Here is a 64,540-nt window from a genome sequence, read left to right as displayed (position 1 = left end):
ACCAAAAATCTTAGTCATGGCTTTGGCTCTACTGACGCGTCTGCCCTCGCTGTGTTCGGGGTGCATGTTCTTGGTATCGGTGGAACTGTGAGTTTAGTTCGGATATCGCGTGGTAAGTCATGTTTGTCGCCGTGTTGGGTGTGGTAAGAGATGCCGAGATTCTTGAGTATCTGGCGGCCTGACTTAGTCTTGGCCAATCGCTCGTATTGTGATATTTGTTGTGCCTCGATAAGCTCCCCGAGGGTATTGTGTAATCCCAGTTTAAGAAGGAGGTCTGTGCTGGCGTGCTGCGGCAATCCTAGTGCTTGTTTATGTATTCGCCTAATGAGGCTGTTGAGTTTTGCCTTTTCTGCGACGAACCATCGGTGATAGGCTGCCGCATACGTGATCTGGCTGAGTACGAATGATTGGATGAGGCGGAGGATGCTAGCCTTTTTCATGCGTTTGTGTTGCGTTTGATAAGGCGCATCGTGTTCGATACTTTTGCGTCAATGTTGCGAACTGTCTCACCGTTTGTACCCTTACTCACGATGACCAGTCCTAACACTTTAATTTTATCAACGGTTGATATGATGCGACCGTCGCTTGTCGTGAGTGTTATATCGATGTGTGTCTGTGCTTGGTGATGTTTGGGTGGTCGGCCCTTGAATGTAGGGCGATATAACAGTAGCTCGGATTTCTCCGCCGAACAGGACAGTCCTGTCCCTTGCAGATACCGTTCTACTGTGTCAATAGCCTCCTGTAATATTTGTTCTATGGATCCATCACTGCCCTCGCATAGCCAGAGGGTAATATCGTCGGCATAAACAGTGTGATGGAGTCCGAGGATTGTCTGTAGTTGTGACGGAAGGTCTAGGAGAGCGAGGTTAAGCAGCATCGGAGAGATCACGGAACCCTGCGGGGTGCCCACGCTTCCCATGGTTATCTCGGACGATGTGAGTGCTCCTACGGTGATGGTGGCTGTCCTGTTCGTTAGAAAGGCTCTGATATAATTGTACGTGCGAAGGCCCAAGTTTAGGGTGTTGATCTGATTTAGGATGGTGCTGTGTGTGACGTTATCAAAGGCCTTCTTAAGCTCTAGGCCGAGAATGGCCTTAGTTGAGCTACGCCGAGGAGGTTTTTTAAATCTCCATGGCGCCAAACAGCCAGCTGTGGAAGAAGACGACGACGCTCGAGCCAATGCTGATCATGATACTCTTTTTCTACGCGTGGACACGATCCTGTGGGAACTAGGCCTTAACAGCTTCCCTGTAAAAGGTTTACAAGAATGAGAAGGAAGAAATTAGAAGGAAGAAATTTGGAGGACGCTTAAGCTTCGCCTTTAAAAGTGGAACGCGAGAGCATTCAAAGATCTCTGACTGTTTGTCTGGCTTCCCGGCAACTGCAAGCTTTTTTGTCTGCACCTTCGCCTCAGCGCTTCTCTGCCGAGGAGGCGAGCGCCATTTGGATGCCGTTTTAGGGGCGAAGCTCCTTAGGGTGTGGGTCTGTCCCTCCTTTGTAGTATGTAGTCGTAGTAGGTAGCCACGTCTACTTTTATGAAAAAAAAATTCCGAAAGTTGTGTCCGTAGCGCGGAATCGAACCAGGGATCCCTCGTTTCCGAACGCGCGGCGCTAACCACTACGCCATGAAGCTTTTTTTTCTTTATTGCCTCGTATGTCACAGATCTGACGAGCGCAGAAGAACATACTAACAGGATCTTATATCGGTGAACCGTCAGCTGTTTGCTGACTATATGTAATCAGTATTTCGGCATGTGCAACAAAAGTTCCAATCTAGGAACCCAATCCGGTACAAACGTCTGCACCTTCTGCACTTTGACAAAATGGGACACAGATTCGCAAAAATGTTCGCGAACGGGTCGCACATCAATATCTGCTACGCCACGAAGCGCGCACGGACACACGCACCACGATGACAATAAATACCCAACATTAACGAAAGACTGCGCGTTTCTAACGCGTTTCTGCTAGCGCGTTACGGCCCGTGTAAGAAGCTGGTGTAAGACGCTGTGGCCTCTCCGCCTTACCCCCGTATTCATAAACGCTCCTCGACTTGAACTTGACTTGCCACCGCCTTGGGCAGCGCGTTAGAAACGCGTTGAAGGCGGTGGCAAGTCAAGTTCAAGTCGAGGAGCGTTTATGAATACGGGGGGTATACTCTCTCAGCAGTCATGTGATGGCGTCGGCAAACGCGGTGCACGTTCCGGCATGTGTAAACGGCTGCGTAAGATGCTGTGGCCTCTCCCCCTTACTAGAGAGTACTGCACGATTCTAACGCGTTTGTTCTAGCGTCCCCTTAAGCGGGAGATGGTGCAATTATAATGAAGGGCGCTGTTATAAAATAGGAATGATGTCACATATGGCGCGTGTCATTGGTGGAAGTCAATCGTTCGATTTAGTGCGGCGAGACTGGGCGAATTACACGGAAGATTCACGGTTAACCGATGATTCCCTCCGGAGCTTCGCCCACTCATCATCATTCACCCCGTGGATATGCGGTGTTTTTTGCAAGGACCACTGACTGGGGCGCGCCGCTGTGTGAATGGTAGAAACGTTGGAAAAGTGGTTTGTGTTCCAGTTTCCGCGTAACAGAACTACGTTTTCTCGTATATTCAAATTACAGTCCGATGCTATCATGCATTTAGGTTGTGGTTAAGTCGTACTTAATGATTTTTCTGACGCATCTTACTTTGAGAAATTCAATTAGTTCACCAGCAGCCCTGCGCCACGCGGAGGGCCTGCGTGGTGGGGGTGGTTCTCTTGGCCGCGGACGCAGCACGGTGACACCGACGCAGCATTTTCTGCGACAGGGGGCCCTTCACGTTATCACGTTAAAACCTGTACGATAACACAGAGGGCTTTGCTGTTTCAGGCTCGAGCTGGATGCCTAAGGACAAAGACACACCCGAGAAAATACAGTCAACAGAATGAGGCTTGTGTATGCTGCGGCAAAAATCCGGAGGCCAGTCAGCACATCCGAATGGAATGCGAAGGGTTCACTCAGTGAGACCCGTAGGCAACGTACATCTTCCAAAAGCGCTTGGATTTAAAGCGGATGGAAGCATCAACCGGTCAGCAATCGAGATAAGCAAGATATTCATCGTGAAGGTGCAGCGCGTACACAAGAAACGAGGCCAATAAGCCAAAGGCAACAGACAGGCGCTGGTAACAGTACAGCAGCATAGCGCAAATTACGCAGCCGACGTGGAAGGGGTGGGAGGAGGCTTTGTCCAGCCCGGCTCTCGAGGACCAGCGGAGCCTCGTGGAACGGGTGCGGGTGGCAGCCCTGTCCAACGGAGTCCCGGAACAGGAACCCGCCAGACCGTCTCCAGCAATAACTAATGCAACATATAATTTAAATAAATGTTTTAATACTTCATTGTCCTCGTTTCTTGTGGGCGTGCTGCAGTTTCACGATGAATAGCTACCAACTCGCCCAACTTTCAGTACTTTTATAAGCAAGAGATGTTTTGAGTATTGGTGAAAAATAAAGCAGGGAAGAGATTGATACCACCAGATCCGTAACCGCCGTAGCTACCTACGGCGGTTACGGATAGATACGGCGGTACAAGGTAGATAGATTACGGATACCTACGGCGGTACAAGGTAGATAGAAAAGTTTTGAGGAAGTGAAAAAAAAAAGATGAAGGAGATGTATACAAATGTGCTGGAATGAAAAGCACGTATAGTGTACCTGAATAAATAAAGCAGGCTAGGTGACTACTTGAGTTAGCGGAATCGGAAGGCAAGGCTGGCAACAGAGTGGGAGATGGCGGCCTGCGATGGAAAGCAGTCGTCACGCTCGTTGGCAACTCTTTCTTTTATTGATCAATTAAAGAGCGCCCTTCTTAAAAAATCTGTGTGTCTGCGAAGAAATTCCTAACATCTCAGAAATGGAATACACCGAAACCTTCGTGGTGAAGCGATCCTGGAAGCCGATGTCATGGAATTGCGCCGACGGTGATGCTCGTTGACTTTTGAACTGACGCTGTGTTGGTGCCGTCTTCGTGAGGTACTCACCGTAAAAGACACCCTTTATATTGCCTTGAAACGTGCGTGCGGACGCTCTGTGTGACGTCTACGAGACGCAACGGTACCGTCTTCGTGAGGTGCCAACATCGAAAATGTGAGTCTTCGTGCCACCTCAGAAACGTATGTGCGGACGCTCTGTGTGACGTCGGCAAGTCTATATTGCTGCAGGCGAAAAACTGTGTGTACGCCCAGGGAGATGCCTAGACAACCCCGAAGATGGCAGGTGGCGGCGCAACTTGCGAAATGATGCAAGCTCTGCTGGAGCAAAACCGGTGGTTACTGGAGCTCTTTGAGAGGAAACCTGAAGCGTTCCACGTTAGGCAGGACCTGAATAAAGCTATCCACGATTTAGACGGCGAGGGCTCACCCCACGAAGCTGGGGCGTGGCTTAAGAGTATCGATTCCATGGCGGTCCGGCACGGCTGGCCGGACAGCTTCAGACTAGAAAATGCGAGGCTTCACATGAAGGGACCTGCTTGATTTTGGCTTCAGGCCCGTGTCGATGACCTCACTACGTGGGAGGACTTCAAGATTGCCTTCAAAAAGACATTTGTGGGCCAGACAAGCACGGCCGAAAAGTGGAAGAAAAAGCAGTAAAGGGTCCAGAAGAGGGGAGAGTCCATCACGGCATACTTTCTCGAAAATACCTTGTCATGAAAGGGATTGGGCCTTGGTATGCAAGATACCATAACAACATAGCGGGCAACATTGCTGATTTCTACAGCATTAATGAGAGGGTAGCAGTCGTCGTAATAAAGCTGAATAGGAGGTACAAAATGAAGGTAGTACAAGCCTACGCCCCACCTTCTAGTCACGATTATGAAGGAATATAAGAGTTTATGACGATGTTGAATGAGCAATGAGAAAGGTGCAAACTCAGTATACTGTAGTCATGGGCGACTTCAATGCAAAAGTGGGGAAAAAGCAGGTTGGTGAGGAAGCAATTGGCAACTACGGCATGGATTCTAGGACTGCAAGAGGAGAGATGTTGATAGAATTCGCGGAAAGGAATAGGCTACGAATAATGAACAACTTCTTCAGGAAGCGCAGCAACAGGAAGTGGACCTGGAAAAGCCCTCATGGAGAAACAAGGAATGAAATAGATTTCATACTCTCTGCCGATCCAAGTATAGTGCAGGATGTGCAAGTGTTAGGTAAGGGAAAGTGCAGTGACCATAGGTTAGTGAGGTCTCGGATTTCGGTCAATTTGAAGAGAGAAAGAGAGAAATTAGTCAAGAGGAAACAGGCCAACCTAGAGGCAGTAAGGGTAAAAGCAGACCAATTCAGGCTGGTGCTCACAAACACATATGTAGCTTTAGAAAAGGAAGATAAAGACAACATAGAGGTATTGAAAGAAACCGTAACTAGGTTGATCTAAGAAGCAGCAATTGAAGTAGGAGGTAAGGCACCAAGGCAACCAGTAGGTAAGCTCTCCCAAGAAACAAAGGACCTAATAAAGAAACGACAAAACATGAAAATGTCCAACTCAAGAGACCAGATAGAATTCGCTGAACTGTCAAAACTTATCAACAAGAAGAAAGTAAGGGATATTCGAAATTATAACGTGGGAAAGATTGAGGAAGCCGCAAAATATGGACGCAGCATTAAATCAGTAAAAAGAAAGCTTGGCATAGGACAAGGCTAGATGTATGCACTGAAAGATAACTACGGTAATATCATCAGCAATTTCGATGACATAGTAAAAGCAGCGGAAGAATTCTATACTGACCAGTACAGTGCCCCAAAACAGCCAAGCTACTTTCATTCGAAATATGGATGAACCGGATAAAGAGGCTCTTTCTATAGCTAGCGATGAAGTTAGAAGGGCCTTGAAAGACATGACCAGAGGAAAAGCTGCTGGAGAAGATGGAATAACAGTAGATTTAATCAAAGATGGAGGAGATATCATGCTTGAAAAGCTTGCGGCCCTTTATACGCAATGCCTCACAACTTCAAGTGTACCAGAGAGCTGGAAGAACGCCAACATTATACTAATCCATAAGAAGGGAGACGTTAAGGAATTGAAGAATTATAGACTCAATAGCTTGCTTTCAGTATTATAGAAAATATTCACCAAGAGAATTTCCAATAGAATCAGGGCAACACTTGACTTCAGCCAACCAAGAGAACAGGCTGGCTTCAGGAAGGGATATTCTACGATGGATCATATCCATGTCATCAATCAGTTAATCGAGAAATCTGCGGAGTACAATCAACCTCTCTATATGGCTTTCATGGATTATGAAAAGGCATTTGATTCAGTAGAGATACCAGCAGTCATAGAGGTATTGCGTAATCAATGAGTACAGGAGGCATACGTGAATATCTTAGCAAACGTCTACAAGGATTCCCCAGCTACCTTGGTTCTCGACAAGAAAAGTAAAAAGTTACCTACCAAGAAAGGGGTCAGGCAAGGAAACACAATCCCTCCAATGCTATTCACTGCATGCTCAGAAGAAGTATTCAAGTTCTTAGACTAGGAAGACTTAGGAGTGAGAATCAACGGCGAATATCTCAGCAATCTTCGGTTTGTAGATGACATTGCCCTATTCAGCAACAATGGAGACGAATTACAGCAAATTATTGAGGACTTTAATCGAGAAAGTGTAAGAATTGGGTTGAAGATGAATATGCAGAATGCAAAGATAATGTTCAATAGCCTGGCAAGGGAACAAGAATTCAGGATCGCCAGTCAGCCTATAGAGTCTGTGAAGGAGTACGTTTATCTAGGTCAATTACTCACAGGAGACCCTGATCACGAGAAAGAAATTTACAGAAGAATAAAATTGGGTTGGAGTGCATACGGCAGGCATTACCAAATCCTGTATTCAACGTATTTCAACGTCTAATGAACAAGGTCCTCGGATTTCTGCGTAACACTGTAGCATTGTGTTACATGGACGACTTGCTGATTCCAACCAAGGACTGGGAAGACTTGCTGGTTCGGCTTAAACAAGTACTGGATGCTCTGCGAGCTGCTAGTCAAACCCTGAAGCTATCCAATTGTGTGTTTGAAAGTGCCGAACTCAACTACTTAGGTTTCAAGATTGTGAAAGGCTACCTGCCGCCAGGTGAAGTGAAGCAACAAGCCATATTGGACGCTAGCACGCCAACTGAGGTTCACATTGCCAAGAGATATCTGGGCCTGACATGAGTTTTCAGGTGGTTCATCTCCCACTATGCCTTGAAGGCAGAACCGCTTACTTCTCTGACCAAGAAAGACGCAAAGTTTACATGGGGTGTGGAGCAACAGGAAGCTTTCGACCAGCTCTGAAGAGAACTGACTGAGCCACCGGTTCTGAAGTTGTACGACCCTTCGGCTCCAACCGAACTCCACACGGACGCAAGCAAACATGAACTTGCGGTAATGATCCTTCAACAAGATGAGTCAGGACACTGGCACTTGGTGTTTTGTGTCAGTAAGCGCACCACTGAGGCTGAAAAGAATTACCATGCTGATGGCAATAGTCTGGAGTATGGCAATACTTAGTCAATTCCTCCTAGGCATTCCGTTCACGCTGGTAACAGATTGCGAAGCAATTGTGGATCTGAATGCGCATAAGACTCTTAAACCACAGATAGCAAGGCGGTTCGACTTAGTTCAAGAGTATGACTTCGAGGTGAAGCACCGAGCAGGTGAGAAAATGGCACATGTGGACAATTTGAGTCGTGAGCACGTAGGAGCGCCGGAGGACACGCTTGATGAGGTTGTCGATACAAAGATTGAAGTGTGCCTTGCCTAGAATTTAGAGGACCAAGTTGTGATCATCCAGCGATCTGATGCGGACTTGGCTAACCTCGCACGAATTCTCGAGAAGGCCAATCAAGGAAAGGCTGTTTTACGTGGAAGAAGACGGACTTCTTTTCGTGATGCCCAAGAGCATGCGTAAAACACTGTGTGTCAAGTTTCACGACTTATAGGGACACTTTAGTACAGACCAGTGACGAAAATCAAGAACTTTATTGGTTTCCTCGGATGAAGCTCTACGTGGACCCGCACATCCATAGGTGTTTCGAGTGTCTGCTCACAAAGATTCCAGGAGGGAACAAACCTGGAGAGAGAGAGAGAGAGAGAGAAATCACTTTATTCTGCGATTAAAAAAAAAGCATCGACGCCCTCAGTCCAGGGCGTCACAAACCTGGAGTTCTGCACTCGATACCACCTGGGAAGAGACCATTTCAACTTGTACACGTGAAACCATGTTGGTCCGTTTTGTGAGAAGTTCCAAGAAAAACCACTGAGGCTGAAAAGAATTACCATGCTGAGGCTGGTGGACAATCTGACCAAGGTTTTGTGCTCCTCTACCCCGTGCGAGAAACCTCAGCGAAAAATGCACTGCGGTGAATGCAGAGTTTTGTAACCGAGTTTGGACTACCGGAGCGCATTATCTCAGATCGTGGTTCCTGTGTCACGTCCCACGGCTCGAAGCCTTCTGTCAGGAAAATAGTGTGGATCACACACTGAACTCGGCTCACCATCCAAGGGCTAACGGTCAGGTGGGACGTGTGAATCGAACTCTGGTACCGTGTATTATGCCTACAATCAAGGACCCGACTCAAAGGACTGTGATTACAACCTGAAGGAGGTAGGGAGCTACCTAAACCACTGCATACAATGCCTCTAGAATAGTTCATTGTTGGGCTAGTTGGTTTTCCTTAACTAAACAAGTAACTTAGCGCAATAAAAAACACGGACACACTGATAGGGAAACAAAGACAAGTTGCTACACACACACACACACACACACACACACACACACACACACACACACACACACACACACACACACACACACACACACACACACACACACACACACACACACACACACACACACACACACACACACACACACACACACACACACACACACACACACACACACACACACACACACACACACACACACACACACACACACACACACACACACACACACACACACACACACACACACACACACACACACACACACACACACACACACACACACACACACACACACACACACACACACACACACACACACACACACACACACACACACACACACACACACACACACACACACACACACACACACACACACACACACACACACACACACACACACACACACACACACACACACACACACACACACACACACACACACACACACACACACACACACACACACACACACACACACACACACACACACACACACACACACACACACACACACACACACACACACACACACACACACACACACACACACACACACACACACACACACACACACACACACACACACACACACACACACACACACACACACACACACACACACACACACACACACACACACACACACACACACACACACACACACACACACACACACACACACACACACACACACACACACACACACACACACACACACACACACACACACACACACATATATATATATATATATATAAATATATATTGCCACCCAGCGTTTTGTGGAGAAGAGCACACGGGGAAGACGAGAAAGCAGAGGATCCGACTGGATGGTTTTGAGCTAGGACCAAACCACCTGTCATGTTGTTCCCTTGTCGTCCCTAAAGCACTGCACGGGCCGATTTCTTCAGCCCGGGCCCGGCCCGGGCCCGTTTTTTACGTTGGGCGCCCGCCGAGCCCGATCAAAACTTTTATGGCGAGACCCGGGCCCGGCCCGGCCCGGAAATAATCTACGTTACCCGCCCGGCCCGCCATCCCCTATACCTTAGGCCCGAGCCCGGCCTGAGCCCGACTCGAAACCGGCCCGAACCCGGCCCGAGACCGAAAAATAATGTTTTTCAGAGTTGAGACGCCCGAGAATAACTCGCTGCACGTTACATGCACACCACCAGAAAGCCCGAGCCCGGCCCGGACCCGCGTCAAAAAACCCGAGCCCGGCCCGGGCCCGGGTCAAAAAGCACACGCCGTGCCCGAGCCCGGCCCGAGCCCGTGAAAAAACTGTTCTACCCGCCCGACCCGGCCCACGGGCCGGGCCGGGCCCGGGCTTTCGGGTAAGCCTGAGCCCGTGCAGTGCTCTAGTCGTCCCACCGCGTGACAATATATACCCAAGACTGGATATATTACACAAAGTTAACCCTTGCCGCCCGGAAAATAGGAAGTTAAAAGAAGTGAATAGAAGACAGGAAAGATGGAAAAGTGAAAAGGAAAGACGAATATGGGAAAGACAGGAAAAGGCGACTAACAATTTCCCCTGGGTGGTTCAGCCCGGGGGGCGCCGTCTACGTGAAGCAGAGGCCAAAGGAGTGTGTTGCTTCTGCCGAGGGGCCAGAAAGGTCCAAACACCCGGCTTCGGGTCAACTCCCAGGATCTGAAAGCATCGATCCTTCTGGAAGCATTGACTCGATGCCACACCGGCACAAGAGGTAGTGTGTGAAGTACGGCTTAGGCCGTACGACATGCACAATTTCGGGGCCGAAGCTGTGGACACTAAGACAAGGCGCCGTCCGGAAATACCTCTTAAGTAACGTCACTGACACGTTTCAGAACCTTGTACGGTCCGAAATAGCGGCTTAAAAGTTTTTCAGACAAGCCGGGACATCGAATAGGGGTTCACACCCAGACTCCGTCGCCGGGGCGGTAGGCAACGTCTCGACGGTGGAGGCTGTAACGTCGTGCATCGGCACCTTGTTGGTAACTGATGTTTACGCGAGCCAGTTGGCGGGCTTCTTCGGCGTACTGAGTGTAGTGCTCGGCGTCTGGAGCAATGTCATCGGTTGTGTCGCACGGAAGCATAGCGTCGAGCATGGTTTGCACGTTGCGTCCCTAAACAAGACGGAAAGGTGAAAATCGCGTTGTTTCCTGTATTGCCGTATTGTAGGCAAACGTGATGTACGGAACAATCTCGGCACAAGTTTTATGCTACACGTCTACCTACATTGACAGCATGTCTGCAATTGTTTTGTTTAACCTCTCCGTCAGTCCATTCATTTTTGGATGGTAGGCTGTTGTTTTTCGATGACTCATGCAGCTCAGTCTGAAAATGTCCTCCGTCATGAGTGCTGTAAAGGACGTGCCCCTGTCCGTGATCACACACGACGGGGCGCCATGCCGCAAGACGATGTGGTGTACGAAAAACTTTGCGACTTCGGATCAAGAAATCGCTCACAAATTCCCCGAGAATGACCAGGATCTGATTGACACCCTAAAAACCAGATACCTGGGTAGCGACCACATACGACACTGCCTCCTAAAATACGAAGGGGAACCAAAACCAGAACTGGATGCTCCGATCACGGAGGAAGAGGTGTATGCCGCGGCACGAGCCTCACAGCGCAGCACTGATCCCGGTGCTGACAAAATCACCAATGCCATGATTAGAAACCTGAGCCCGATGCACATCCTGGACTTGACCGAATACCTAAACGAGAAACTTTGGAGCAAAGGCCACGTACCGAACGAGTGTAAACACGCGGAAATCGTGACGATTCCCAAACCCGGCAAGATGCCCGCGATCAACGCCCTGCGTCCCATCTTGCTGACTTCATGCCTCGGCAACTTATACGAGAGGGTCATCGGATCCCGCCTCCAACACTACATAGAGGACAGTGACCTCTTCCCGCACACCATGCTTGGCTTCAGGCCAGGACTTTCTGCGCAAGATGCTTTCCTAAGCCTCAGGGAAGAAGTTCTCAAGGGCATCCCGAAGGGAGAACACCTCCTGCTCGCACTCGACCTGAAAGGGGCCTTCGATAACATCTCTCACGAGGCCATTCTCAAGGGACTGAACGACATCAGCTGCGGAGAGCGCATCTTTAATTACGTCAAATCGTTCCTGACGGGCCGGACGGCAACCATCGGAATAGGCCAGACTCGATCGGATAAGATCGACGTACCGAACAAAGGAACGCCGCAGGGGGTGATAGTCTCCCCGATTCTCTTCAACGTCGCGATGCTAGCGCTGACCAAAGAGCTGCGGAAGATCCAGGACCAAGGCCCTATACACAGACGAGATCACGCTCTGGGCCCCCAAGGGCTCCCTCGCGCGAAAAGAGGCGACCCTTCAAGAGGCCGCGACGGCCATGGAGAGATTTGCGGCAGCGAGCGGGATGCGTTGCGCGCCCGAGAAGCCCGAGGTGACCCGGGTGCATGGAGGAGGAATGTACAAGTCCCCCGGCCCTATCGAACTCTATCTAGAGGGCCACAAGATCAAGGAAAGCAATAAGACTAGGATTCTGTTATTTTTTGGATCCAAAGCAACCTGAAAGCCTCCCACACCATCCAAACCCTAAGGTCCACCACCATCCGGATCTCGCGGATTATCTAACGAATCACAAGAAGCCGCAAGGGAATGCTAGAAGGGGACACGCTCCGCCTCGTCCAGGCTCTGGTGATCAGCAGAGTAACGTATAGCATGCCGTATCACTATCGCTCGCTAAACAAACGCGACCAAGAACAAGTCGATGCCATCATCAGAGGCGCGTACAAAACGGCCCTGGGTCTCCCTTTTACCACCTCAAACGAGAAGTTAGCGGCTCTCGGGTTCCACAACACCATCGCTGAGTTGTCGGACGCGGTAATGGCTTCGCAAAAAGCCAGACTACAGAACACGGCGGTGGGTAGAGCCATCCTCCACCGGACCGGAACGGCAACGGAGCTTCGTGCCCTCGATGGGCAACGAGCACTCCCGCCCGAGGTCAGAAGCAAGATCAAGGCGAACCCCATACCAAAGCACATGAGTCATGAACTACGCGAAGGACGACGCAAGGCTCGCGTCGACAGACAGCGCCGACAATTCAAGAGTGACCCGTACGTAACGTAAGTGGACGTGCCGGCGCATCCTGCAGGGGGCATCTTCGTGGTAGCTGCCGTGAACGGGAGCGACAACTCCTTGACCCTTTCGAGCTGCGTCAGGGCAGAGACCTCAGCTACGGCTGAGACCATAGCCGCGGCGCTAGTGATAAAACAACATGACAGGGCGGGCAGGGAAGTTCATGTCGTTACCGACTAGCAACAGGCCTGCCGTAACTTTACGAACGGACGAACACCGCTGCTGGCGGCTCAGATTCTAGGCCCGAGGCAGCAAGAATCCCATCAAATCACATGGACGCCGGGTCACGTGGGACTGGAGGGGAACGAAAGGGCGAACGCCTTAGCTCGAGCGCTAATCAATCGAGCGGGGCAAAACCAATCGTCTCATGAATTCCCACCCTTTAACTTCGTGCCCCTGCCATCCAATTACTGTGACCGACTCGAGATACAGCGACTCAACCGCAGGATTTATCGTCCCCCTCACAAAAAGCTCAGCACTGATGAGGCAGTAGCTCTCAGGCTTATCCAAACAAACACATTTCCAAACCTGCACAAGTACAGCAAAATATACCCACGAACATATCGCGGCATCTGCCCCTGGTGCGGCGCTACACGCCCTACACTTTTTCACATCTCGTGGGGGCGCGGGGGCAAACCACAACACTTAAAGACGCCTAGTACGTCATTTGAGCGGTGGGAGGTACAGCTGACCGGCGATACCCTGGCGAGACAGGAAGCTCTCGTCCAGCAAGTACGTCGAGCAGCCATGGCCACTCGAGTACTGGAAGGAGGACACCACCCACTCGCCCTCAAGATCAACGACCTATATGATTCAAATAAATGTTTTCCTCTCTCTCTTGCGACTTCGGAAGCCGTGCCGCGGGACAGTGCTTTTGTCTCGGCTTAACGAGTGAGGTAATCCTTTGCAACGCAATCCATTTATTTCCAGCGGAGGACAAAGAAAAATGTCCTAGAAGGTCCATTCCCACGAGGTCGAACGGGGTCCTAGGTGGTGAAATTGGTTGAAGTAGGCCCGCAGGTGTCACAGGTGGTGTGTTGCGGCGCTGACACTCGCGGCAAGCTCTCACAGCGGTGTACGCTACACGAAAGTCGTGGCCAGTAGTGCTGCTGTCGCACACGCGCGAGAGTCCGCGAATAGCCCAAGTGTCCTGACGTGCGTTCGTCGTGGCATGCAAAGAGGATGTCGTCACTCATCCGTCAGTAGGCACAACAAGGAGAAAGGCTTTGTCACTGCCACAGGCATATTTATTGTACAGGATGTCCCTTCTGAGACAAAAGGTGGATATCTTGCGAGCAATATGCCGAGAAATTTCAGATTCCCGGCCTTCCAGGTAGTCGATAAGAGGCTGTAATTCTTTGTCCGCTCGCTGCCTGGACATGAAGTCAAAATCAGAAATGGCCCCGAGGAAACCATCGTCATCCTCAGAGCTCAGAGCAATATGTCCCACAGGTGCGCGGGAAAGCGCATCGGCGTCTTCGTGTTTGCGCCCGGACCTGTACACAATAGTGATGTCAAACTCCTGCAAGCGCAAACTCCACCGAGCAAGACGGGCAGACGGATCTCTGAGATTTGCCAGCCAGCACAGCGAGTGATGATCAGTCACCACTTTGAAGGGATGGCCGTAGAGGTAAGGTCGAAATTTGGTCGTCGCCCACACGACTGCCAGGCATTCTTCCTCTGAAGTAGAGTAGTTGGCCTCGGCTCGAGAGAGAGTACGACTGGCGTAAGCTATGACGTGTGCAACATGGCCATGTTGTTGGACAAGGACAGCCCCTAGTCCGACTTTGCTAGCATCTGTGTGGACCTCTGCATCTGCCTACACATCAAAATGGGCAAGTACAGGTGCTGTCTGCATGCGCTGTCATAGCTCTGGGAAGCTGTCTCTTGCTCTGTGGTCCAGACAAAAGGTACATCGTCTCGGGTAAGTCGCGTGAGCGGTTCGGCTATCTTGGCGAAGTTGGCATAAATCGACGATAGTAAGCGCACAAGCCAAGGAAACGTCGCACTGCTCTTGTGTCTGATGGAATAGGAAAAGCGGCGACGGCTGCAGTTTTGTCTGGGTCGGGGAGACTCCATCTGCACTCACGACATGTCCAAGGGTTTGCAGCTCTTCATAGCAGAAATGACATTTTTGACGTTTCAGCGTGAGTGCAGCGGAACGAGTCGCTTCCAGCACCGTTTTTAGGAGCTTTAGGTGTTCTTCGAAGGTGTCAGCGAACATGACTACATCATCGAGGTAAATAAGGCAGCTTTGCCATTTCAAGCCCACAAGAACGGTATCCATCATCCCCTGGAAAGTGGCCGGAGCAGAACAGAGGCCGAAAGGAAGAACTCGGAATTCATAAAGGCCGTCTGGGGTTACAAAACGCCGTCTTTTCTCGGTCTCGCTCATCAACCTCAATCTGCCAATAGCCACTTTTGTTATCAATCGATGAAAAGTACTTTCGCGCGCCGCAACCTGTCGAGAGTCGTCAACCCGAGGGATCGGGTAAACATCTTTTTTTTGATGTTGTTTAGCTTCCTGTAATAAACGAAGAAGCGTAGTGTTCCATCCTTCTTCTTCACTGTTCCACTGGCGATGACCACGGGCTGCTGGATGGTTGAATGACTCCATCGTCGAGCATCTCCTTTACTTGCGTCTGAATCGCCTCGCGATCTTTAGCAGAGACACGGTAGGGATGTTGTCGGATAGGGCGAGCATCATCCTCGGTAATTATTCGGTGCTTGGTGAGGGGTGTTTGGCGGACTTTAGACGAAGAGGCGAAGCAAGACTGAAATTCCTTTAAAAAGTCGTGAAGTGCAGCTTTCCTCTCATCCGAGAGCTTCGAATTGACGTCGATGCGGTCAAGAAAATTGTCATCACCATTAATTTCCTTGGATGCGAAGCACTCTGCGACGTCGGTGACAGGATCTACACAGGCGACGGTAGTTCCGCAGAAAAGATGTCGATGTTCGTAGTTGAAATTTGTGAGGAGTATTTGCGACCACCCGTCACGAACATGAACCAGGCTTCGGGCAGCGCATACACCTTGAAGCAGGAAAAGAGAGACGTTGTTTTCGGCGACCATGTCCCCGTCTCGGAGGGTCTCACATGTGACTTTTACTGGAACAGTCGCTCGTGGTGGCAATGTCACGCTCTCGTTAGCAACACGCAGCGAAGGTTTACGACACCTCTCGGCGTCTTGCTCTGTGGAACGTAGTGTCGAGAAGGTCACGCTGCGCTCACGAAGACTTATAATTGCACCGTACTCGCGACGAAAGTCCATACCGAGGATGAGTTGACGCGAACACTCTTGGAGGACGAGGTAGATGACTCTAAACGTCGACGCACGAATTTTAACTCTTGCAGTGCAGCGGCCCAGCGGAATAACAACGTGACCTCCAGCTGTGCGAATGCGCGTTCCATTCCAAGGGGTCATAACTTTCTTAAGAATCGTTGCCAATTTCCCGCTAATAATTGAATCATCTGCACTTGTGTCCACCAATGCGCTGACCTTGTAGACCGTCTATCAGCACAGGAATGTCCAGCGAGACTCGGTCACCAAGTTCAGATGGGGTAACCGGCGATTATTTGCCACTGCACTCACACGGGGATGTGACCGATGTGTTGTCTTCCTCAAGCGTAGAACTTGCCGTTTTCAGTGAATCTGCGACATTCCGTACAAGCGTCGATGAGAGGTCTTGCCCACTTTGAGTTCCAGCGACCTCGCCCCCGAAGGCCGCTGCCTTCAGTTTTCCCGACGGGGGCTTGGCGAGCGGCCCTGTGCCGTCACCCCGAAACGTGGACGAATGGTTGAGGGGCGCCTCGGAGACGGTGACCGCGAGTGACGTCGTGTGAAAGGTACCAGTTGCTGGGCCAGATACTCATCAATTTCTCTTGGCCTCTGGCCAACCTGAGGACGAGGCGAGTTGATGGAGAAACCGTGCAGCCCAAATTGTCGATACGGACACTCGCGGTAGACGTGACCGGCCTCACCGCAATGGTAGCAGAGGGGTCGTCTGTTTGACGTACGCCAGAGATCAGACTTCCGCAGGGGTGCACGGCGACCGTCGACTTCCAAGCCAGCGTGCGCAGCTTGAATTGAGCTTGGCGGCGTCGTCTGAATTGAGATTGCGGGCGAGAAACAGGCATGGAGTTTCTCAAGCAGTCCGCATATGTACGGGGCTGAATATCTGCGAACATGGGGGCCGGTGCCGCAGCAGTGAGCACCACGTTGGGCATCTGTGGGTATCGGTGGCTGTGCAGTGCTTGCTCAACCTCATCGCGGATAACACTGGCGATGGAGCCAACCATTCGCCGTCTCGCTCCATACAGCTTCTCCATTTCTTCGCGGATGACAGAGCGAACAATTTAGCGAACCCATTCGGTGCTACTGCTCCCGAAGGTGGCCAACAATTCGGTAGCTGACGTGGCACTATATCTATATAAATAAATAAATAAATAAATAAATAAATAAATAATAAATAAATAAATAAATAAATAAATAAATAAATAAATAAATTGCCACCAGCATACCGAGAACGAAAAGAAGCCCGCCGCATCATACTGTGTTCCAAAGAACCGCCACTACACAAGCGTCAGGCAAGGCCCACGCCACGTGCTGACAAACCATCGGCGGCTTGTGCTCGAGAATCGGAGGAATAGCACGTGACAGACGGCGACGAAGAAGAGAACGACGTTCTAAGAAGCGACGCTCGAAGGACCTTTGATTTAGGGTTCAGTCTCTTGAGTTAACGGGCACAGGTTCACCCTGAATAATCCAGTTTTTCTTAGAATCTGTTGTCGTAACTGTTGATATATATATATATATATATATATATATATATATATATATATATATATATATATATAGATTCTCTTGTCACGCAGGCGCGTACTGAACAGTAAGAACGGGCACATGTGCATGAAAGGCGTTTGCGGATGAAGTAAAATTCAGCATCAAGGAATGAAATAGACGGCTCACTTATACACCGATCTCTGTGCTTCTTGATAAAGAAGGCCTCCAGTGTAAGTCGAGAAGAGGCATTGCCACTTCTGCGCAGAATGTTAGTCTCATAAAATCGAGCGTCACACCCACACGCGGTACTCACACGCGAACATGGGCCACCAAATGCACGCCCTTATCCTCATTTTTGGTTATTTTTTGCGCATGTTCCTTTAAGGGGTCATTCATACAACGTTCGGTTTGGCCGATATAAAACTGCCCACAATGGTGCAAGGGATGGCATAGATAACCCCTCTGGAGCACTTAACAAAGGGCTTCTCATGCCTAGTGCTGCAGCCCCACCGGTTCTCACAGCAAACTCGAGAGCACAGCTTCAAAAGCTTGTTGGGCGCAGAAAAAATAAGAGGTATACAATGACGGTTCGCAATCTTTTTAAGGTGGTGTGGCACTTTGTGTACATAGGGTATTACCTCCAGCCTCAACATCGGTCGTTTGACCTCTGCTCTTGCCCTTCGTGCTCCAAGCTTTACTTCTTGCAGCGGAGATTCGGCTACAGCGTGCCTTGAAGCAATTACTGCATTTTGATTGGCATGTGACCGTGTGTGGGTGTGACGCTCGATTTTATGAGACTACCATTCTGGGCAAGAGTGGCAATGCCTCTTCTCGACTTGCACTGGAGGCCTTCTTTATCAAGAAGAACAGAGATCGGTGTATAAGTGAGCCGTCTATTTCATTACTTGATGCTGAATTTAACTTCTTGCGCAACCGTCTTTGATGTACGCGTGCCCGTTCTTATTCGGTATGCGCATGCGTGACAAGAGGATATATATATATATATATATATATATATGTACAATCCTTCCCTTCCATAAAACAGTTTTGAGTAGCGCTTGTCTTTGTCTCCTTTTCTTGTGTCCATGTTTTTTTTTTGCGCTAAGTTACTTGTTCAGTCATACAATGCCTCAACCGGCATATATAGTCCTTTGATGCTTCTGCATGGATATCAACCAAGGACGCAGGATGGTGTCCTCCGATGGCTAAACACGGAGAATAACGAGTGGGTGTGTCCGGAGCAACTTCACGAGACGGCTCAAAGGGATTGAGCCAGCAAGAAACGTGGAAGCATCCCTTCAGAGCGGACAGGCTGAGCGTTGGAGACATGCGCTGCGTTCCAGAGCACACCAGCGCCCCAACAAAAACCCAGAAGAAGTTCAGAGGTCCACTGACAGAAATACTCCCAGTGAACAGCTACAGAGCGACTGAGATGAACGGAAAGAAAAGGGTCTACTCGACTACCGCCCACATCAGCCAACTGAAGAGATGGGGTGGAAGATGCCAAGAACTGTCCGACCAATCAAGCACCGACGAGGAGGACAGCGTGTCGAGAAGTAGCACACGTGTGTCCAAAAGACTTTTGTATCTTCGGGACTATGCCGTATGAACTGAGGACAGTTCACTGTCAGGAATGGCCGAGTGTTAGCGGAATCGGAAGGAAAGGCTGACAACAGAGCGGGAGATGGCGGCCCGCGATGGAAGGCAGTCGTCACACTCGTTGTGAACTCCTTTCTTATATTTATCAGTTAAAGAGCACGGTTCTTTAAAATCTGTATGTCTGCGAAGAAATTCCTAACACTTGTCACTGCCCCGCTTCAAAGGAGATGTCGATAAGTCATCATCATCATCAGCATCATGAATGCGTGAGAGAGGAACCTGGCTGCACACGTAACGCTTTGGCGGTGGCAATATGGCACATCGCTACGTTGCTTCAATGCTCCTATAACATCGACAGTCAGCGTGGAATAGGTCGTGCCACCGTTTTTATTTTATTTTTTTTTCCTGTGGAGGGGAAAAAATGTAGCGTTCCGGTTCACTACAACTTCGTGAAAAAATAACGTTTTTATGTTTGGTTCAGTTCTGCTTCGATAACCTGAAGAAAAAAAGACTTTTAGAACGGCCTGCTTATTTGCCAATTTCTCTTAGTGGGTAAACGCCATCACTTGGAAAGAAGAAAACGTGCTCTGCCGGTGCTGCGACTAGACCCAAGCTCAGTAAAGCACCCTCCGCTCAACGCCGATAAAATGTGAGCTTGTATGTTCACTTTATTTGCCCAAACTTCTTGCCGACACCCTTTATTGCAAATAAGTAGGAACTAAGAATTGGGGCCGATAGTGTTGGTTTGTTGGTGACGCTTGACTTTGGCATGGCCCGACTTAGAAAAAAAGCCCGCTGGTTCTTCTTGTTACCCTGGATAGATCTCGGAGAACATTTCGAGGAATATTATGGAGGAATTGTCGCAGGGAACACAGCTGCAGAACGGTTGACAGTCAAAGCGGGAACTGCACAAGTAGCAACCTTATTGTGTCACATTTGTCCCCCAGATCTCAGTGCCCCCAGATTCTAGCACCATGGTCTGTGAAGTAGAGTGAAGCAAAAAATGGTTCGCACGAAAACCAAATGTTGCGCTATGCTCTGTGCGTCCTCAAGCCGTTCTTTAAGGGCGTTCCGGCACCTTTCAGCGTGTCTCTTTTTCGCCACGGGGACACTCCCGGCCACTTATTTCTCCCGTACACCCTTCTACTGGCAAGCCACTTACAAGACTGATCGGTGACAACCGAAAGACCACCGGCAAAACCGCACTGCACCTGTCCTCTGTGCCTCCAAGATATAGTTCCCTAGGAATGGCGATATTTTCAACCATGGAGATATATCTCACACTGCGGTGTTATTTCTTGTAAGTGACAAAATAAATAATGCAATTTTAGATGCACGAAGTTTGCGGTTATATAAACTGTTTGCCGCCGAATTCCGAAAATGCAGAATAGGCATGACATTTCCGTTAAATAAAAGTAGTCTTTAGCGTGTATTAATTTATGCAGTGGTTTGAATTTGTAGTGAAGTGCGCCGGAGATATCGCTTAGTTGTGTTTTAACTTAATCGTTTTTACGAGCTCGCTGACACGGGTTCAATTCTCCTGCCAACCTTCCCCTATGTTCTACCACTATGATAACTGCGAAGGACGCAAAGGAGGTGAGATCCGATTGCTACTTTGTGGGAAGCTCGACATCGGCGCCGCCAACACCGCCGCGGTGTTTCGAGGTTGAGGTACCAGAGCGGGAACGTAATTAGCGGAATGCAATTCGTCTTTAATTGCATTGGCAGACTTACGCGCGAGAAGATGAAGACGTCACTGTCTTCCAGGCCACCATCTTTCAGGTCAAATCGGACGCCAACGCGACTCAAGGTATTTTTTAAAATTTATACAGACATCGTACAAGGGTGAGTAGTTGTACAAAGCAGAAGGCACAATTTCACACAGGTCATACAGATGTATACAAAGGCATCACATTTGTCACTGTAATTATAAGCACTGTGAAATAGGCCAGGTTAATACCACGCGTATAGGGCACAGGGTACTACAAAAAAAAAAAAAAAAAAAGGCACGAGTACAAAAGTCAGAGTAACGCAAAACAAAAGACAGTCGATGATAAGAACAATAAGCGTCGGCAGTGTTGCCAGGTTTGGCTATATATAGCCAAATTGGGCTACCGGAAAGAAATTTTGGCGTTTACTTGGAGGAGTTGGCTATGTGTCTATGATTGGGCTACTTAAAATCTGCGACTTTGCTTTGTTTGGGCTAAGAATGGTGCCGTAATCCACGCTCCAGAGGTGGCTCTGATCGGGTAGAAGCAAATCTCGAAGGCCATGTTTTGTTGGCTGAGCCAGCCGGGGCGTGGCTGTGCGCATGTGCGTGCACGAAATGACCCCCCTCCCGCCTTCCCTTCCCTCTTTGCGCCGTTGTCTGAGCCGGTGGCTTTGATCTTTGATGCACTTAAACTTACACCCTGCTTGACCGTTAGGCACCTGATCCCCGGGCATCGGGATGAACGTGGGAGTAGCGGGTTTTTCACAGTATATACACTGTACTAACATGGCTATGCTCAGGAATGGAGATCAATAACATAGGGTCGTGGACGTCGGGTGATCGTGGCGCCGACATGAAAGAAGGGAAGCACGGGTGGATGACAAGCTCCAGTGTGTTCATGGCCATGTCTAACGGGTGAAGTATCACGTCGGGCACAGCTTTCGACCTACTCCACGTATCTCGCGCGAAGCTTTACTGCCATTTTCCTTTTCCTGCTAGATCAATTTTTCTTCGCGCTTACATTCGAGATTCATTTCGATAGGTTGGACGTATGATTGGATCCTCCTCAGAGAGGAGAATCCAAACGTGGGGAAGTGGGCCAAGTATGCGAGACCATATAAAAAAGAATGGGAGCAAGACCCCGAGCCAAAGGTGGGTTCTGGTGCATTTACTTCTTGGTGGTTTGCCTGTAACATCACGGATGCCGATACTCATTCTGCTAATATCGAAACAAGTTTGCCACTATGACATCAGTGCACCACGTCACATGAACTTCACCCACCGTGTTAGCTTAGCTTTTGAGGTGTCGTGCTGCCGGCTCGAGGACGCGGGTTTGATTCCCAGCCACGGCGGCCGTATTTCGATCAGAAATGCAGGTGTACATTAAAGAAGCCGAGGTGGCCAAAATTAAATCTGGAGTCCCCCACTGCGTCATGCCTCCCAATCATATCTTTGTGCGCCGTCGCGGCTTTTGCCATTTCGAGCGAGTTGGTTCGAGACGTGCTCTTCGCCGAAAACGACTGCGCGCTTCTTACACTAGTGTGCCGGTTTGCGTAGTAATCTATTAAAGCTCTGCTTACACCGATTCAGACAGTGAGTGGCATCTGTTGCCTGTCCCTTTTCTTAAAGCATGTTATTGGCGTGCTAGAGACCTAAGATGGCGGCCAGGTTGATTTAAATGGACACTATATAGGTAGTGTGTGTCCCAGCTAATCCGGGCCAAGCTAATCGAAAAAAAAAACGAGAAAACAAGATAGGACGATGAGACAAATAACGCGAGATATCATAGCGCGAAATACTTCTTTTACCTCATCAAAAAAGTAGCCGTGAACACGTCGCCGTCGCTGATCGCTGGTCAGCTGAACTTCTACGCCATAGGCAGAAATGACGTGAGAGATCGATGACGCTGAACATTATTTTGCGTTCACGACAGCTAAAAGGCAGAGTTCGTAGTTAATATTACTGTAAATAACTAAAAATAACAACTTAGTACTATCTGTAATAAAATAAAAGCACTGATTTAGCCCTCTGCAGCGATTCGAAGGAACTTAAGAGCTTCCGGGGCCAACCAAAAAGTGTTCTGTGCAAGCATGATGTCGCTGTTGTTGTTGTCAAGGGCTGACCATCATGGCGGCACGGTAATTTTGTTACGACGGGCTGTGCAAAAAATATTGCCGTAGTCGAATGTGAAAATGTATACACAAATAAAACTGCAAATAAAAATGGCTATATTTGGCTACGAATTGTTTTGCACTTTTTTTCTATTTGGGTACATTTGGGCTACAATTTCTCTAGCTTTTGGCTACGCCGGCTCGTCGGACCTGGCAACACTGAGTGTCGGTAATAAAAACAATTTCACATGCGTTACAATATTATCTTCTGCAGAAGCCCGGAGCACAGCGGATGTGACGCGGTACCAATGTCCTGTGGCAAGCGATTGAACTCGTGTATTGTTCTAGGAAAAAATACCATTTAAAAGCATTCATACGGTAGTTATATTATTTAACTTTCATGATGAGGTCATAACGAGGTGAAATGTAGCTTGGACGTTTTATGTACACGTTTTTGTTGATCCCTGTTACACCATGAAAGATGTTGAAGAGGCACAGCTTAAGGTATGCACATATTTAGAATAGTTGAGACCATCTTAGCTCTCAGACAAGAACACTGGATCGTATCTTGAAGTCACGATTGTTCCGCAAAAAACGAGCTTTGTGTTTCTGCACGCATTCTAATTCCTCTGTAGTTGATTGTGCAAGTGCATTCAAGAACTGGGCGGACGTTTGACAGAGTTTCTTTCTGTACTAAAGGTGCATTGCAGAAGTTTCTTGGCAGAAAGATTAGTACTTAACTCACTTTCGCTATCAAATGCGCAACGTGGGCATTCTAAGGTGAAATGTTTAAGAACCGTTTCTAAATATTTGTGTTCAGTTAGACCAGAGAGATTCAAACCATCCATGCAATAGTCAGTAACCAATGGTCTGCTTTTATCAGTAAACCTAACGACATTGCATTTAGAGAAGCTTCGTGTTCCATTACAGCGTTGAGATCCTTTTGTAACTGTTCAGGATCAGTCATAGAACTAACCTCTCGATAAATGCAGCAATAATCAGTGTATATCTGGACACGGCTAGAAATAGGGACAACAAGGTCATTAATAAGAAAAAAAGTGGGCTCAAGACTGAGCCTTGTGGGTTCCAGATAGAACTGTCTCAAGTGAAAGAAAACCCATAATCTAGAACGATGTATTGCTTTCTGTTAGTGAGATAAGCTTCAAGCCACGCAAGTATGTCAGTAGGAATTGTGAGATTCGATATCTTTATTAAAAAGAGAACGTGGTCTACAGAGTCAAAGTGTTCTTAAAATGTAAAAAAAACAATCGATTTGACTACCAGAAATTAAAATCTAGTGGGCAATTTAGTCCTGTGTAATTAGTCCTGGGTAATTTCAATTATTGGGTTTCGCACGAGAGGCCGTTTCGAAAACTATTCTGTGCCTGACAAAAAAAGTTGTTAGCCAGAAGGTGGAGGTAAATTTGAGCAAATAATATGTCCAAAAATTTTGCAGGACCTACACGTTTCAGAAATATTTGGGTAGTTTGAGAAGCTTGCTTTGTTGCCGCTTTTGTGAATCAGAACTGCGTTGGCTGTTTTCCAGTCAAAAGGTAAGTCACCTTGACATAGAGATTTTCGGAATACAACTGAGAAGATGGGCTAATTAAAAGAGCACAGTTTTCAAACTAACTTTGAAAATATTGCCAGGGCCAGAAGCTGAACTTAGATTAATTGATTTTAAAATAGACGAGACACCTTGCTTTGACATTGTTATGTTGGCCATATCTCTGTCTCTATCTTTGTCTCTCTATCTGTCTGCACCATTTAGTGATGGCGAGAACACCGATTCGAAGTATCGACTGAAATATTCAGGTTTGGCTCTCTTATCCGTGGCAAAACTGGTACCGTCGATTACACCTGAAATGGTCACTACCGTTTTCTTATTTTTCTTGCCGTGTTTCCATACTACTTTTGGGGTTGTTTTAACCTATTCCTCTAGGGTTGCGCAAATACGCATCTTGCGCCTTGTGCATATATTTTGCGATTCTCTTTCCCAGTTTTTTCATATTATCGTACATGTCAGCATCTGGCGAATGACGGTGCTTTCGGTATAAGTGGTTCTTTCTATTGATATGGGCTCGAAGGTCTTTATTTAGTCAGGGTTTATGTTCTTGACGTCTCACTGGTAAAAATCGCGTGGAATGTAGGTTCGAGTTAAGGACAGCACTTTCGCTTTATAGACTTTGTAAAAGAAGTTCGCACCTGAAGACACGTCTAGTCATTGGAATTCCGAGTGGTATGCGTCAAGCTTGCGTGAAGTTGAAGCTCATAGTTCCATTTTCCCAATAAAAGACTGTGCGGGGTTCTGCAGTACGATGTCGTAGTACAGAACAGAACATGTTCGCAACAACGTCATAATCACTAATTCCTGGTACTGCAATCACGGACGAGACAAGGTTCTGGCTGTTGCAAAAGAACAAGTCCAAAATGTTTGCCCCAGTGCGGACTACTCTCGTAGGTGCAGTCACAGACTAGTGTTAATCGTGAGCGTTCATCGTTTCTTGGAGGGCACGCGCCTCACTGTCTCACTAAAGGTCTCACGGAAGCCCACGTAATTGTCAGACAGGTTGAAATCAACCGTGACTATTACGTGAGTTGCATCGGGGGTCAACAAAATGTCACTTAATTTGAAGAGCGGCAATGATGTACTGCCGCTCTGTAAAGTTGGCCTGTAAAGAGAGCCAACGCCAAAGTAGCTCAATTCTCCAACATAATCTTGCACCGCACGTCTCACACAAAGTGTTGTTACTGTTCATCTATATTTGTTGCTTTCTTCCTTCTTTTTTATAGCGAAGCTGTTAAGGGCTCACTCTTCGATGGTCGCGCCCGGCAATAGAAAAAAAAAGCTCATTGGCAGTATGCTGTATGTGCGAGTGAAAGCGCGCGAGGGAGAGGGACGATCGCTTTCACGGGGGGCGAACGCACGGCGGAGAGCAAACGCGGCTTATGTGCGAGTGAAAGCTCGCGAGGGTGCCAACAGGGTGAGGTTTGCCTCCGAGCTAGAAGAGCTAGGGTGAAGAGCGCGGTGGGCAAGCGCTCGGGAAGCCGCGTCAGCGGCCTCATTACCTCGTAAGCCCTGGTGGCCACGAGCCCCAATAATACGTTTCGGTGTTGGGTCAGTGGCAGCCCGTCTTAGAATTTGACTAGCTAAGGGGGAGATCTCCCCTGTCAAGTAATGATCACATACTTAACGGGAGTCCGTGATGATGATTCTCGAATACATGGCTTGCATCGACGTCACATCCGGTCGCCGTGAGATGCCTGTCGGCCATGCTGACGCACCACTGCCGGGCGACTGCTTGCTTACCGATGCCTCTGTCAGCTCGCATCGTGTTGATTCGCGACCACTCGCAGCTACAATATGGTTTTCTGCTCAGTCGTTGGCTGCTCCAACTCTAGCGACAGCTCCAGGCGAAAGAAGAAGCCTACTAACACGAACTTCTTCCGAATTCCGAGGATCGTCGTAGACAGGTGCGAGCGCTCTAAGACGCTCAGCACAAATCGGCGCACGTTGTGGCTGGCTCGCATTAATCCAGCCGATCTGGACCCCCAGAACCCCAATTTATGTGTGTGCGTAGGCGGAGCGAACTTCGTGACAGGTAAGAGGCTTGTGCCGTGAACTAAATGTTCGCGAAAACGTCGGAAGCAAGTACTACGCTCTGAAGAAGTGAATGTTTTTGATTCGCAGGGACGCCATCCGACTTTTTCGATAGCACGAACACAGACTGGGCCTCGTCGCTGCATCTCGGCTACAGCATTAGGCATGCAGATGCGAATCGCTACGAGCGCAGCGAGCTACGACGGCAGAGAAAAACGGGCGTATGCACACCAGATAACCTGGCCGCGAACAGAGCAGTGTAAAAGAACACGCATTGTTTATCTTCATTTCTGTATTTTTACAGTGGAAATCAGACTAATCGGGGCGGAATTTGAACCTCGTAGCGTTTGCTGACATGCTCGGTAAATTTTGCTACGCGGGCGTCTTTGAAATTTGGCCGTCATCTAAAAACGATTCCACCACATCCAGATGCACGATTTATTTTTCACTCCGCGTAAATGACAACAATGGCAGGTTATTTTTGAGAAACGTGCCAGAAAAGGTCCTTGAGCTTACCTCTCCGAGGAGAAGCACCTTTTCGTCTCATAAACGCATTGCAGACAGGCTTCTCGCCCACCCGCTGGTGAAATAGTTGTGTGCTTCCATTGATTTGAAAGCTTTCATTTCTTCCAACGTCACAAAGCTGGAAGAGTAAACTAGATAGTTTACGATATCCCCGTGGGTCACTTCAGGGAACACACTCACGTTGATCGTCGTGTCGACGCCCGGTCGCAGCGTGTACGGGTCCATACCGTCGCACATTTGCACCTTTTTTTCATAGCGTACGCGTGCCGATCCCACAAGTTCAGAGTAATAGCCTGCACTGAATGGCTCACTCCTCTGGGGAGGAGACATCGTTCCCGAAAGGATAAAAAACAATTCACAACGTATCGGGAGCGGTCAGGCGTCACAGCCAAGGAACTTGTCGGTACGGACCGCACGGACGGACAGCTGCCAAACGAAGAATGGGTCGCCAGCATGGACGCTGGCGCTTGATTGAGGCGGAAGTGACGTCACGTGCAAGCCAATTGGGGTCCGCGACAGCAAGTGCTATCGCTACTTCCTCAGCTCACGCTGAATTTTGAGCTCGGAAGGAGAGCCCATCAACGTGCTTTTCCCGGTGAACGACGGCGGCCGTGTAAAATCCCGTGGGCGATGGCCCGGCTACGTCCACATAGTTCCCCACCAGGTCGGGAACCGTGTTGTCTCTCAAGCGCCCGAGCCCGCGCATGTCGTCTGCTTTCGTGCATGTCGGTGTCCATGTTACGAGGGAGCGGAGAGACCGAGAGCATATGGCGCCACAGTTCTGGAATACGCTCCGCCTCCTTTGGAGTGCAAGCGTGTTGGGTGTGTAAGCGGTTGAGCAGGCGGCGGCCGGGGGCTGTCTGCATGAGTTGCGTGTATTGGTTCACGAGGTGGGCCTCCCGCAACTCCTGGTAGGAGTTGAGCACCCCCAACACAATGAGTTTTGCGTTAGAGGTAGTCACCGGGAGATCCAGGGCTCGCTTGGTTGCTTTGCGGATGATGACGTCTATTCACTCGTATTCTTGCTTAGTAGTGCAAAGGTATGGCACGGCGTAGAGGATCCGGCTAGTCACGAAGGCATGGGCTAGCCGAAGAGCATCCCTGCCTCGCAGACCGCCCCGCTTGTTGGAAACACGGTGGATCACGCGCCATACCTGTTCGCGTACTCCATTGAGTTTCGCAATATTGGTGTCCGGCCTGAGTCTGTGATGAATGAACATGCCCAGAATCCAGAGCTCATTCACCTCTTAAACGGGGTCTTTCCCTTCGAGGGGCAGGTTTAGTCACTTCTCGCCCAATATCGAACCGCAATGTCCGGACTGCGGAGAGGCGTATTGCTCATTAGCCGATATGCTCTGGCAATGTCCTGCGTTACGCGGCACAGAGTTCATCAACGAAGAGGACTGGGAGGAAGCCCTTAAAAGCGGCGACCTTTTGGTGCAACTTCGGGCTGTCCAGAGGGCCTGCGAGAGGGCGAAGGGCCACGGTCTTCCGGTCCCTGCGTGGGAGCGGCCCGCGACTGCTACCGACTTCCCCTGAAAGGGGGCGTTGCAACGCAGTTTCTCAGGACCTGAATAAAAGTTCTTTGTCTGTCTGTCTGTCTCTGATAGGACCTACCGACAGAGAGATGTGTATTGCTGACTTATCCTTTGGGTTCGCTCTGACATGCGGAAGCTCCGATTTGGCTGGAGCACATTGGAGACCACAGTCTATGGCATATGCCTCGGCTATGGAAGCGGCCCGCTGAAGATGGTGCTCCATTTCTCCAAGGCTCCCCTCGGTGGTCCAGATTGTAATGTCATCTGCATATACCGCATGCTGAATGCCTTCCACACGGGCCAATTGGCTTGGGAGGCGCATCATAGTTATGTTGAACAGGAGCGATGATAACACCGCTCCCTGAGGGGTACCCCTTGTTCCCATCGTGTAAGGGCCATATTCCTCGTCCTCGATCCGAAGAAGGGCCTGGCGCTTAGAGAAGAAATCTCTTACATATATGCGTAGGTCTTAGCGCCGCAATCGGTAGAATTCAAGTTAGCCAGGATGCTACCGTGTTTAACATTGTCGAAAGCCCCTTTCAGATCAAGGACAATTATGGCTTTGTCATTGCGTTGCATAGTTGTGGGTCGTATTACGTCCCTGTGCAGCTGGAGGAGGACGTCCTGTGCAGACATGTGCGTGCGAAACCCGAACATGGTAGCTGCAAAGAAGCCCCTGCCCTCCAGGTATGGAGAGAGGCGATCCCGTACCATTGTATCCATAAGCTTCCCCGCACGCGAAGTCAGTGATATGGGCCTCAGGTTGTCCGTATTAACGGCGTTACCTGCTTTGGGGATGAACGTTACAAGTGACGTTTTCCATTCGGGAGGGAGTGGACGCCCACCCCAGATTTGGTTCATGTATTCTAACAAATGGAGGTAGGCTGAGTCCGGGAGGTTCGCCAACAGTTTCACTGTTATGCGGTCCCGTCCCGGAGCCGTACCCCGTCGCATTTTAGCCAAGGCCGCCTTAAGGTCATGCAACTCAAAAGGGGCATCGAGTTGTTGAGTAAGCTTGCCAGAGTACGTGTACTCGGGCCCAGTCGGGTCCTCCGTACGACAGAGATATCTATCACACAGGGTGTCCGCAAGCTGCGCCGTTGTACCTTGGTACCCCTGCAGAGCCCGCCAAAGCTGCTTTTGTATCTCCCCTCTCGTTTGAGAGGGGTCGATGAGACTGCGAAAGAGACGCCATGTCCCCCTGGAGCTCATCTTATGAGCTGCAACGTCGCAGCCTGCTATCCAATTTGAATCTGAGAGCTGGGCAGCATATGCTGCAGCCTGCTCTATGAGTTGGGCTATGCGGGCGCGTACTTTGCGATTGGTTTCCTGCTTTTTCCACCGTTTAGTTAACTTCGGCGCGCCTCCCACAAGTGCAGGAGACGAGTGTCCACTGCGGGGATCTCTTCAGTGGTTTGTAGTTTAGTGACGTGTTGTTTCTGAATGCTGTCTCTGTGTTTAGCCCATTCCGCGTAGCCGCCAGAAAAGAGTACGGGAGGTATAGTCTGATTTCGGAATTTGTGGCAATCGGTCAGCTTGGCTTGACCCCATCTTTTACGCGCTGCTTCTGCCAGGAGTGTAACCCGTAGAAGGCAGTGATCGCTGCCTAGAGAATCGCCCAAGTTCTCCCAGGCGGTGTCCCCCGCATTTTTTTACGAGAGAAAGGTCCGGACACGTGTCACGGGTTACCGAGTTCCCCACTCGGGTGGGGTACGCCGGGTCCGCGAGCAACGTGAGGCGAAGAGTGGAAATGATCTCCGCCAGCTTACGCCTTCTGGCCTTCCTGAAGTAATAGCCCCAGTGAAGGCTGGGAGCATTGAAGTCTCCAACGATCACTAAAGGCTCTTTGACTGCCAATTTGATTGTGCGAAGGAAGATTTCACTAAACGTTACACGCGGTTTATGCGGGGGGCAGTATATGTTGAGGTTATGTATCGACGGGTCGCGGTGTCTGAGAGGCAGTACCCGGAACATTGTGTATTCTTGCTCGGTGATCAAGTCTAAGTCGACTTGAACCACGGTGTAAGCCTTATTCACCAGGATGCACGTCGGGGGGCCCCCCTGGAAGGTGCTGTAGCCTGAGAATTTAGCATCCATGTCAGGCTCCTGCAGGGCAAGGAGCGCCGGCATGTCACCGAGGGACTGCAGGTAGAGCTGGAGGTGCGACCGCCTTTCCCAAGCTCTAAAACATCCGCAGTTCCATTGGATGATCTCGAATTTTTCTAGATATTTAGCGTTCCTGTTCAGTCGGCTAGACATCTTGTATTTATTTTACGTAGTGGGGGACCGGCTCGGGCCGGGAGGAGGCGCAGTCGAAGTCAGGGGTTGCACTGGCCCACCGAGAGCAGGCCCTGAACCGCTTTCCTCGGCTGCCTGGCGAGAGGCTGTCTTGCGTTTGAGCAGCGGGGAGTCGCAACGAGCGGCACATTTAATTTGGGTGCTGACCCAGGGCTGCATGGCATTAAGGACGGGGTCAGAAACCTTAGCCACAATTTCCGGAAGGGTTTGCGTTAAGGCGGCCGTGAACATGTCCAGGAAGGATTCGCGGACTGCCGACATGGTTTGATTCGGGAGGGCTGCGACTCGCTCCTCCAGTTGCTCGGTTGTGCGCTCCAGGGCCTCGAGGCGGCCGATGTGACCGGCAGTAGAAACTGATCCAACTACCGTGTCCTCGGTCCGCCGCGAGACGCTAGTGAGGCAGGATTTTACGGATGATACGTCATCCCCGTCCTCTATCTCGGCTTCCTGTATTGTCTCGGATGGCCCGGCCTGCTTGGCCTCTAATTCATGAATTTTTCGCGCTATAATTTGGTTTTGGCGCCTGAGCTTCTCTACCTGCTGCTGTACGGCGGTTTCGGTAGGGGAGGGTCTGGAGACTGCCCCCCTCCAACTGCTCACCTTTGGTTCGACGGGTGCCAAGGGCGGGAAGTCCTTGGCCTTGAGGACCGGGGGCCTTGCCTGGATCCCGGACTTTACATTTGTAGGAGATCCAGTTTGGGCCTTCTTAGGTTCTGGTTTCTTGGGGCCGCCCTTGGGCGTAGGAACCTGTTTAGGCCCCGTCGCTGTCTTTGGCTAGGATCCGGGTGGGGAGGCCTGCTTGATGGGTTTCCGGAACCACCCGGCACAGCCGGGAGCTCCGTAAAGCTGGAGCTCCCGGCTGTGCCGGGTGGTTCCGGAAACCTATCAAGCCGGGCTCCCCACCCGGATCCCCACCCGGGCTCCCCACCCGGAAAAAAAGCCGGAGCTCCAGGCCCAGCTGGGAGCTCCGGTTGGGTGGCTGCCTCCGAAGAGGAGACAGCTTGGAGCACACTGGTGTTCGCGGGACCGTCAGGACTGGCATCAGGGACCTGGACCCCCAGCATCCGCAGCGCCTGGCCTGCGGTTGTGGGCAGGCATCGGCCCGATGGCCCACTGTGCCACAGAAGGGGCATGCAGGCACTGTATTCTTATGCAGGTGAACAGGGAGCCGTTCGTAGCTGCATAACACCGTCCGTGGCACCTTGGTCCCCGCGAAGGTGAGCACCACAACAGGGGTTCGCCCCAGCTTCCGCACAGACACTACATTTGGTTCCGCACTGAGTTTGCGTTTCACGCTTTCGGACGTTTCGTCCTGAGAGACGGTCACGACGCCCCGAGAGAACTCACCGAAGAGTTTAGGGTGTCCCCGGAATGGCAGCTGGCGGTCCCCCAACCGGCAGCATAATATCCCAGAATAGCTTCTCTGCGGCGTCCACTGATTTCAGCGCGCACACTAGCACGTTTTGGTCCCAGACGGGCCATACCACAAGTCCGATACTTGCGTCATCCCCGATGATGCTGCGGTTTGCAGCGCCGGCTTGTACAGGACCAAAAGTTGCCTTGAGGTGGATGGTCTCTCGTGGTTTCAGCACCACGATGATGTCGTCTTTTCCGATTCCGCGGCGTGTTCGGCGGCCGTCACTGGAGTTGCTTGGCGCGCTTCGAGGCCGCGCACGGCGCGCTCCCGCCCTGCGAATGCTCAGAGCGTACCGTCGTCTGTTGCTGGGCGGCACCCGCGCAGGCATTCCTCGAGGCCGCTGCCCGGTTCTTCCTTCCGCGCCAGACGCGGATCATATCCTGGAGGTATTCTTCTTCGGTTGTCTCGGTTTGGGCTGTATCTATGCTTACGACCCTTAGGGACTCCGGGTCGTATCCGGTGACTTGATTTGCAGCCGCCATAGCCGGGGGATCCCCGAGCGGGGCGAGCGCGGGCCTTGCCGTCGTTAGGCTCAGCTCCGCGGCGGCGTGGCGAAAGCTTCAAATGGCCGAAAAAAAGAAAAAAAAAACGGCCGGAAAATGGCCAAAACATTGTCTACTCTCACAAACGGGGTGTATACGCAGAGGTTCCTGGAGACGACGGTAAAAGGCTTGCAGGGGCAACTTACCGCAAATAATTGCGATCTTTTACGGTGCCGACGTAGTTTGCGACCGCTCCCGTCGCTCCCCGCCGCCGACCTCATGAGTTCTCCGGTGCAACGAAGTAGCGAATATCGCTGCCGACTATTGCGCCTGTGCCGCCACTGTCGCCGGGACCTTCTCTTCCGACATGAAGAAATGTCTATTGACCGCGACGACATCATCGCGGTCTAGCTGCGCGACGTCGCAAGGCGGCGAGAGAAAGGTTTACTGCTCGGTGTTGGTGTGCGCAGGGCACACAGGTTCACACAACTGTCACGTCATCAAAGTTCATGCGGGATTGAACAACGTGTCCGACTCCGAAGCAGCCAATAGGAAAAAGCCAGCGCTGACAGGGAAGACGGGTTTGTCGACGAATGATTGGGCGTATTACAAAGTGCACTACGGCGCACCACACACGAGGGAAAAGACTCCACTACAGGATAAAAAATCAACTCTCAAATGACCCTCTACACTAGAGAGCTCTGGCTAACATCCGTATCAGTTCCACCGTACGCCTACCGTTTTTATCTCTAAATGTGTCAGCATTCTTGCGGTCATGCCCACAAATGATGACAAATGACACATGACTTATTTCTGCCTTTCTGTACAATGTACAATAGGGACGGAGCTTGCACAAAAAGTGAAAACTAGTTCCCTTGACGGAGTTCGAGCGCTTTAAGCATATGGCAGAAACAGTGGGTACAGGATTTTGTCTATGCCAGTACAGTGAATATCACACACTTGTTGCATTTTATACAATTCACAGCACACAATTTGTGATTACAATTCCGTACCTTTGTAACAACAAAAAATATCTGGGGAAGAATTCTGAAATTACTAAATACGTTATATGAGCACTAAATGCGCACTGACAAATCCTAAACATAAAAAAAGTGGTCGCAGTTTCACCTGAAAGGCGAAGCATCAATTGCGATAGAGAGCTATACGGAGTAATGATAGTAGCTTTATCAGCTGTATTTGGACATGCAGCAGCACCGGAAACACGCAGAATTAATGTCGACGCCGTCGGCGTTTTGCCCGCGTTCGCACAAAATGCGTGCGGCGTTGCCGACTGTTGCAGGAGCCTCTGATATAAATAGGCACTTGGTGCCACAGCTAAACGTCACCTCCCTTCCCCCCCCCCCCCCCCCCCCCCCCACCGCCTTTCGCTCGTCGGAAGAAGGCGCGTTTGCTCTACATATATGGTGATTGTAAAGGAGGAAAGAGACGCCTCCTTCTGCAGCCCTTAAGGAAGCACGGCGCAGAACGCGCGTTTGTTCTCCGCCGTGGGTTCACTCCCCGTGAAAGAGCGCGTCCCTCGCGCCCTTTCAATCGTACATACAGCGTTCGGCGGCGCGCGGCGACGATTTCATCTCCATTGACGTCATACGGAACCTCACGGCAACGGCGACGGCGACGGCAGAAATCTGCTTTGGAGTGTCCATATAATTGCTATCGCAATAAAAGATTAATCATCATAAATCACAAAAATGTTCTGACAGTTTTGTAGCTAGTGCTCTCCGATACGGCAATATTTTCTTTCATGAAGTTCGTTTAGCAGAGCAGGTAACGTATACCGAAGCTCACAATTAGGGGTTCTGACTTTCCTATTGTTCACTCGAGCGCGAGGCATATGCTCGGGTTTTTCTCTTTTGGTTTGCCAGAGACTGAAATGCTCAGTCAGGTATGTTTAAATGTTGCTTATACCTCATTGCCAGATTGTATGAATGAAGCCTGTGAACATTTCTGGAATCAAATAGTAATGATGAAAGAGCAGCTAGTTGCAAAAACTTAAAGCAAACATGGACAGAGTCTAGGTACGCCGAGGGCTTAGCTCGCGTTGAAGCGACTGGAGGCCAATTCACTCGCTGCTGCAGCTGCGCTTCGTCGCGCCAGCGTTTTGACAGCTAGTGTCCGCGGCCATCGAGTGAGATGTGTTCATGTTTGCCTGTGTGCGCGTGGCACCATCGGCCATATAACGTAAAACTATTCTAATCTGTTTTTATCATGATCTCCTGACGTCAAAACTACGTAACCGCCGACGCAAACATCGGGCGGTGACCCGCAGCGTTGTCTGAACAGCCCGATCAAACGCTCTACTCGTTTATAGGAGGTTACCTTTGTTCGCATTGAAAACGCATAACATTGCCTACACTGAGCGGTTCTTCTTATCTAATTGGCTGACAAGAGGCAAGGAGCACGCTCAAGTGGAGAGGGCTGCGATGGGGCTGAGCCAGCGCAGTGGAAATTGATAACCGGATTAAGAGGGTGGTGCCGGCGTCTCCGATTGGTCCGCTTCCCCTTCCTTAGCTTCCGGTGGCTGGTCGAAAATCGCGGCGGCGTCCAATGGGAGGTTAAGATTGCCCCTAAAACGGATCCTCAGCAAGGAAGAGCTGCAGAGCAATGTCGTATACGTGCCGAAAGGGCTCGATATTGTTGTACTGCCATGCAAAAAGGTTTCTTATACGCAAATAAATCCATACTCACTGGCAGTGCGAGTAGCGAGTGCCTGAGCGATTGGCGGGCAGCCATTTATTTATTTATTTATTTATTTATTTATTTATTTATTTATTTATTTATTTATTTATTTATTTATTTATTTATTTATTATACAGTCCCCAATTCACTCAGAGAGCATTACAGTGGAGGGGTGCAAATGATACAAATGTAAAACAACGGTAATTAATGTTACATAAAAGACACGATGAAGAATAATGCAGTGCAGGCAGCATAACTATCTCCTAAGCAAAAATGGGAAAAGAAGAAAAAAGGACTATATGTGCATATATACATATATACACGTACATGTGCATACATAGATATATAAACACATATACGCACATATACACTCTCATGAATATATATAGTAGGGGAGCAAACGCGAAAAAAAGTAACAACAAAACACACGAACTGATCACATGTCAAGTAGTTCATTAACAAAGGCTGATATTCATGTTTTAGAAACGGTGTCCTCAGGCAGAGCATTCCATTCATTGATGGTTTTGGAAAAAAAGAATACTTTAACAAGTTCATTCTTCACTTCATTGGCCTTACTTTTAAGGGGCGTTCACGGCGATGGGATATGCAATGCGGGTTAAGCATGTATTTTGATTTGTTAATGCCAGTATTGTTGTAAAAGATCGTATGAAAATTTTGAGACGGAAGCAACGCCAGCGTTCAGCTAACGTCGAAAGCGCTAGGCATATTTTCATTTCTGTGACGCCACTAGATATGCGATAGCTCGCAGCAGCAGTGAGTGTGAGTGCAGGTGAGTTCGAGTGCGAGTGAGTGCCAGTCAGTGTGAGTGGAGGTGAGTGCAAGTGCGAGTGAGTGCCAGTGACTGTGAGTGCAGGTGAGTTCGAGTGCGAGTGAGTGCCAGTCAGTGTGAATGGAGGTGAGTGCAAGTGCGAGTGAGTGTCAGTGACTGTGAGTGGAGGTGAGAGCGAGTGCAAGTGAGTGCCAGTGAGTGTGAGTGGAGGTGAGTGCAAGTGCGAGTGAGTGCCAGTGACTGTGAGTGCAGGTGAGTTCGAGTGCGAGTGAGTGCCAGTCAGTGTGAATGGAGGTGAGTGCAAGTGCAAGTGAGTGCCAGTGAGTGTGAGTGGAGGTGAGTGCAGTGCGAGTGAGTGCCAGTGAGTGTGAGTGGAAGTGATTGCGAGTGACTGCCAGTAAGTGTGAGTGGAGGTGAGTGCCGGTGAGTGCCGGTGAGTGTGAGTGGAAGTGAGTGTGAACATGGTAAGTGCCTGTGAGTGTGAGTGGAGATAAGTGTGAATGTGACTGAGTGCTGTTAGTGTGAACGTGGTGAGTGCTTCTGGGTGTATAGAGGTGAGTCACCACTGTGAGTGTGAGTGGAGATAAGTGTGAACGTGGTGAGTGCTTCTGGACGTATAGAGGTGAGTGTGAACGTGAGTTTGAGTGAGTGCAATCATGAGTGAGTGCGCCGACCTATGGCTCCCAGTGATAAAGCGTGCCGCTCGGTTTTGTACGCACTCTAGGAGGTATTTAGTGTTGTCCTGATAAGGGTGCCATATTGTGCACGCGTACTCCGGAATAGGCCTTACGTATGCCGTGTATAATTACTTCTTGGTTGCCAGAGGACAGGGGTGAAAACATTGAGCCAAGAATATCAGTGTGTTATTCCCTTGTGTGCAATGTGATCCTGCCAAGTAAGATCGCTTGAGAAGTGAACGCCGAGGTACTTGGCCCCTGTTACGCTCGAAATGGTCGAATTATTCAGCCTGTAAGACTGGGAAACGTCAGTTTTTTCCCTAGAAACGCATACATAGTTGTATTTTGATTCATTAAGTGTCATGCACCAAGTGGCACACCAGTTCGAAATTTTATTAATGTCCTGCTGAAGGATTTTGCTGTCACTTGGATTGTTTATCGAGCGGTAAACAACGCAGTCATCTGCGTACAATCGTAAGTTCAACGGGATGCTTTTAGCAATATCGTTAATAAAAATAAGAAATAGCCGACGCAGAACAGACCCCTGCGGTACTCTGGACGTGACTGGAATAGCTTATAAGCAACAGCCATTTGCCAGTGTTATTTGTCTGCGATTTACGAAGTAGTTAATGAACCAGTTCATTAGGTCAGCGGGAATTTTTAACTGCTTAAGTTTTTGTATTTTACAATCGTGTCGCACCCGATCAAATGCTTTTTTGAAATCTGGAACCAACAGTCAACACTAGTACCTTGATCTAATGCAGTTATGTCAAAAGAAAATTCCGTTAACTGTGTGTCACAAGAAATTCCGGCGCGAAAACCATGCTGTTCTGGGTAGAAAAAGTTTTGAGAATTCAGGTGCCTTATTAGGTTGCTGTATGCCATGTGTTCCATAATTTTCGAAGCGCCACATAGGAGAGAAATTGGGCGGCATTGTTCCAAGTTATTTTTTGGACCTTTCTTACGGACAGGAACCACATGAGCAGATTTCCGTTCGTCCGGCATGATTCCTGAGATAATGACGTCATATGCATTGTGAGAAGAAGATTGCTGAGAGTTAGCACGTTCTTTCAGCACGCGATTGGGTATGCCGTCAGGACTTGTCGCTTTGTTTATGTCTAGGCTCGTAAGGAATTGAAAAATGCCATGAATTGATAAAGTGATATTGGGCATTTCCTGAACAATTAAGGCGCATGCCAGTAAAGGAATATTGTTCATCGCTTAATTAGCAGAAAAAGCGGACCTGCAATAGTCCTTGAAAGCAGTGGCTTTCAATTCATCATTTGTTATCGTGCCATTGTGAGACGTGATGCATTGTATATCAATTTTATCTTTCCTGGCTTTTTTGGTGAGATTCCATATAATTTTGTCATTGTGTCGAATCTTTGTATCTAAAGTACAGAAAAAATGACGCTTCGCTTGACTAATTTTCCATTTATAAAATTGTTGGACAGAAAATAAATTTTCAGAAGTAACTGGCATTTTGCTTTTTCTGACGTTCTGAAAAACACGGCGAGTTCTTCTAAGGTGTTGACGGATTTCGGGGTTGATCCATGGTTTATCTTTCCGACGTTTGGCAGTTAGAGATTTGATGGTATGTGCTCCGAAATTAGTGCAAGTATTTTATCTTTCAGTACGCTCCAAGCAATGTTAACATCTTTTTCTGCGCAAACCCCTGTGAAAGCTAGAAGAAAATCGGTTAATTCACTGTTCATTGCCTGGTAGCTTCGCTGATCGTAAAAGTATATCAGTTTTGGAGTAAGCCGAGCTCTATTTTGGTGTGGATAAGAAACGCTGGTTAAAAGGACAGCGTAGTCGCTTATACCGGGAACACTTATAGGTGGAGACACCAGATCAGCTTCATTTGTGAAGAGGAGATCGAGGCTGTTGGATGACATAGCAGTAACTCTGGTTGGGGACTCGACGCACTCAATAAGGTTGAAGCTACTTGTGAGGTGACGGTAACGATGAGTTTGATAAATTGGTCGGCAGACCGTGGCCCCAGGACACGCCTGATAGGTTGAACTCGCCCTCCAGTAGAACTACGCCATAAGAAACTGACGCCAGTGCTTCACACAGCTGCACAGCTGCACTGTCATTTCCTGGGGGCCTGTAGAACGAGGCTATTGTAACTGTCCTACCAGTTTGTGAAGCAAATTTACACATAACAAGCTCGCAGTCTATGTCGCAAAGGTCGATCGGCCAGCTTTGCAAGTTATCCGAAACAAGTATGAACACACCCCCTCCGTGTCTGTTCCTGTCCGAGCGATAAACCATGTAGCGTATAGTGAACACTTCAGCATTTAAAACTGTGTCATCCAGCCAGAATTCAGTCCCAATGATAATGTCCGGACAATGCAGTGACATTACGACCGCGAACTCATCTGCGTTATTTTTTATGCTGCGACAGTTGATACTTTTAAGATGCAAACTTTGTTCGTCATGCGCAAATGGTTAACTTCGTGGGCTTGCTATGAATTGCACTGCACCACCTCTTTTGGCCTCGTTATCAAAGATGTAGGTGCTGTTTGCAATATTGAAACGGTTAAACCGAAGCTTAAATGAGTGCGTTTGCTTTTTGGCAAATGAAATTAGACGCCTTCTTTCGAAGCGAACATGCGCGGAGTAGTCCTCACTCATAGCGTAGCTTCTTTCTTTAAGATTCCGACATTCAAGCAAGACCTTCTGTTTAGTTGTGTAGGACGAAAAAGCAACTAAAGTTGGGCGTGGCTTCTGCACTCTGTATCGCCCTATCCTGTGAGCGCGTTCAATGTCACTGTGACTGATGCTCACACCGAGCAGATCCTTACACAAAGAGATAAAAATTTTTTTCTGCCTCATCCCAGGTCTCCTTTTCAATATCCCTAGTACCATAAAAAACAAGTTTCCATCGCCTAGATCGGTTTTCTAAGTTGTCGTTTATTTCTGACAAAGTTTGAACTTGTTTCGTCAGAGATTCAACAGTTAACTGAAGGTTCATGACAACTGTCTGTGTGCCTCTGAAGGACTCAATCTCTTCGTCTACTTCGGATAGCTCTGTTGCCAAACAATCTAGTTTCTCAGTGAATTCGCCTTGATTTGACCGGACAACTGAGACCTCCTTCAAAAGTTATTGCTGTTTTTTTCTTGAATTACAGGAATGACATCAACAGTTTTCATGAGCTTTGCAACCTGAGCCTCTGTCAGAGGTCTAGGATTCAGCTCGACGTCTCCGGGCAAGCAGAGCAGATGCACTACAAAGCTCGTAATGCAAAACCACGTGAAAGGCGCACTTCCAATAAAGCGAGCAACAAGAAACAAGGGCCACGGTGTCGACAGAAAACGGCGCTTCTTAGGTTTAGGAGTAGCATGATATGCAACACCAACCTGCAGAAAGGCCTCACGTAAGCGCATGGTAGTATTCTCGTCGACACCGGGCCCCGTTGGCAAAATGCAAAAAAAGCGCGTGTGCTTGCGTTGTAGTGCACGTTAAAGAACCCCAGGTGGTCAAAATTAATCCGGAGCCCTCCACTACTGCGTGCCTCATAATCAGAACTGCTTTTGGCACGTAAAGCTCCAGAAAGATTAGATTAGATTATGGGGTTTTACGTGCCAAAACCAGTTCTGATTATGAGGCACGCCGTAGTGGGGGACTCCGGAAATTTGGACCACCTGGGGTTCTTTAACGTGCACCTAAATCTAAGTACACGGGTGTTTTCGCATTTCGCCCCCATCGAAATGCGGCCGCCGAGGCCGGGATTCGATCCCGCGACCTCGTGCTCAGCAGCCCAACACCATAGCCACTGAGCAACCACGGCGGGTAAAACTCCAGAAAGAAGAAGACACTGGGCCCCGTTGTGATGGCATGAGACTGCCGCTTTAGTACTTGATGGTCTGTTGGCGACGCCCACTGTCCTCCGACGTTTTCTATGACAGCCGACATGGTCGAAAGATCCAGCGATGCTCCCGTCATTTCCACCGGGCATCGGTAGGCGTGTCCAGGTTACGGTGATTGCGCCGACATCAGTACCCCAGCTGCCGCGATCTGCAGAAAGACGGCACGTAAGCGCATGGTAGCGCTCTCGTCGACACCGGGCGCCCAAGCCCACTGTCGACGAGAGCTCCCCAAGCCATCTTCTATTCCGTTCGGAAGGGGGGCAGTCTCTGGCTTCTTGTCTTGCTTTAGCGCAATTCACTTTGAGTAAGAAGGGAAATAAGGGGGACAGGTGACAGGGTGAGCGCTAACTTCCAACTGGTTTTATTTCATGACTCTAATGCGCATTATATAGCCCGCTCAAAGCGCACGTGACAGAACTACCAAAAATAAAAATCAAAACTAAGACGCATGCGAGTGCAGTTCACTGAACCTGTCTTGACAATTTAAGAAATTCACGTTCCTTGCTTGCTAAAGCTAAGGAGGGTGTGCTTACGCACAGCTTCTCACATTCCAAAATGGCATCAGCCTCGACTAGAGCACTGCAGGGGCTCGGGCTTACCCGAAAGCCCGGGCCCGGCCCGGCCCACGGGCCGGGCCGGGCCGGGTAGAACAGTTTTTTTTCGGGCTCGGGCCGTGCTCGGGCACGGCGTGTGCTTTTTGACCCGGGCCCGGGCCGGGCTCGGGCTTTCTGGTGGTGTGCATGTAACGTGCAGCGAGTTATTCTCGGGCGTCTCAACTCTGACAAACATTATTTTTCGGTCTCGGGCAGGGTTCAAGCCGGTTTCGTGTCGGGCTCGGGCCGGGCTCGGGCCTAAGGCCACGGCTGGCGGGCCGGGCCGGGTGGGTAACGTAGATTATTTCCGGGCCCGGGCCGGGCCCGGGTCTCGCCATAAAAGTTTTGATCGGGCTCGGACGGGCCACCCAACGCAACCGGGCCCGGGCTGAAAAAATCGGCCCGTGCAGTGCTCTAGCCTTAACAATCTCACGCGTCACTTGATTGTGGCTACGTCCTATGATGATGCACCTGTGAAGTAGCAGTTTGAGCCGCAAGATTTGCAATGTATGGCAAGAAACCCGCTTGATGAAATTTTGTTGTTACCATTGTAATTATGCTCGCGCAAGCGATCGTTAATACACCTACCGGTCTGCCCAATGTAGACACTGTTACACGACAAGGGAAACTTATATACTCCTGCGCGAGTGCAATCAACATACTTGTTAACATGTCTTTTTCCACACACTGGTAGCGCGTCTTTCTTAGGGTTAGTAAGTTTGCAAAGCCTATCCAGTTTATCATGAGCAGAGAAAACAACTCGGACGTTCGCTCTTTGTGCAACCTTTTTTTAAATTGTGAGAAACATTGTGAATGTATGGCGACACACTTCTTTTGCAACCAGCGGTCACTGCAATGTTCTCCTGTCGTATGCGCTTCCGAGAATCTCTGATCAAGCATTCTGCCACGGACACTTGCACTGGCGTCGGGTAGCCTGCGTTTGAGAGGCGCTTGCTTTGCCCTTCAAAACTAGCGAACACAGCGTGGTGGCACGTTTTTTTTAGGGCATTATTAAAACAAAGTTTGGCTCTTTTTATCAGTTTGGAATGCGCTGAATTGTATGGTAGGAGAGGTTTACTGGACCGCGGTTCATAGCTCCAGCAAGCGTGCTCTACTGAGCAAGACAGACGAAGGTCTAGAAACCGGATTGTACCTTCTTGTTGAATTTCATAAGTGATTTCAAGGGGAGCCAGACATTGGCTTATTGTAGGCAGAATTGAGGCAACCTGATTTTCCACTTCATCTGATGAGCATTCGATAAGAAACAAAAAATCATCAACATAACGGAAGGCTTTCAACACTTTGGTCTGCATAAGCTTCTCTGAGAGATTAGCGCCTAGTCTTGATAAAAACAAATCGCTGAGTATGGGATCAATGCAAGAACCTATGCATATTCCTTTTTCTGTAAGTAAATAGCATCGTCCCACCTGATGAAAGTTGATACGAGGTAAAAGCTTAAAAGCTCTAAAAAATGGCCACTGGACATCAATACATCGTTTTGGAACCGTATGGTACAATATTCGTCAATGGACTGTTCCACAGCTAGTAGAAGGTCTTTATGGGGAATAGAGTAATAGATCTTTTATGTCTATGGAAAATGCTTGGTGATTTTTTGGGGGGTTATTTTTTAAGAATTCGATTACTTCCTAATAGCAGTTTTTTGCTAAAAGCTCTGAAGCTTCTTGATTTTAATGACCCTTTCTTGACGAGAAGCTCGGATGAAGTTTTTGAATATTTCCGTGGAAGCCAAGCAATAGGCTATGTGTTCTCTATTGACGTGAATGACCTTTTTTACTCAGTTCCACATCATGAGCTTCTAAAAGCAGTCATGCAGTGCATAGATGAAAGTGGCGAAGCTGGTTTTGTGTCACAAATGGAGATGTCGGTATCTAATTTTGTTTCCCTCTTGGAAGCTTACCTCAACCGCACCTTTGTTTCTTTTGAACATGGCATTTTCTTGCAGAAAAAGGGCATTTGCATTGGTTCACGTGTAGCACCCATCTTATGTGACATCTTTTTATCTTACTTTGACCACGCACTACAATGTGTTTTTACTTCATCTCATCCCAATGTTCTTAAAGTTTTTAGATACGTTGACGATTTTTTAGTTGTTATTGACAATAGGTGCCCTTTGCCATGCCATGAAATGGTTGAGCAGATTTTAGAAGTTTTTAGAGTAAATGCAAAAGGACTTACATTTACTAATGAGCTTCCGAAGGACAGTACGTTGCAATTTTTAGACCTGGACCTAACACTTCTGAGTGATCACGTTTGCTGTGCGTACATCCCTCGAGGCAAAAAAGAATTGTTGCAGTACGACTCGGCACACTCTAAGACTGTGAAGCGTGGAATCGCCTTACTTTGCCTAGAATCGGCTCTGCGCAAGTCATGTGTACATCAGATGCAGGCGAGTTTTCGCAATCAGCTTGAGAGACTGTTAAGGGCTGGCTACCCTCAGTCTGTCTTAAATTCTGTGATTGAGTCCCTGCTGCAAAAGTTGAAAGCCTCCACTGCCAATGTGAAGGCGCACTCGAAGGAAAGGGAGCGTGTTAAGCCAGAGGTAGTCCCATATGTTCACCGTTTGAGCCATAACCTCAAGAAGGTAGCTACCAGATATGGCATTCCCGTTGTTTTTTCAGCTCCCAACAAGTTGGCTCAATTATGCCCTCGTATCACACGCGATGGGCCGCGGGGCTGCCAGAAGCAGCACACCAACCCTGTCAGAAGTTGTATTGAAGGGGTGGTCTATGAGATACCCCTAGACTGCGGTAGGTCCTACATTGGACAAACGGGACGTTGCATTAATGACAGACTGAGGGAGCATGCCAATAGTATTGGTAAGTGTGACAATGCGCATCTTCCTGCGCATTGTAAGGCCTGTCATTGTGATCCACGCTTTAAGCAAGTGTCGATTCTGGGCAAAAGTAGCGACAAAACTTCGAGGGAGTTGTTGGAAGCTTACTTTATTAAAAAGAAAGGATCTGATTGTGTTAGTGACACATCCATCACATTGTATTCTGCAGAAATGTGCTTTCTTGATAAAATGTTATCATGACCATGTAGTTCCATGTCATACCTTGGCTCTCTGCGCACGCGCGGAAGTTAACTTTGTTTCTGTATGCTCTGGCGCTGTCATTAAACAGTTGGTAGTTGGCGCTTCACTGTCTCTTCTCTTCTGTCCCCTTTTCACAAAGTGCATTTCGCGCCACAGACAAGTTCACCTAGGAAATATCAGCACCAACTTGCCCAAGAAGAAGTTCTTTTGGCACTACTTGACAGATGCATGATCATAGGACGTAGCCACAATCAAGTGACGCGTGAGATTATTGAGGCTGATGCCATTTTGAAATGTGAGAAGCTGTGAGAAGCACACCCTCCTTAGCTTTATCAAGCAAGGAACGTGAATTTCTTAAATTGTCAAGACAGGTTCAGTGAAATGCACTCGCATGCTTCTTAGTTTTTATTTTTATTTTTGGTAGTTATGTCCCGTGCGCTTTGAGCAGGCTATATAATGCACATTAGGGTCACGAAATAAAACCAGTTGGAAGTTAGCACTCACCCGGTCACCTGTCCCCCTTTTTTCCCTTCTTACTCAAACTGAGTTGCGCTAAAGCAAGACAAGAATACGATGCACCAACTTGCCCAATTTGCAGTACTTCTGAACTTCAGTCTCTGGCTATTCAGAAAAAAAAAGTTTTGTTCGGCATATCAATGCATCTTTAGCGCGTACACGTCACTTTGACGTGGGTAGTTTTCGCGGTTTTGTGACGTCGTGTGACAGGCAGATGAAGTGGGCGCAGCCCGAAATCTTTTGACCAATAGCAAAGGGCTAATGGCGAGAAGGTGTTCATTCACGAATAATTATTTTTCTTTTGTTCGGTGTAATCATGCGTCATATCATACGCCATATCAGATGCGGAGCTATCGTGGTTTTCGTGACGTCGCGTGACAGACAGGTGAAGTTGGGGGTGGCCTGAAAATTTTTTGACCAATCGTGGAGGGCTGATTGCAGAATTAGAATAGAAAAGTTTGGAATAGCTTTATGTTATAGCGCCCCAAGTTTGTTCATTTAATTCGTAAGCGAATCTTTGCAAGTTTATACTGCCGATAAAACTACTATTCTTACTTAATATAGTTGTCTGATAATTTGGTATCTCATTCGACGGTTCGCCTTACGGGCGAATTGGCGACTTCTTTTTTTGGGGGGGAAGCTAAGTTAGCATTCTTCTTTCTGGCGTTTTACGTGCCAAAACCAGTTCTGATTATGAGGCACGCCGTAGTGGAGGGCTCCGGATTAATTTTGACCACCTGGGGTTCTTTAACGTGCACTACAACGCAAGCAGACGGGCGTTTTTGCATTTCGCCTCCATCGAAATGCGGCCGCCGCGGCCGGGATTCGATCCCGCGATCTCGTGCTCAGCAGCGCAACGCCTTAGCGGACTGAGCCACCCCGGCGGGTAAAGCTAGCTTAGCAGACATTGTTGTAAGTTCGTCTGCTAAACCTGTAAGCGCTGCCTTGATTGGCGTGACTTTTGCGGCTTTTGCCGTTTGTTATTTCAATGCTTAATTGTATGCGTTTATTGGTTATGTGAACTAAGGGACTTTGTTGGATAGACACGCGCCGCAATGGGCTAGTGTTGCCTACTAGGTTGCAAGTCAAGTCAGTGACGGAAGGAGCCGTGGGTGTTCTTTCACAAGGTGCCAGCCTAAAGTGTTTTGCAGGAAAAGTAGCTGAGAGCTATATGGAGGAATGATGCTTTCCCGATCACGTGTACTATATTGTGTTGTTTGTAGTCTTCAGTTCCGTCCCACGGGTTTCACGAAACGGCTCTTTAAGCCCGGTGCAGTGTCAACAGAGTTTGGCGGATCGACATCATGCCCTGCACGAACCAAGGGTATGACAGAACCTCACGGCAAGGCCCAAAAGCGTGAGCGAGACCTTTCGTCAAGCGGTTCCTTGCCGTACGACCCATTGGAATGTGCAAGTCACGAAACAGCCGAGCGTACTGAACACTGAAGAAACGAGAGCATTGAAGGAAGCAAGCCCTACTGAACATATTATGTTGTTAAACATTAGCGAGAGAAAATTACGACTGGCGTAACAGCCGAGCTTTACAGTAAGTTGATTGAGGCACCACCAGCGATGGCATATGCTGAACGCGCGTGCAAGACAGAGAGACAATTGAAGCTTTGTTTCTCGACGTAGCCTGTCCAGCGGAAACTATTGCGCGAGAAATAACGGGTGCTCGAAGCAATATATATATATATATATATATATATATATATATATATATATATATTGTGAGCGCATTTTGCGCATATCGTCGTCGTCATCTCTACAAACGATTCATCATCTTGTGTGAGCGCTATTTGTGCATATCGTCGTCATTTGTACATACGACTCATCATCATCTTTTGTCTCGTGCGGTGCTTCGTCTCTGACTCGGGCGACTGCTCGGCAATAAAGGCATCGCATCGGTGGACGTCTCACAAGTGGTGGAGCGTGCTTCGATTCCCACGTCCTCTTACTTTCCCGATTCCCCTGGAGCTCCGGTCCAGTCATCGTTTGCTCTCGCCTACCAGGGTGATGGCAGAAACCAACCCATCCACCAGTGCTGCTACCACCTCTGCTCAGCCAGCTGGGCCTACCTGGACGGAGAACACCACACACCGAGATCGTCCCGTCTTTGCCGGCCTCCGCGGCGACGACGTGGACGATTGGCTCAATCCCTACAACAGAGCCAGCGACGCCAACCATTGGGACGACACGCACAAATTGCGGTATGTCTCCTTTTACCTAACCGAATTTGCAAAGACGTGGTTTTTTAACCACGAAAGTGACTTTTCAGACTGGCCATCTTTCACCCAGCAATTTCGTCAGATATTCGGCATGTCGTCTGGACGCTCCGAAATCGCGAAACAGAGGCTGGCAACGCGCGCACAAGACCAGGACGAGTCCTATACATTCTACATTGAGGACGTCCTCGCTCTCTGCCGCCGCGCACAGAGTGACATGGCGGAAGATGACCGCGTTCGCCACATACTGAAGGGCATCAACACAGTCGCCTTTAATGCTCTCGTCATGCAGAGCCCAAACTGCGTTGGTGATATTATCACAGCATGCCAACATCTAGACACGCTCCAGTCTATTCGCCTGCCACGCGCCTCTTGCGACCATCGTCTCAACGGTGATGCTGAGTTGCGAGCCCTGATACGCACTCTCATCAGGGAGGAACTTCACGGACACCTTTCTGGACCTGCGACGCTTGCGACCGTTCGCCCAACTCCTACTGGACTGCGTGACATCATCAAGGACGAACTGGCGTCGATGACAAACGTCCAAATGGAAAAGTCTACTGGACCATTTCGTCCGCCAAGTTATGCCGAAATTGCCTCCCGGCCTCCCTCGACCGTTCAGTCTCCACCTGCCGAAGCTTACCGCGACGCCGTAGCTTCGCTGGCAGCGAACACTCCTGCACAGCCGTACTACTCTCCGTGGCGGTCGTCGCGCCCGGTTTGTTTCGAGTGCGGTATTCGCGGCCACATTTCTCGCTACTGCCGTCGGCGTCAGCAGGATGAAAGGCGGGGCTATGCTACCTCTGAGCGAGACAGCGCACCTAGGTTTGATTACTACGTTCCCGGGCGTCACCCAGGTGAAAGGCGAGGCTACACCAACTTTGAGCGAGACAGGACACCAGGGCCAGATTCCTACGTTTCCGGACCGTACACAACCTCCTCTGGTCGCTCTCCTTCACCTTCCCAGGACATGGCTCGAGCATCCCGCTCGCCCCGGCGTCGCTCTCCTTCACCTTACCGCCGTTCCTCATCGCCCTTGCGCACGGCTTCCCATGTTGTGGACACCCACTCGGAAAACTAGAGGCTGCAGTTTTTGGAGGAGAAACTGCATCGTGCCGGACTATCCCAATTCCTCCTGCTCGCCCCGCCACTTTGCTCTCGGTTTGTGTGGAAGGTGTTTCCGTCCACGCCCTTGTAGATACTGGAGCCGCTATTTCTGTTATACATCGTGAACTGTGCTTTCATCTGCGAAAAGTGCAAACGCCGTATGTTGGTCCGGTCCTATGTGGTGCCAATAACGTTCCCATCTTTCCTACCGGACAGTGCACAGCTCGCGTTCTGATAGACGGTATTCGTCATCATGTGCAACTTGCGGTGCTTTCGACGTGCGCTCATCAGATTATATTAGAATGGGACTTCCTGTCCGCTGCTTCTGCACTAATTTTGTGCGGCGACCCAAGGATTCACATCAGCGACACCTAGACTTATCCAGTTTTCGATTCCCCGTGTCCCAACCTCATTGCAGCAGCAGATTTTATTATCCCACCAGACGAAGAACGTATTCTTACCGTTCAGTCATCAGACATTGTCGACGGAGACGCATTGGTTGTACCTTCTCAGCGTTGCATTTCTCGAGGACTCGCGATCGCTTCTTGCTTGTTCCGGTTCTCGAGTGGCTATGCCAGCCTCACAGCCTTTAATACGACTCCTGAGCCACTACTACTGCCGAAAGGGTCTACTGTCGCCAAGCTCGCCGACGCTGCGCCGGTACGTGTCGTCAGTGTTTCGCCTGCCACATCTTCCGCGGATTGTACGCCCGCAGAAGGCCACACTAGTGCTATTAAGGCCACCTTGAGTGCAGACCTCAATCCGGCCCAGACCAATGCACTCTTCACCATTTTAATGAAGCATGAAGCTTGTTTTGACGTTTCTTCGCGAGGCCTGGGTCAGACCACTGTAACTACTCATCGAATTGAAACAGACGGCTCTCGCATCATTCGCCGTCGCCCGTGCCGTGTGTCACCTTCGGAGCGAAAAGTTATAGAACAAGTGAACGACATGCTGACACGCAACATTATAAAGCCTTCAGCAAGCCCTTGGTCTTCTCCTGTTGGGCTTGTAAAAAAAAAAGATGGCTCTGTGCGCTTTTGCATCGATTATAGGGCGCTAAACAAAATTACCCGTAAGGATGTTTATCCAATGCCTCATATTGACGATGCTTTGGATACCTTACAAGGTGCCGAGTATTTCTCGAGCCTCGACTTGCGCTCCGGATATTGGCAGATTCCCATGCATGAGCGAGATAAAGAAAAGACTGCGTTTGCTAGACCTAATGGCCTTTTCGAATTCAACGTGATGCCTTTTGGATTGTGCAATGCACCAGCTGCGTTTGAACGTGTGATAGATACAGTACTCCGTGGCTTAAAATGGAAGACCTGCCTTTGTTACTTGGACGACATTTTCATCTTTTCGTCGAGTTTCTCCCAGCACCTACAACGTCTAGATCAAGTTCTCGCGTGTCTAGCAAAAGCTGGTCTCCAACTCAATACTAAAAAGTGTCGCTTTGCAAGCCGAAGCATTAAAGTATTAGGCCACGTCGTCAGTAAGCATGGCATCCAGCCTGATCTCGATAATATCGCTGCAGTTCTGGAATTTCCGCCACCAACCGCACTTAAAGAACTCCGCAGCTTTCTAGGACTGGCGTCCTACTTCCGCCGCTTTGTCCGCGACTTCGCCACCATCGCCGCTCCTCTACACAAACTTTTGACTTCGAGCGCGTCCTTTGTGTGGTCGAACGACTGTGAAGCCTCCTTCCCGCCCCTCAAACGAGTTCTCACGTCAGGGCCCGTGCTCCACCATTTCGATGCAACCGCCCCTACTATTCTACACACTGATGCCAGTGGGCATGGAATTGGCGCGGTCCTGCTGCAGCGGAATCAGAAGTCCGAAGAGCAAGTCGTGGCTTATGCAAGTCGTGCTCTTTCTCCTGCTGAGCGCAACTACACGATTACAGAACAGGAATGCCTCGCCATCGTGTGGTCAATACAAAAATTTCGTCCCTATCTCTACGGCCGCCATTTCACAGTTGTGTCCGACCATCATGCTCTCTGTTGGTTGTCGTCCCTGAAAAACTTGTCTGGACGCCTGGGCCGTTGGGTACTGCGCTTACAGGAATATGACTTCACTGTCACGTATAGGTCCGGCAAACAACATCAAGATGCCGACGCTTTGTCGCGCTGCCCGCTGTCCCCAAACGCCCATGCTTCACCTTCGGTATGCACGTCACCATCTAGCCACACGTCTCAGCACACGTCCAGTAGCCCGGGACAGGCGGTTGCCTCAGTTGACTTTCTTCCGTCCACTCACCTCGTCTCACTCCAACGTACTGACCCATACTGCCGTACGCTGATCGACCGACTTACTGGCTTGGCACGACCCCCCAACAGTCGCTTAAGACGACCACTTTTGCGTTTTAAGCTTCAAGGTGGAGCGTTATTTCGATTAATCTACCATCCTTCCGGTAACCGGTGGGTACCAGTCATACCTCGGTCACTTCGACTCCAAGTAATAGAAGCATTTCACGACGACGCGACGGCTGGCCACTTGGGCTTTCATAAGTCTTATGACCGCATCAAAACGCGTGTTTTCTGGTCGGGCCTTTCCATTTATGTCGCCAAATACGTTGGATCCTGCGCGTCATGCCAGCACAGAAAACGCTCGACATGCCTTCCAGCCGGTCCTCTGCAGCCTCTACCATGCCCGTCCACCCCCTTCAAAATTGTGGGCAAAGACTTGTACGGGCCCCTCCCGCTCACGCCCGCTGGTCACCGCTGGATCGTTACCGCAGTGGATCATCTAACGCGGTACGCTGAGACAGGTGCTCTTCGCTCTGGTACTGCCTCCGAAGTCGCCGAGTTATTCGTGCACAGTATTGTTTTGCACCACGGCGCACGTCGTGTCCTCCTGAGTGACCGTGGCAAGACGTTCGTATCGCATGTCCTACGTGAAGTCCTCCAGGCCTCGGACACCACCCATAAGACCACATCATCGTACCATCCGCAAACAAATGGTCTTACGGAGCGTTTTCATCGAACTTTGCCTGACATGATGTCAATGTATGTTCGACCCGATCACACCAAGTGGAACATCATCCTACCTTTTGTGACGTTTGCGTATAATATTGCCGTCCAACGTACAACCAATTACAGTCCCTTCTTCCTTGTGTACGGTCGTGCGCCGTCTTTCGTCTTGGACACTACACTCCTTTCTGCACCTGCTGCTCCATCCGCATCTCTTCCTGAAGAATTTGCCACTCGCATCTCCCGGTGCCGTGAAATTGCCCGCGCCAACACCGCTACCATTCAGGACAAAAGGAAAATTCGCTATGATGCGACGCGTCGCGTTGCTTCGTTCCGCCCAGGTGACGAAGTTCTTTTGTGGACACCTGTTCGCGCACCGGGGGTATGTGAAAAATTTCTCCAGAGATATCTCGGCCCCTACACCGTTTTGCAACGAACTTCGGCTGTTAACTACCGCGTCACTCCTGTCAGCTCAGCTACTGACCGCTGCCGCCGCACTACGGAAATCGTTCACGTATCTCGCCTGAAACCCTACATGCGCCGTACCGACCCTTTCTAGCTTGTGGTCTTGCTGACCGCTTTCCTGAAGAGGGGGAAGTTAGTGTGAGCGCATTCTGCGCATATCGTCGTCGTCATCTGTACAAACGACTCATCATCTTGTGTGAGCGCTATGTGTGCATATCGTCGTCGTCATCTGTACATACGACTCATCATCAACTTTTGTCTCGTGCGGTGCTTCCTCTCTGACTCGGGCGACTGCTCGGAAATAAAGGCATCGCATCGGTCGACGTCTCACAATATATATATATATATATATATATATATATATATATATATATTATAATGCGGTTTATTGACGACTACGAAACGCGACCGTCTCAGTCGAGCTTCGGGCACCGAGCGTGCGAGCCCATTTTCGTCGGCAGGCCGATGATGATAGTGCGCCCATAGGGCGCGCCAGTCTTCTTCGCTACAACTGCCCCCTGGAGATGGAGCCATCCTGGCGACTCAAGGAGAGTAGAGGACAAGGGGGTCGTAAGAGGGTTTAAGCCTCTGGAAGTGCACTGTCTCGCGTCCACGACGCCTCAAGTCAGTAGATGGCGTTAGCGGCTCGACGACGTAGTTGACCGGCGTCGTCTGTTGTACAACGCGGTAGGGACCGTGGTATTGAGCGAGGAGTTTAGAGGATAGACCAGGGGTGCTTGAAGGTATCCACAGCCAGACTAGTGAGTCCGGCCTGTGAAGCAGTGTTATAGGCGTACGTAACATATGGCAAAACGAGGTCCCAGTTGGTATGATCCGATGCCATGTACATGGATAGCATGTCGCCCAAAGTACGATTAAACCGCTCTGTTATGCTGTTCGTTTGCGGATGATAAGCTGTACTGGTGCGATGGACGGTATGACACGTGGTCAGAAGGGCGTTGAGAACTTCGGAAGGAAACGCACGCCCTCTGTCACTCAGAAATTCCCGCGGTGCCCCCTGACGCAGTATGAAGTGATGCAGGAGAAAGGACGCAATGTCGCGGGCTGTCGCTGTTTGCAGTGCCGCAGTTTCTGCATAGCGGGTGAGGTGGTCGACAGCGACAATAATCCAGCGATTGCCAGCTGATGTGCAGGGAAGAGGGCCGTAGAGATCGATGCCCGCGCGGTCGAATGGTCGGGACGGACAAGGCATGTGCTGCAAAGGACCAGAAGGACGAGGAGCAGGAATCTTGCGTCGTTGGCACGCTGTGCACGAGCGAATGTACTTTCGCACAAAATTATACATGCCACGCCAATAAAGCGGGAGCGAAGCCTGGCGTAAGTCTTGAAGAGGCCGGCATGGGCGCATTGCGGGTCTGAACGGAGAGCGGAGCATACACCTGTGCGCAGATGGCGGGGAACGACGAACAACCATTTGCGACCGTCGGAAGCGTAATTTCGACGATAGAGAACACCACCCCGCAACTCGAAATGAGAAGCGTGGCGGCGGATAGCGCGTGAAGGGCGTGTTGTTGAAGTGTCAGAAATGCAATCCATAAGTGCCGCAATCCAGGGATCATTGCGTTGCTCCACAGCCATGTTGACGGGCACAGGGGACGAAAACCCCGATTCGATGGCTGTAATGCAAGTCATGTCACTTGGTGTAGGCGACCGAGATAGGGCATCCGCGTCGGTGTGTTTACGGCCAGACCGGTAAATGACGCGTATGTCGAAGTCTTGTAACCGTAGAGCCCATCGCGCAAGGCGGCCAGATGGATCTTTCAAAGTCGATAAGCAACATAGAGCATCGTGATCTGTAACGACGTTGAAGGGGCGGCCGTACAGGTAGGGTCGGAATTTTTCAAGGGCCCAGATGATAGCCAGACACTCCTTTTCGGTGACGGAGTAGTTGTATTCGGCTTTCGTTAGTGTTCGGCTGGCGTAGGCTACTACGTATTCATAATGCCCACTTTTTCACTGTGCAAGCACAGCATCAAGTCCTACGCCGCTGGCGTCGGTGTGGACTTCCGTGGGGACCGTGGGGTCGAAATGGCGCAGTACGTGAGGCGAAATGAGCAAACGCTGCATAGTTTAAAAAGCATCGTCGCAAGCTGTGGCCCATGTGGAAAGTCGTGTGTCGACGCGAAGCAGCTGAGTCAAAGGAGCAATGATGGAAGTGAAATTCCGGATAAAACGACGAAAGTAGGAGCAGAGCCCGATAAAGCTCCGAAGTTCTTTCAGGGACGTGGGTTTCGGGAACTCGGCGACGGCGCGATGTTTCGAAGGATCAGGGAGTATGCCATCTTTCGATACGACGTACATGTCCGAGTATAGCAAGCTGCTTGGCTCCAAAGCGACATTTCTTCAAGTTGAGTTGGAGGCCTGCCTCGGTGATGCACTGCAGGACTTGTTCGAGACGGTACAGATGTGTGGGAAAATCTGGAGAAAAGACGACGAAATCATCAAGGTAACATAGGCATGTCTTCCATTTGAGCCCACGAAGCAGATTGTCCATCATTCGTTCGAATGTAGCATTCGAATAACGCAGCATTCGAAACGGCATAACGTTAAATTCATATAGGCCATCTGGGGTCACGAAGGCTGTCTTCGGGCGATCGGCAGGATCCATAGGCACTTGCCAATAGCCTGAGCGTAAATCGAGCGAAGAAAAATACTCCGCGCCTTGCAAACAATCCAGAGCATTGTCGATGCGCGGTAAAGGGTAGACGTCTTTGCAAGTTATCTTATCAAGACGGCGGTAGTCAACGCAAAATCGAATTGAGCCATCTTTTTTCTTAACCAGGACTACAGGCGACGCCCAGGGACTATTAGAAGGTTGAACCACTCCACGCTCAAGCATTTCGCTTACTTGGTTTTCAATAAAATGGCGCTCCGCGGGTGATACACGATAAGGCCTCTGGCGCAGTGGTGCGTGGGTGCCGGTGTCGATCTCGTGACGTACAGTCGATGTGCGGCCTAATGGGGCGTGTTGACAGTCGAACGTAGATTGGTATTTCCGTAGAAGGCTGAGAAGCTGCGAACGTTGCGTAGGGCTCAAGAGGGCAGCTATGGAAGACGTCGTGCGTAGGCTGGGAACAAAGCAATCTATAAGTCAACGAGTTCCCGTCTGAACAGGTGTCGTCAAGAGGTGCGTCAAAGATGGTTACTGAGTCGGCAGACTGAAGACGTCCAAGGCCCTCGCCACGACGTAAGACGAGGGGCGTGGCCTTAGCGTTGGAAACGAGCAGTCTCCTGCAGCCACCACTGACAGGACAGCGAAGGGAAGGGAACATTGTCGGCGAACAAAAATGTCCGATGGGACAAACAGGGTAGCAGTGTCAGTGGCGAAAGTAGAGCAGGTATGCGCAATCACCGAAGAGTGCGGAGGGATTGTAGTGTCTTCTGTGACGACCAGTTTGTCGCCGAGATCAGGTCATGTGAGCGGGTATCGGGAAACGGAGAAAATTCAATTTCGGCGCGAGAACAATCAATGACGGCCTGATGATCGGAAAGGAAGTCCCACCCCAAGATGACGTCGTATGAACAGGATGAGAGGACGACGAACTCGACTGTGTACATGTATCCTTGAATGACAATGGACATGCGGGCGGTACATGCGGCAACAGGGGTTTCTTGCACTGGGAAATTGCATTCCGGAGTGACAGCGCAGATAAGGGCGTCATTCCTTTTCGAAGGTTGCGGCAAAGTTCTTCCGTAACTACTGAAACGGCGGTGCCTGTGTCGACTAATGTTAGTGTGACGACTCCTTCAACAGATACTTAGATTACGTTCATCGGAAGAGAGCGAGACCTTGTGTGGTTCGACTGGAACGCAGTTCTCGCCTCTTGAACTCCGGAGCTAGTTTTCCTGCTCCGATGGGGCCGGACGCCGCCGCATGGGGGAAAGTGAGCGGCGACGAGGGGATGGCGAGCGACGATCACGGGCAGAAGGAATGACGTTGCGCGTGGACGGCAAGTGCGAATCACGTGGCGGTGAGAAGGACGAAGCTGGCGAAACGTAGGAGGAGACAGGTTGATCATGACCTTGAAGCCATAAGCGACGGCGACAGAGTCGTGCCACGTGACCAGGGATACCACAGAATTAAGAAGCACACGGGGCCATTGTCGTGTGTACGCCAGGGTCCCGTGCTAGCTGGTGATCTGGTGGTGTACACTGGAGGGATTGGGCGTGGTGGTGTAGCAAACGGTGGTGCTGAAAAAGTCGATGGAGGTGGCCGTGCTGCCACCTCGGCGTAGCTGAGAGGTACAGGCAATGGTGGCGCTGCACGAGGGGACTGTATGGCTTCGGACACTTATTCCTGGAGCAGTTGACGCAACGGGTGAGCCAAGGACGGCGTGGGTCCAGGGACGGCGGTGACTAGGGATAGCTGGCGGGCGACTTCGCAGCGCATGAATTCCTTGATTTCGCCGAGCAGATAGTCGTTGTTAGTCACAGCGGCTAAACTTGCAATGGAAGTATCGGGAACAGAAGAACGTCGAGTGAGCAGACGTTGGCTCCTGAGTTCGTCGTAGCTCTGACAAAGTTCAGCGACCTCGACCATAGTCCGCGGGCTTTTCGAGAGGAGCATTTGGAATGCGTCGTCTTCGATTCCCTTCATCATGTGACGGATCTTGTCAGACTCAGTCATCGATGGATCGACGCGCTTGCAAAGGTCTACAACATCTTCTATGTACTTGGTGAAGTTCTCACCGGGTTGCTGGGAACGGCTGCGCAAGCGCTCTTCGGCACGGAGCTTCCGCACCGCAGGGCGACCGAACACTTGCGTAATGGGCGCCTTGAAATCTGACCAGGTGCGAAGGTCGGATTCGTGGTTGTGGTACCACACGCTAGCGACACCCGTGAGATAGAAGCTGGCATATCTGAGCTTCGCAGCATTGTCCCATTTATTGTGGGCACTCACCCGCTCGTAGATCGAGAGCCAATCTTCGACGTCGTATTCGGCGGAGCCGCTCAAGATGGGAGGATCGCGTTGACGCATTGAGCCGGGACAAATCAATGTTGGCGAAGCCGGAGGTGTTCTTTGGCTGGCGTCGTCAGGCATGATGGCCGGCAGTGTCCGATTGCGTAGTTACAGGGTTGGGGAAGTAGAACCCAGCACAGCTCCACCAAATATGTAATGTGGTTTATTGACGCCTCAGAAACGCGACCTTCTCAGTCGAGCCTCGGACACCGAGGGCGCGAGCCCATCTTCGTCGGCAGGCCGATGATGATAGTGCGTCCATAGGGCGCTCCAGTCTTCTTCGCTACAATATATATATATATATATATATATGAGAGGTGGAGTAGTACTGTGGAATACTATACAAACAGTAACTACTAAAACTGAAGAAGCACCATACAAATTGGTGCACTTTTAGAAGTCACATTCGACGCGGGCAAGTGAAATTCAAAGGCATTCATAATTGTTGGTCGAATGAGAAACTACCGCAAGAAAAATAACTGTAGTCGGAGACAACGCTGAGAGACAGCATCGTGCTCCGAAATCTATTATTGAAAGCGTATGAGTAAATGCGTTCTGAAGACTTACTACGTCGCCCTGCAACAAGACTCTCCAAAAGTACATCGGCGCGGTTTCTGGAGAACTGGGCTTTACTCAGCCAGTTTGTGGCCACCTGGGAACAGATACAAGCACTTGAGACAACACATAGTCGGAAGTTCGTATGCTCATCATTGGCGAAATGATAATTCGTCACGAGCTACAATACCACAAGCCAAGGGACGTACGCCTTCATTGGCAACGTCAACATGGGCTCGGAGCTGAAACACCTTGTCCCATACCCTCAGAATGAGTTCGTGGCAAACTCGGCCCTCAGCTTTCTGCTCTGCGGCCTCTACGGCAGATGTGAAATAACATTGGGGTACAAAGGGGCGTACAGGAGTAATCTGCCATTTTATTAACGAAACATAGGATATCGGCTTCGATGTCGTCCGTATTCTCCCAGGCAATCATAAGATCAATGTGACAGCAATGTAAATTTTGTGTAATGTTGAGATTCATATATGCGGTCCACACCCTGCAAATCGCACGAAATATATTTTTAGGTTTTGATCAGCGCCACATCATTAAGAATGTGCGATCGTAAACTGAAAAAGACATCGGCGGAACTCAGTAATTACCATCAAAGTACCTAAAGAAGGCATATACAATGCAAAAGAACCTGACAGTCAGGCCTGTTAGATTCCTCACGCGGAAACACCGGTAGTACCGTGAATTAGCGACCATGAGGCTGTTTTATGAAAGCTAAATCTGGAAAATGTGAAGGAATATTCTAGAAATAGTCGTATATCTACAATTACGTAAGAGCTAACATGACAGAAATTAATTCGGCACTAAATTGTTACTATTTTGCGTTTGAAATAGTCGCAGAAACTTGCGGTGTTGCAGAGCTCTGGCGTACTTTAAAGAAAAAGTTTTCGAGCTTCGTGACCGCTTTATTCCAACTCTGATATTAAACAGCGGAGCTGCTCTGTTTAAGCTGGCCTAAGACAGTGATGCATCGAGAAATATTGTGGGCCGATCCTGGCGGTAGTGCAGAAAGGGTCCAAGTGCAATGGCACATACCCCTGTGAACAGCGAAGCTGAGCCTGGCTAAGTCTAGCAAAGTATGTTTGGGACTTCTTAAGCTTAATAAGGCATCGATAGCCAATCAATAGCTAATCGATACTCGACCAATAATCAATAAATTCCGGAAAATGCTGGGGAGGACTTGGTAGTCATTAGCCTAGCCCTAATACTTGGCCAATATCTTGCGATAGCCAATCAATAGCTAATCGATAATCGAACAATCATCAATAAATTCCGGAAAATGCTGGGGATGACTTGGTAGTGCTTCATCAGCATCATAATCATCATCAGCCTATATTTATGTCCACAGTAGGACAAAGGTATCGATCTGCGATCTCCAATTCACCCTGTCTTGCGCAAGCTGATTCCAACTTGCGCCTGCAAATTTCGTAACTTCATCGCTTCACTTAGTTTTCGGTCGTCCTCGACTGCGCTTCCCTTCTCTTGGTATCCATTTTGCAACTCTAATAGTCCACCGGTTATCCAGCCTACGAATTACATGGCCTGCCCAGCTCCATTTTTCCTTCTTAATGTCAAATAGACTATTGGCTATTCCTGTTTGCTGTCTGATCCACACCGCTCTCTTCCTGTCTCTTAACGTTGCCTAACATTTTTCGCTCCATCGCTCTTTGTGCGGTCCTTAACTTGTTCTCGAGCTTCTTTGTTAACCTCCAAGTTTCTGCCCCGTATTTTAGTACCGGTAGAATGCAATGATTGTACACTTTTCTTTTCAACGACATTGGTAAGCTCCCGGTCAGGATTTGGTAATGCCTGCTGTGTGCACTCCAACCAAATTTTATTCGTCTGTAAATTTCCTTCTCATGATCAGGGTCCCCTGTGAGTAATTGACCTAGATAAACGTACTCCTTTACACACTCTAGAGGCTGACTGGCGATCCTGAATTCTTGGTCCCTTGTCAGGCTATTGAACATTATCTTTGTCTTCTGCATATTCATCTTCAACCCAATTCTTACACTTTCTCGATTAAGGTCCTCAATAATTTGCTGTAATTCGTCCCCATTGTCGCTGAATAGGACAATGTCATCTGCAAATTGAAGGTTGCTGAGATATTCGCAGTTGATCCTCACTGCTAAGCCTTCCCAGTCTTGAATACTTCTAAGCATGCAGTGAATAGCATTGGAGAGAATGTGTCTCCTTGCCTGACCCCTTTCTTGATAGGTAACTTTCTAGTTTTTTTGTGGAGAACCAAGGTAGCTGTGGAATCCTTGTAGATATTTGCCAAGATATTCACGTATGCCTCCTGTACTCCTTGATTACGAAATACCTCTATGACTGCTGCCATCTCTACTGAGTCAAGTGCGTTTTCATAATCTATGAAAGCCATATTGAGAGGTTGATTGTACTCCGCAGACATCTCGATTACCTGATTGATGGCATGGATTTATTTATTTATTTATTTTGTTATTTATTTATTTATTTATTTATTTATAGATACCGCGAGTTTTTACAAGATCTTAGCAGGGTAGGAACATACAAGTACTCTCATGCAAACATACAGTACGAGCAATCTTGCTGACGCTTGAATCCAACATGACAAAAGGACAGAATGCAAGCAAAAGGGAGCAAATAAATTACGTGCGACAGAGTCAAGAATGCAGGCGCGCCTTAAAAAGGGATAAATAATTTAGTGTAACGACTTCGTCAGGAACATTATTCTAATCTGTTCTTGTAAAATAAGAATATTTGAAACAGTTGTTGTACGGTGTTAACGGGGTTACTGCTAGGGAATGTTTGACGGGTAGCGTAAGCAGTTACAGGTGCTAGATATGATCCATCGCAGAATATCCCTTCCTGAAGCCAGCCTGTTCTCTCGATTAACTGAAGTCAAGTGTTGCCCTGACTTTATTGGAAATCACCTTGGTGAATATTTTATACAATACTGAAAGCAAGCGAATGGGTCTATAATTCTTTAATTATTTAACGTCTCCCTTCTTAGGGATTAGTATAATGTTGGCGTTCTTCCAGCTCTCTAGTACACTTGAGGTCGTGAGGCATTGCGTATAAAGGGCCGCAATCTTTTACAGCATATCTCCTCCATATTCGATTGAATCGACTGTTATTCCATCTTCTCCGGCAGATTTTCACCTAGTCACGTTTTGCAAGGCCCTTCTAATTTCATCTCTAGTTATAGAAGGAGCCTCTGAATCCTGTTCATCCCTACTTCGAATGGAATTAGCTTGGCTGTTTTGGGAACTGTAGAGGTCAGTATAGAATTCTTCCGCTGCTTTTACTATGTCATCCAAATTGCTGGTGATATTACCCTGCTTATCTTTCAGTGCATACATCTTGCCTATGTAATTCTATAGAATTCCTTTGCCAACCTTTCTTCTCATTTCATGCTGCATCCCTATTTTACGGCTTCCTCAATCTTTTACACGTTCTAATTTCGAATATTCCTTACTTTCTTCTTGTTGACCAGTTTTGGCAGTTCAGCGAATTCTATCTGATCTCTCGAGCTAGCCACTTTCATGTTTTGTGGTTTCTTTATTAGGTCCTTTGGTACTTGGGAGAGCTTACCTACTGGCTGCCTTGGTGCCTTACCTCCCACTTCAATTGCTGCTTCTGAGATCAGCCTAGTTACGGTTTCATGCATTACATCTATGTTGTCTTCATCTTCCTGTTCTAAAGCTGCATATTTGTTTTCGAGTACCAGCCCGATTTGGACTGCTTTTACCCTTACTGCGCCTAGGTTGACTTGTTTCTTCTTGACTAATTGTCCTCTTTCTCTCTTCAAACTCAGAGAAATTATATACCTCACTAACCTATGGTCACTGCACTTTACCCTACCTAACACTTCTACATCCTGCACTATGCTGGGATCGGCAGAGAGTATGAAGGTTATTTCATTCCTTGTTTCTCCATTAGGGCTCTTACAGGTACACTTCCTGTTGCTGCGCTTCCTGAAGAAGGTATTCATTATTTGGATCCTATTCCTTTCCGCAAATTCTACCAACATCTCTCCTTTAGCGTTCCTAGAACCGATGCCGCAGTTGCCAATTGCTTGCCCACCAGCCTGCCTTTTCCCCACTTTTGCATTGAAGTCGCCCATGACTACAGTGTACTAAGTTTGCACCTTTATCATTACTACTTCAGCAGCTTCATAAAACTGTTCTGTATCTTCATAATCGTGACTGGAGGTTGTGGCGTAGGCTTGTACTACTTTCATTCTATACCTCCCATTCAGCTTTATTACGACGACTGCTACCCTCTAATTATTGCTGTAGAATTCATCTATGTTGACCACTATGTCCTTATGAATTAGAAATCCTACCCCGAATTCTCTCTTATCTGGAAAACTTCTGTAGCAGAGGACGTGGCCATTAGTCCGCACTGTATAAGCCTCACCAGCCTTACCAGGTAGTGCTTAGCCTAGCCCAAATTCGTGGCCAATGCCTTGCGATAGCCAATCGATAGCCAATGAATTCGATTATTGATCGAGCTATTCGATGAATAGTCGATCAATAATCAATAAATTCCGGAAAATGCTGGGGATGACTTGGTAGTGCTTAGCTTAGCCCAAAAGCCAGGACTAGCTTGGTGCCCATCAGCTCCGCTGTCTCTAGGATTGCGCCTCCAGTGCAAGCTACGCCAATTTTTGTTCGACGCTACTCGTCTGGCTTACACCGACCAGAATTTTTAACAATGAAAGAATCCTTCACCACTAATGACCGCAATTGCATGTCGATGCAGATAACCAGACAGAACACGTTGGGGACCAGGTGCCCATCTCCGACATGGTAGCTTGGAAAGGAACATTAACCTTATGGGCTTTTGTCGTGAAAAATACATCCAACTTGTAACCCTTAGCTTTTTCTCCTTATGTTGCCATCCTCATAAAATTATTTTGTTTTAATATGCTGCCATCCTGTTCTTTGAGCTGGGCTAACCTTAACTACGAAGAGAGAGAGAGAAATAACATTTATTAGCACCGAATTAATATTAGCCGGAACTAAAGCCCAAGTCCGGGCCTCCTGGTAGGCTCATGCCTCCGGGCCCAGCACGTTCTTGACGTGTTGTACAAGAAACGGCCACCATAGTTTTTCAAACCTTCGTGGGGGCCACTCCTCCCAGCTGCCAGGACGCTGGTTGTGTGGTAATTTGCAATGTATTGTCTTTTTGAAGATGGCGTTTGCAGGGCACTCCCATAAGATGTGTTTATTTGATGGATAGGCCCCGCACTGTTTACAAGTGGGGGAGCCTGGGTCCCTGTTAATATAATGCGTATAGTGTGGTGTGAGTAATGTGTGTGTTTGTGCTTTTCGTATGATTGAGGCGTCCTCTCTCGAATGCGTGTAGGATGGTGTGTTGAGAATTGTTGATGCTTCCCTGCGAGACTTCAAAGGTTGAAAATGCTTCACTACAGCCACAGAGGCTTTTTGACCGAAAGAACCCTCAGGTAAAACAAAGGATGAACGTTGCTTATCGGCAACGAACAACCGCATTTTTTTTTCTTAACAAAGAATTCAACCAACATTCCTTTGTTTTGTCTCTACGCCGCTGCTTTTCACCATTAGTCCTTTCCAAAAGGCCTACGCACTCAGCTACACACCTTTGGCTGTATTCTTCGTGTGCGAACCTGGTAATGTACGCAATCTGTCCTTATCGTGTGACGGTGTTACCTAGGTCAATCAGAAAGCTGTATAAATGTCACATTAAAGGAACATGAAAATAGAATGAAGAATAACGAACCGACTCCCATTATTCAGCACTTAAATGCGGGTGTATGCCGGACTTTCGTAAGACTAACATTATCACGAGACTTAAAGACAGCGTAACCCGCTTGATCGTTGAAGATTACCCCATTCATAAAGCAGAAGACAGATGCATGAGCCGTTCATCAATCGCATTACCAGAAAACAATATAACATCTTAACAGGTGGCAAACGCGTTGATTGTATGTGCAGGCGTAACAGTGGGGCACACTCTGCGAGTGAACGAAAGGGCCTCATTCTTTTTCGCAGACGTTTGCAGTGTCAGCACGAAGCGGGGTAGACTGTTGCCGAGGGCCCCCAGACCGGCAAGATGGAGATGCAACGCTCTATGATGCTGTCGCGCGCAATGTCGCAGCGCTCTGTTGTCATCCGCCCTGCGTAAGTGACCAACAGTGCGATACCTTGTTAGTACTCCTAATGCCATGCATTCTAATCCTTTCACACTAACGTATGATGCTTACCTTCGGATGCAAAGAGAATAAGTTATCGACTCGGCTTTTGTCTGTGCTTCCCGCGTGAAAGCAGTCGTGAAGCAAATTTAATTGAATGAAAAGTTATCGCATTATTCCAGCACTGCGCACAGTGGCAAGATCTATTAGGTTGCCATTTCAAGCGTGGCTGTTGGAGCACTACACCAGTAGTTACGCTGCAGTCTGCTTCAGCCATCTTTCCTTTCAACGACCTTATAAAAGTGCACGTAACTACCTTTGAAGCAGTCGTCGTTGGCGAGGTGGTGGCATCTGCTAGGTTAGGCGCATCGGTCGGCATAGTACAGCCGCGCAAAGTATCACCGTGACGATGTGGTAGGCAATGGAGGGCACAAGTTACATTGAATGGCATGCACAAAGTAGCTAGCGTACGGCATTAGCATGTACAGTCGAGAGCAAAAATCTGACATGAACGACATGAACGAGAAATTAAATTTCGCTTGCAGAGCCGTGCAACCTGGAAGTGTCTCAATCGTCTCATGTGGTCGAACAAGTGCACTTGGTTTCAGCGTGCATACCTAGGCGGTCACAAGCATTTTTTTCGTGGCATCTGTGCTTCTTTGACATTTGCTCGCGACTGTAATTCAGTAAAACGTTAGGACCTTCCTGAAGAAACAAAAATACAGGTGTGTAACCGGAGCCGACTTAGTTAACATTTATGTGGCAAGCCCAGGGGACGAGGCGGAAACTGTTGTTTCTTTTTGAGATTGAATGATAGCGTGTGCGTATCCCTCCCTTGTTCGTACTTCTTTTCTCCCCCTCTCTTTTTTCGAGCACTGATTTTTCACACGCTACTTGGCGCGCCGGCTTACCCTCCTACCCTGTTGAACGTGGAGGAGAGTA

The 64,540-nt window shown here is 49.1% G+C and overlaps 1 pseudogene; it reads left to right on the top strand.

Moving 5' to 3' along the window:
- Positions 1–4,200: 4,200 nt before the first annotated feature.
- LOC119431871 (uncharacterized) lies at positions 4,201–19,267 on the top strand (annotated as a pseudogene).
- Positions 19,268–64,540: the final 45,273 nt, after the last annotated feature.

Source organism: Dermacentor silvarum, chromosome 10, assembly GCF_013339745.2.
Source record: "Dermacentor silvarum isolate Dsil-2018 chromosome 10, BIME_Dsil_1.4, whole genome shotgun sequence".
Lineage (NCBI taxonomy): Eukaryota > Metazoa > Arthropoda > Arachnida > Ixodida > Ixodidae > Dermacentor > Dermacentor silvarum.
The sequence above is the reverse complement of the archived record's forward strand: the minus strand, read 5'-3'. Positions and strand labels throughout refer to the sequence as shown.